Here is a 70,015-nt window from a genome sequence, read left to right on the forward strand (position 1 = left end):
GAGCCAGTGTGCTGTGTTGTGCTGTGCTGTGCTGTGCTGAGCCAGTGTGCTGTGCTGTGCTGAGCCAGTGTGCTGTGCTGTGCTGTGCTGTGCTGAGCCAGTGTGCTGTGCTGTGCTGTGCTGAGCCAGTGTGTGTGCTGTGCTATGCTGTGCTGAGCCAGTGTGCTGTGCTGTGCTGTGCTGAGCCAGTGTGCTGTGCTGTGCTGTGCTGAGCCAGTGTGCTGTGCTGTGCTGTGCTGAGCCAGTGTGCTGTGCTGTGCTGTGCTGAGCCAGTGTGCTGTGCTGTGCTGTGCTGAGCCAGTGTGCTGTGCTGTGCTGTGCTGAGCCAGTGTATGTGCTGTGCTGAGCCAGTGTGCTGTGCTGTGCTGTGCTGAGCCAGTGTGCTGTGCTGTGCTGTGCTGAGCCAGTGTGCTGTGCTGTGCTGTGCTGTGCTGAGCCAGTGTATGTGCTGTGCTGAGCCAGTGTGCTGTACTGTGCTGTGCTGAGCCAGTGTGCTGTGCTGTGCTGTGCTGTGCTGTGCTGTGCTGAGCCAGTGTGCTGTGCTGTGCTGTGCTGTGCTGAGCCAGTTTGCTGTGCTGTGCTGTGCTGAGCTGTGCTGTGCTGTGCTGTAATGAGCCAGTGTGCTGTGCTGTGCTGTGCTGTGCTGTGCTGTGCTGTGCTGTGCTGTAATGAGCCAGTGTGCTGTGCTGTGCTGAGCTGTGCTGTAATGAGCCAGTGTGCTGTGCTGTGCTGTGCTGTGCTGTAATGAGCCAGTGTGCTGTGCTGTGCTGTGCTGTGCTGAGCTGTGCTGTGCTGTGCTGTAATGAGCCAGTGTGCTGTGCTGAGCCAGTGTGCTGTGCTAGTGTGCTGTGCTGTGGAGGCTTGGGCTGTGTTTAAGCTCTCCATTTCCTTGCCTCTTTCCTGTGAAGGGACTAGGAAGAAGGGAAGAGCCACAGGAAACCAACACAGGCTTAACTCCCTGCCTGCCATCTTCCTGCTGGCTTAGGATGCTAGAGCAAAAGGAGTTGTTTAGTTGTCTATGAAGAAAAGCCATTGGTTTACTTTATATACTGGTATACTTTTAGAACAATATTTATTATGTGTGTACATTTGTAACATCCATCTACTATGTGTACTATGGTGTAGCACCTGTACTACGTGTACTACAGCACCTGTACTACGTGTACTACGGTACTATGCCTGTAGCATAGCCTGCACTATGGGAAAGGGATCTATAGACAAAGACACACAGAGAGAGACACAGGTCATCCTTGAATTCCCCGAGAATGCCCCCTTTATTGTGTCCAGTCCAGGGGCAGCTTATATAGGGATGCTTAACTGATCGTCATGCCCCAGCCGAACCCACCAGAAACCACTCCCCTGCCATCAGGAACTCCTGAGGGTCTCATGCTCAGAGCAGCTGCAAACACAGGAAAACAAGTTGTTTACAGGAAATTCAGGGTCTGGGGGTCCACAGCCCCCAACATACATTTATGACCATGAGTGTGCCAGTGGGTGGAGGTCAGAGGACTCAGCTTTTGGGAGGGAGTTCCCTCAGGTGGCAGCCTTGGTAGCGAGCGCCATCACCCAAGGAGCCGTCACCGTATCCCCACTGGTGTCGGAACAGTTCAGGCAGCTAGGGATGTAAATTTCCCTCACTCATCAGCAACACCTACATGGAACTAGAACAGTGATTGAGAACAACACCCTGGGCTGGAGGTTGAGAGCACTGGCTGCTCAGTGTTGATCCCAGCACCCACATCACTCACAACTCTCTCTCACTTCAGTTCTGGGGAATCAACTCCCTCCTCTGCGGGCACCGGGCATGCATGTGGGGCACACACATACATGCAGGAATTATACTCATATACACAAAATAATTTTTTTTTAAAAAAAACGAAGGCTGTATTATTTTCTATTGGGAAGAAAAAGAAAAAAGAAAGAACATTACCAGGCAGATGTCCGGTCTCTGTAGTAATTGAGAAAAGAGCATGGTGAGTTCAAGGCCAGCGAGAGCTAACCTATGATCCTGTTCTCTCTCTCTCTCTCTCTCTCTCTCACACACACACACACACACACACACACACACACACGTCCCCCCAAAACTCCATTATCTGGGAATCTGCTGAAACTCTCGCTGAGGTAGTAACACCCATTTTTGGCGCATAAGGGTCTACATTTTCGTGTGTGTGTGTGTGTGTGTGTGTGTGTGTGTAATTTTCTGGTTTTGAGGCAGAGCTTCAAACTTTGTGTAGTGAGAACGATCTTGAACCCTTGATCCTTCCATCTCTGGCCTCAAAAGCACAGTAATTCTGCCCCTGGGACCCAACCGCCCCTTGCAGTCGCCACCAAGTCTACTCTTCCCTGTTTTTTCCCTCCTTTACGGCTTTGTAGAGAGTGCGAAGGCACACTCACGCCCCCGTGTGGCGGCAGCGGAAATCACCGCAGCCTTTGCAAAAAGCCTCCCAGCAAGCCAGAGGCACCAGGATCACAAAGTCGGGGGACCCTTTCTCAAGTCTAGCTGATCCTTGAGCCCTGTGAGAATTCATTCGCCCTAAAAGTTAGAATCTGTTACTTATCTTGAGTTCGCGGGTGTATGGGTGGGTGGGGTGCACACAAGTGCCACGTGTGGAGGTGTGGAGGTCAGGGTCAGAGTTGCCAGGACCGGTTCTCTCCTCCCACGCGGAAACAACTCAGGACAGGTTAGTCTCACCTGCCCTTCATCCGTGTTTTAACTGAGCAGACATCAGTGACCCATGGAAACCAGGAGAGGTGCTAGGACGGGGTAGAGGTTAACCCTCTCCCATCTAGTGCAGTTTCACAGACTGCACCACGCTCGATGTTTCTCTGGAGCATTTGGCCGAGTATAGCTTCTATCTACACCTCCAGGGGTCACCTGAATGCTGGAGTGAGGCAGGACGGAGGATATGACTCAGACCCAGGGATTCACTGGCTTGATAAAGACCTGCCACTGAGGCGTGTGCCAGGAGGGAGGGTCGCCGTGTCTACTTGATCCTGAACTGTGAGTGGGTCTCTCTGTGGCTCCAAAAGCACAAGCTGGTGGCCATCAAAGGGCCCACACGTTGCACGCTCCTGCCGTAGAGCCGGCGTGGGCAACACTCCCGCCACCGGAACATTTATTAACTTCCAAAGAGCTTAATCAGACAGGCCCAACGGGACATGGGGTTACATGGGGGTTACAAGGGGTGGGGTGGCTGGACAGTGTGGGCAGGCAAGTCAATGAGCCTCAGGTGTCGCCTTCGAAGAGAAAGGGAGAGCTCTGCGGGCTTGACCTGGCTGAGGCCGGAAATGCTTGCTTCCCCGACCCCTGCCTTAGTGGATGGTGCAGGCAGGCGATGAAGAGGTTAACAGGAGCGCATGCGCCGACTCTGATGCCACGTGGCTACAGCACACGGGCGCCCCCGCGCGGTGCTAGTGGGGATCACCGGCTTTGTCCTGGAGAGCTTTTCCTTTGATGGAGTTCTGTGGTCCCAAAGAGCTCACCATGGGTAACTGAAAGAGTGTGACCCTGAGGGCAATTTGAGGGCACGTCATCTCCCCAACAGTAACAGATCCCACATCTGGACAGGTGTCGTTCCGAGATTCAAAGCAAGGCAGACCCCTCGAAAGTCACAACCAGCTTTGCCCGAGGCCGTGTCTAACACTGTATGTGGCGCATAGCAGGTGCGCGATAAATGATGTGGAGTGAGCGGCTGAGTGTGGGAACATCTCTCGTGTGTAGAGGGGCTGGGGCAGGGAGCCGAGCTGCCATTGATAGCCATTTACACCTTTACACTGGCGAGTCCCGGCCTCAGAAAGCGCCAGCTCTCGGGACAAGGGTGGTACTTCCGGACTAACGACCTTCTCCAGCCTTACATGAAGGAGTTAAGCAGACCCCAACCTGACCACGATCATCTCCAGAGGTCTAGTGAGGGACAGAACCAGAAGAGGAAGATACAATAGCCAGGCAGCTATGATGCAAAACCCCCCTACAGGGCCTATATCCCTGCTCTCTGTCCCTCAGCCCAGGCCCAAGCTGCAGAGACCAGGCTATGGGCTGAGGCTGGGAAGGGGGTCTAGGCTAGGGTCACAGCCCACTGGCAGTGTGGCAGCTTCGCTGGGAGGGATATGGTGTGTCATGTAGCGTTTTCCCATGAAGGAGCCAATCCGGAGCTGCTCGGGGGCTTCCTCGGGCCACCACAGGCTGGAGCTGCACACGACAGAAGAGAGAGGGGGTGGGGCATATCACAACCCCATCCAGAGGCTGCCACATGACAGCTGCATCCTGCCCAGCATACTCATCCCTCAGCCTGCCCCCTCACCTGTCCTTCCTTTTTGGCACACAAAGTGTGTAGTGTGTATGTACATGGGTACACATGTATGTGGTATGTATGTGTGCACATGCATTGCCTGTGTGGAGGCCAGAGGTTGAGTTGGGTTAAATTGTCTGGGGACTGGAGAGATGGCTAAGAGCTTAAGAGCACTGGCTGCTCTTCCAGGGGTCCCGGTGGTTGGCAGCCATCTATAAAGAGATTTGATGCCCTACAGGCGTACATGCAGGCAGAACACGTCTGTTGGGGGATGCACATACTACAGTGTGTGCTTGTAGAGGTCAAAGGACAATTTGCAGGCGTCAGCTCTCTTCTTCCACAACGCGGGGGCCAGAGACCAAACTCAGGCCATCAAGCTTGGTGGTGGCAGGAGACTACCCACTGAGCCATCCTGACAGCCTGAACCCCTTAAAGACTGGCTGGCCACAGGGTCTAGGGACCCATCTCCCTGGGTTAAGTTGCAGACATGCATGACCACATCTGGACTGCAGGTGGAGCTGGGGCTCTGAACTTGGGTCCCTGTTTGTGCAGTGAGCCCTGTCCTTACTAAACCGACTCCCCGGTCTCCCTCCCCTCTGTTTTGGAGACAGCTGGAGAGGCAGTTACCGAAAGGATAACCCCCCGGGGAAGAGCCCTGACAGAAAGCACAGACCCCTGACCCTGCCTTTGGGTGAGTTACTGTCACCCAGGCAACAGATGCAGAGTGGAAACCCCGTCCACACAGCCTGGAAGGACATCAGCCAGCTCAGGACTGCTGCATTCCCGAGAGGCTTCCCCGATCTAGGGATCAGGACAGGGAGGGGGTCCTGGGTGGAAAAGGTGCCCACAGGGTATCATCACTCACAATCGCATAGTGGAGGCTGCCAGGAAAGCCAGGAGCAAAAGGCCGGCCAGGGCAGAGAGGATGGAAGCTATAACAACCATGGAGCCACTCCGCCGACCGGGCCACGTGTCAATGGTATCAGGGGCTTTCCCTGCACACATAGGAATCATTCAGAGGCTGTCCGCCCACCCCAAGGCTGTCTGTCCCTCCCCATTCGAGTTCAGTCCACTTCAAGGCTTGGCCGAGAGTCTCCTGAGCTTGTCCATCTCCACCAACCTGGGTCAGCCATGGTTCCAACCTCTTCTACACTGAGTTTGCCTTCTAGACTGTTCCCTCCAGTTCCCCACCACTGCCCACATGCAGCAGCCAGATTCAGGACTCCCCTCGTCACCATGTTGGTCCCTACCTCTAAAGGCATTGAAGGCCTTCAGATGACAGTAATCTGTCACCCCACCCAATCGCGTTGGAAGCCTGCCTCTGAGGCAACAGCCACCCCCAACACTGGCTACTACATGGAAGATGGCATTGGGCCCTTCTCCCTGTGTGCAGCGGAGAGGACCTGGGGCTGATGAGGCAGAGACTGGGCAATTAAGCAAGGGGTGGTAGATGATGAGATGGGATTGGTGGTGCACATCTGTAAGCTCAGCTGCCTGGAAAAATGAGGCAGGGGATCTCAAGTACAGGCCATCCTGGGCTACAGAGGAGAGTCAGAGACAGCCTGGGCAACTCTCAGACGCTACCTTAATATATAAAGTAAAAAGACGGTTGGGAATGTACTTCAGTGGTAGAGCACCTGCCTAGAATCCCCAGTGAGGGGCTGGGGCGTGGCTCAGTGGTAGAGCCCCTGCCTAGAATCCCCCAGTGAGGGGCTGGGGTGTGGCTCAGTGGTAGAGCCCCTGCCTAGAATCCCCCAGTGAGGGGCTGGGGTGTGGCTCAGTGGTAGAGCCCCTGCCTAGAATTCCCTAGTGAGGGGCTGGGGTGTGGCTCTGTGGTAGAGCCCCTGCCTAGAATCCCCCAGTGAGGGAGTAGGGCCACGGCTTTGTGGTACAATGCTTCCCTGGCACAGATAAGATTCAGTGTCTAGTACTGGAAACAAAACCAAAATTTTGGAGCCGTTGTGATGGATCTGAGCCAGGCCCCACTCTACAGCATGAGGTTCGGCAGGGGTTGAGTCAGTCTTAGATCCCTCACCCTGGCACTACCTTGATGCAGATAAATGGGATTGGACCACTTCGTCTCAGCCTTGGGTGGACCACTGGCATCCATCAGGAGGAACTTCACCCTGGAGACAGCAAAGCAATGGGAACAAAAGGAAGACTTGAATGTCTCATGGTGGCACAGGCCTGATATCCCAGGTACTCCGTAGGTTGTGGAAAGAGATTCCTAAGTTCAGTGACTGCCTGGCTACACTGCAAGACCTTGTCTCAAAAATCAAAGGTGAAAATGTGTTGCGGATTTAGCTCAGTGGTAGAGCCCCTGCCTAGAATCCCCCAGTGAGGGGCTGGGGTGTGGCCCAGTGGTAGAGCCCCTGCCTAGAATCCCCCATTGAGGGGCTGAGGTGTGGCTCAGTGGTAGAGCCCCTGCCTAGAATCCCCCAGTGAGGGGCTGGGGTGTGGCTCAGTGGTAGAGCACCTGCCTAGAATCCCCCAGTGAGGGGCTGAGGTGTGGCTTAGTGGTAGAGCCCCTACCTAGAATCCCCCAGTGAGGGGCTGAGGTGTGGCTTAGTGGTAGAGCCCCTGCCTAGAATCCCCCAGTGAGGGGCTGAGGTGTGGCTCAGTGGGAGAGCACCTGACTAGAATACACAAACTCTTAGGCTCAATACCAGTACAACAAAATGGAATTACTGATCTCTGGAGTCCATGGGAGCCACCCAAGTGAGAAGAAAGTAGGCCTCAAATTAAGAATCCTGGCAAAGGCACAAGGGTGGGGCTGGGGTGTGGTCAGGGCCTGGACAGCCAGGAGTGGGAGGACTTGGCATGATGCTGTCTTTCATGGGTGGAAGCTCTGGGGAGAGCACGGTGGGGCCCAGCAGAGGAGATGGAAGGAAGCCAGCACTGGGGCTGACAGGAAGGGGGCAGTGGAGCAGCTCCGAGAAAGACGCCATCGCCAGCATCCGTGATGGAGCAGACGGAGGCTGGACAGATGGAGATGCCTTCTCCGGAGACTGGACTCCCACTGCTGAGTCTCTGAGGACACCTGAGATCTTCATCTCAGGATGGACACTGAAGAGAACCGTGTTTGAACTCTAGCACAACAGGCCTCAGTTTCTTCATCTGCACTATGGGTTGGGAAGTCATGCATTCTGTCAGAACTGTTTATGACCAAAATAGTGGTCTCATCCTTAAACCCACCTTCCCCTCCTAGGACACATTTGGAGAGGACTCTCTTTTCTTTTTCTTCTTTTTCTTTTCTTTCCTTTCCTTTCCTTTCCTTTTCTTTCTTTCTCTTTTTTCTTTTTCTTTCTTTCTTCTTCTTTTTTTTTTTTTTTGAGATTGAGTCTCATTTAGCCCAGGCTAACTTAGAATTCAATATAAAGCTGAGAATAGCCTCCATTCCTGGCTTTCCTACCTTCTCACCTCGAGTGCTGGGATTACAAGCAACGTACCCCCACTCCTGGTTTGTGGAGTGCTGGAATGGAACCCAGGGCTGCATACGTGCAAAATGAATGCTAGCAACTAAGCTACACCCCCAGCCTGATGATCTTTTAACCCGGTCTTATGGAGCTGCTTGCCTCAAACTCATGTGGCTGCAGCTGGTATTGAACTCACGATCCTCCTGCCTCTGCCTCCAGAGTGTGGAGGTGCCACTGTGAGCACTGCACAGAAAGGTCATTTTGATGACCTGCTATGCAAAGAAAGTAAACTACAGCTAGCATGGGGAGGAGCTGTGACTAGCGGGCATTCAGGAGAAGGCCCTGGAGGGGCGTGGTCTAAGAAGTTCCATCTCTCTTCCTGAGAACAGCCAACCCCAGGGCAAGGGCTCCAACAACGCACCTGTAGGGCCCCTGGCTCGGGAGGGGAGCATTGCAATAGGACTTCTGGTAACAGCTGAAGTCATTGCCGACCCGAAGCACACGGACACCTCCACTGCCACCTGCCAGACCCTCACAGGGCAGCTGATCCAGGGACAGGGGTAATGTCATATAGTAGCCGTCAGTCAGTAGCTGTGGTGAGGTCGGGATCATAGCAGAGGTCTGTGGGTTCTGGAAGTCCCTGGAGGCTGGAGGAAAAAGGGTCAGAGAGAGGCAAGAGCAGGGGCTGTCTCCATAGCTGTGTTAAGTATACTAATACAGAAGGGAGGTGAGATGGTTCGGTGCTAACGGGGCTTGCTGCCAAACCTGACAACCTGAGTTTGATCCCCAGGACCCATGTGGTGGAAGGAGAGCACTGACTCCCCCAAACTGTCCTCCAAATTCCATGTGAACACCCCTGGACCAACACGTATGTAAAACTAGAGAGCGGCCAACGGCTTCTGTCCCAGGAGATGATCTGCAGAGGCCTGGTTTCTCCAGGTGACACGACGGGATTATTTTAGAGAAGCGGGATTATTTTAGAGAGACGGGATTATTTTAGAGAAGCAGGATTATTTTAGAGAGGCAGGGTTATCTTAAAGAAGCTTCTCAACATGGGGGTCGAACGCCCCTTTCACAGGGGTCGCGTATCAGCTCTGCATATCAGATATTTACATTGCAATTCATAACAGTAGCAAAATTACAATTATGCAACAGCAATGAAAATAATTTTATGGTTGGGGGGTCACCACAGTATGAGGAACTGTATTAAAGGGTTGCAGCATTAGCAAGGTTGAGAACCACTGTCCTAGGGGGACCCAGTGTCTCAAAGGGACAAGCTGTGATCTAACACTCAGTTGGTAGAGTACCTGCCTTAAAATATACAAACCCTGGCCTCTGTCCCCACTACCACGTGAACTGGGCAGAAACAAGATCAGACCCTGCCCCTGGAGGGCTTTACCCACTGGTTTACCCACCTGGAACATACCTGGCCAGTCTCCAGTCCTGATGTCTACATCAGAGACCAAGTCAACACTGCCATCCTTCAGGTGCCCCAGACAGCCCCTCTCAGCCTATGCCCCTTCCCCCAAGGCCCCGGATCCTCACCACACACCATTGTTGAAAGCCACCACCAGCCAGATGGTGTCATTGGCTAAGGCACGCTCATCAAAGACGCACCGAGGCTGCTCCAGACAGAACGTGGTGGCTGTGACCTTCCCTTCCAGGTCCCAGGCTGTTATCTGCGGCTCATAGGGAATCAGGTCTGTGGTCACGGGGAACAAAGGTGAAAAGCAAGCTAGACATGGCAGTTCTGTGGGCCTCCCCTTCCCCAACCCGTTCTCCCAGCTCAGGAGGTGGGATGGGTTTCAGGTACCCCAGGTCCAAGGGCATCCACTGCGGGAGTTCCACTTACCTAGACTCAGGCTTCGGGACAGCCACAGCAGCAGCAGCAGCAGCAGCAGAGGCCGAGGGTGAGGCGGCCTCCTGGTGAGCCCCATGGCTGTCACAGCACTTACAGACAGCAGAGGCAGGTTCAGGGGCTGGTCCTGCTACTCCCCACCTCCAATACCTCTGGCCTACAGTTGCTGCTTACTTGGGCTGCCAGGAGAGCAGGAAAGACTTGAAAATATGAATTCACCCCTTCTCACTCCCAGCGGGTCCAGCCCATCACAGGGAGGGGCTAGGTGGGCTCCTGTATGGGGCTCCATGCCAGAACTACAGGAGAGGGGCCATTTAGGACCAGCCTTCACATGACCTTTAGGCTCCCCCACCCCAGAGCTGACTAGCTGTCTAGATTGTGGTACCACCTAATTCCCTGCTCCTGGGAGGGTACCCCCCCCCCCCCCCCCCCGTCTGGGCCCAGAACCACATGCCTGAGATTCCTGAACCCTGGGTGCCAGGAGCCACCCTCTGGCCCATCCCCACCCAGGAAGTGAGGAGCAGGGAGCAAGCCTGGGGTAGGCTGGCCCTGACCAGCCCCAAGCAGCTGTTGTCCTCTGTGTAGCCTCTGCCCCATGGAGCCACATCTTCCCCAGCTCTGAACCTCCACATCCTTCTCCAGGAGAAGACTTTGACCTCTGGAAGGACAGAACAAATCAAACTTTTCACTTACGCAAACCCTTTGGGTCTCATTCTATGCGGTTTTAAAATTGTTTTATTTATTACTTTAGGTTTTCTGAGACATGGTTTTTCTGTGTAGCCCTGAATGTCCTGGAACTCGCGTTGTAGACCAGACTGGCCTCAAACTCACAGATTCGCTTGCCTCTGCCTGCTAAATTCTGGGATCAAAGGTGTGTGCCACTACCCACCTGGTCCATTTATCTTTGAGACAGTCTCATGTGGTCCAGGCTGGCCTCGGACTCACTGTGTAACAGAAGGTGATGATGCTCCTGCCTTCACTTCCCAGCTGCTGGGGTCACAGGTGGGCACCGCAGCTTCTGGTCTACACAGTGCTGGGATGGAACCCAGGGCTTTGTGCATGCTGAGCAAATACTCCACCAACTGAGTGGCACCCCAGCCCACATTCTATCTATTCTTTTTGTCCATCCCGACCAAAGTTTCCTTCTTCTCCTCCCAGCTCCTTCCCCCCTACTCCTCTGCAGAACCCCTTCCCCAATCCACTTCTCCTCCATTTTTGTTTAGGAAAGGGCAGGTCTCCCATGGGTATCAACAAAACAGGGCATATCAAGTTGCAGTGAGACTCAGCACCTCCGCTTGTATTAAGGCTGGTCAAGACAATCCAGCCTGAGGAACAGGGTCTCAAAAGTAAAAGAGTTAGAGACAGTTCCTGATCTTTCTGCGGGACAATGGTTTTGTACCTTGTCACTTGTATTGTTTTTAATAAAACACTGATTGGCCCGGAGCCAGGCAGGAAATATAGGCGGGGCAATGAGGAGAGGAGAATTCTGGGAAGAGGAAAGGTGCAGTCTGCAGTGGCATTCATCATCCAGACACAGAGGGATCAAGACGAGAATGCCTCCCTGATAAAAGGTACCAAGCCATGTGGCTAACACAAGAATTATGGGCTAATATAAGTTATGAGTTAATAAGAAGCCTGAGCTACTACGCCAACCAGTTTATAATTAATGTAGACCTCTGTGTGGTTTTTGGGGACTAAACGGCTCTGGGACCTGGCGGGACAGAAACCTCTGTCAACATGATCTCACTGTAACCAAAGCAAGGCCTTGAACTTGCAATTCTCCTGCCTCAGCCTGTGACACATAGAGCTGGTGGGCCTGTGCAACCAGGCCTGGCTAGTGTTGAATTTACTCTTTTTTTATTGTTCATTACATTTATTTCTGTGTGTAGGAGGAGGGGTTTGTGCCATGGTATGCATGTGGCCAGAGGTCAGCTTCAAGTATTTCCTCTCTTTCCACAATGTGGGGACCTGGAGACAGAATTAGGGTCATCAGGCTTGGAGCCAAGTGCACCTATCCAGAGCCATCTTGCAAGCCCCCTTTTCTGAGATAGGTCTATGTTACTCAGTATTATTTTTTTTTTAAGCCCTGGCTGTCCTGGAACTGAGTCTGTAGACCAGGCTGGCCTTGAACTCACAGAGATCTGCTTGCCTCTGCTTCCCAAGTGCGGGATTAAAGGCACGCACCACCACGCCTGGAGTTACTCAGTATCTTAATTAAGGTTTCTACTGCTGTGATAAAACACTGTAACCAGAAGCAGATGGGAAGGAAAGGGTTTGTTTTAGCTTACAGCCCTCAGGTTACACCCCACCACTGCGAGGTCAGGAACTAAAGCAGAGGCCATGGAGGAACGCTGCTTACTGGCTTGTGTTTGCTGACTGGCTCAGCTTGCTTTTATTTTTATTTATTATGTAGCAGGTCAGAATAGGGCACCAGACCTCATTACAGATGGTTGTGAGCTACCATGTCGTTGCCGGGAATTGAACTCAGGACATTTGGAAGAGCAGGCAATGCCCTTAACTGCTGAGCCATCTCTCCAGCCCTTAGCTTGTTTTCTTACACAATCCCTGACCACCTGCCCAGGAACAGCACTGTTCACAATGGGCTAGGTCCTCTCACATCAGTCATGAATCAAGAAAATGCCCCCCTTGAATGCCCACAGGTTAACCTGGTGGGGGTGATTTTTTTCAACTGAGGTTCCCTCTTCCCAAATGTATTAAGCCTTTGTCAACTTGACAAAACAAACAAAACAAAAAACGACCACCAAAAAGTCCAGGACACCCAGGCTGGCCTTGGGATTCAGGGTCCTCCAGCCTACCTCTGAATACAAGTCACCCCATGTTGCCTGGGTTCTCTATCTGGCATCTTTGTAGGGCTCACACACAGAGTGCTTCACCCCCTTTTTAGGGTGGAAATCCTGTCACATGCAAATAACAGACTTGTTTCTTACGGGCAGCTGAGGATTTGGGGTGTTCCAACTTTTTGCCTGTTAGGAACATTGCTACACATTATTTGCATATAACTTTGTTGTGTGGGCATGTTCCGGTAAAATACCCCAGGGGAATGAAACTCATAGTCACGTGGCCACCGTTTCTGAGGAACTGTTGCCTAAAGTGAGACAATTTTGCATGCCCAGCAACGGGTAAGTGGCCAGTTCCCCCACCCAGTACTTTAGCAGTTACTTCTGATGTATTTGATTTTATGTTTTTGTTTTTGAAATAACTTATTCTATGTCCTTGAGTTGGTGGAGACTTCCCTGCCCTGTCCTCTGGGGGGCTCCAGTGCCTTCGCATGCATCTCTTGGTCCTGAGTTGCACTGCCCATCAATCAATCTCACACAGCACTGTTTCGGGTACCCCAGTCATTTACCCCACTCTGGACATGTTCTTATGTCCACTGTGGGATGTAGAAAAAAGCCTCATGCAAATTAGCCAGGTTCTTTACCACTGAGTCGTGCCTCCAGTCCGTGACTGTGTGGGTATGTGCGCGTGGATGTCAGAGGCTTCAGCAGCCCTGGGGCTGGAGACAGGCAGCTGTGAGTCACCAAGTGTGAGCGCTGGGAACTGGATTCCGGTTTTCTGCAAGCATGCTATGCACACTTCACTGCTGAGCCACGTCACTAGGCCCTGTCCATTTTTTTCACTGCTACGTTCCAACAGTCTCTACTCTGGATACACTCCCTCAGCAGGTGTGATCTGTGGCATCGTCTCCCTGGATCTAGCTGTCCATCGGTGGCAAAGCTCTAAGACTCCATACGGGAGGCCGTCCAACTGCCGTCCTGAGGCAGAGTGAGTCACAAATGTGGTCTAGAGTGCAGCCAACTTAGGGGCTCTGCCAAGGCAAGCAGTGACCTTGTCCCCAGGGCTGACTTACTGGAGCCTTGGGCTCAGGACACTTTTAGAATCACATGAAAATGTTCTTTTACAATCAGAAGAGGAAGAGAGGGAAGAAAGAGCCAGAGGTTGGGGGGAGCGCACTGAAATGCTTTCTCCTGGACACATGAAGTCACAGCAGCTGTGGTTACCTAGCAACACTCTATCGTGGACAGGGAAGGGTGTATGAGGCTCCCCGCCCACCTGAGGAGCTACAGGCAGTGACTGCTAGGGGAGAGGGAGTTGCTTCCCTCCAGCAGTACAGCCAGTGCCAGGGGAGAGGGAGTCGCTCCTCCCCCCACGGTACAGCCAGTGCTAAAATGCCCATGTTCCTGCAAATCCTCCCCACCCATGTTGGTGCAAGCAACTCTACTAGAACTCGGGAGCTCACAGAAATGAGAAAATAGAACGGGGAGAGGTGGAATGAAAGGGTAACAGAAGTGAAAATGACCAAATAAGGGAAATGTAGGAACCTGCCGGGTGTGGTGGTGTACGCCTGAATCCCAGGACTAAGGAGGCTGAGGCAGGAGGATTATATGGTTTATAGTGAGACCCGGTCTCAATGACCAGGGCCTTAGAGGACGGCGCCCCAAGGTCCTTGCCCGGCCACTGTGCTTCTGAGCGTCCTCTTGACTGGGAAGCAGGGAGACAGCACAGTCTCTGTGTGAACAGCACTCTGTAAGGGAGGCTGAACGGTAAGGATGAGGGTGGCTTCGGGGACCACGGAGCAAGTGTGTGTGTCACCAGAGACTCACTGCTGAGCTTGGCAGTCTTTGTCCTTGCTTCTTAGGTGGCTTCCTGCTCCACACACCAAGCTAAGTGTGCCATACGAAGGGACATATCTCTCTCTCTCACACACACAGACAGACACACACACACACACACACACACACATATCTCTCTCTCTCACACACACAGACACACACACACACACACACACGCACGCGTGCGTGCGTCTACACAGATACACGTTGGCTGTAGGGTCTTTATTGCAAAAAAAAAAAAATCTGAGGTATGAAAAGCTGGCCAAAAGCTGAGAGGAGTAGGCCCTGCTCACCCCTTGTTGGGTCACAGCCCACCCGAGGCTGGAAGGGCCCTTTCCCGTCTGTGCACTGAGGTAGCTCCAGCTTAAGCCTCCGCAAGTACAATACTGAGGGTGCCCGTTTTCTAGGCAGACCCCAGCCCAGACAGGAGGTTGGCAGGACAGGCAGGGAGAAACCCCAGCTTCAGGAGGGGATGCATCCTGCAACCCAACAAACATTCTTGCCTCTCAACAAAGGCACACCTTCCTGCCCACCCACCCACCCAGGGGGAGTTGGGGCGGTCAACAGAGGCAGGCCCAAGAGGTCACTGCTGCTCCAGGCAGTCCTCGGTGACTCCCTGGGCAGCTAGCTCAGCCAGCACATTCTGCAGGTAGTTGGGGTCTGGATAGCCGTGGCCTGTCAGGTTCCGGTCCATCTCGGTCTTGTGGTGGATCTCATTCCACACTACTGTGTCTGTCTCACCGGTCGTGCTGGATGTCCCCACAGTAAAGATGAGCCGTCTTTTCCAGGCCACCTTCAGGAGCTCCAAGACCTGCCCAGGAAAGTGGAAGGAGGCCCTCTGACAGCCACCGGGGCTCTGCTCTACCGCACTGCCCTTGGCCCATGCACTCCCAGACACCGACCCGCACGTGTGGGCACTCTGGAGCACTTCACACCAGCGCTGACCCAGCCCAGCCCTCTCCATCCTGGTACCACTCTCGAGGTGGCCTTCCCTCCAAATCTGACTGGACCAGCTGCCTCCCTCACTCCTGCAGGCCTCCTGCCCTCATCATAGCCTCCACTATCGCTTGGGGCAAGGAGTGAGACTCGGTGGTAGATCCTGGCAGAGGTAAAGGCAAGCAAGATGGCGGTGGGCAACACAAGCCTGGCGACCCGAGCTTGACGCTCAGGACCTAACAGAGAGGGAAAGAAGGAACTCCAGAGCCGGCTTCAGATTTCTGCATGAAAGCCGCAGCATGGCCCTCCCAGCCCCACACCCCCAAATAAAAGAAAAACATAAACAGAGCCCAGCACACCATCACCCAGGAGCCCAGCGAGTGTGGTGTTTTAGGTTTAGAGGCGGGACTGGGTCTCACTATGTAGCCGAGGATGGCCTGGACTCCACCCACCAAGTGCCACTGTGCTCGGTTCATGGGGAGCTGGGGACCAAACCCAGGGCTCTCACACCCCAGGCAAGCCTGCTACCAATCGAGCCACACCCCACATACTGTGGCTTCAGAGTGCCTGACCTGTAGCAGCCTGGAGCTTTCTCACCCTTGTGGTTTGGGCCCTGCCCTTCCCCAGGCTCACTTCCAAATCAGTTTTTCTGTGGATCTGGACGTTTCTTCCTACCCTCCAAGTCCTTGCTGAGGTCCCAGGCTGGCGGGTGTCCCTAGTCTGTCCTGTGGCTGCTCAATATCCTGACCCAGGACAAACCCCAACTCTCTGCTATGGAGCTGCTGGAAGGGCCAGGTCACATCTCTCTAACACACGGGGTCCCCGGTGAGGGGAAGCAAACAGGGTGGGGGTGGGACTTACCTTGCGGCCTTGAGGATTATCAGGCAAATAGCACTGCCGGGGAAAGCCTCTGGCTGTGAATGGTTTCCCAGGGCTGGGGTGCTCAGGACCCTGTGAAAGGAATGCAGACAGACAACTTGATGGCAGAACTGTGGCAGGCTGCAGCTCACGTGACATGGAAGCCTCGTCCACAGCCTAGCCTGCCAAGCTTGGTCCACTCCTGTGCCAACACTCAAAAGTCAGTGGAGTCTCCCAGCCACGACCACCTGTCTGTCACCTGCACCACCCGATGGCCTGGCAACTTGCTCTTTCCTAAGGACACTGTAAACTCTGCCAAGGGCAAGGATGGACATTCCTGCTTCTCCTGACTTTCTCCATGAACCCCTAGAGTGGGATTCTGACATGGAGCTCAGTACTGGGCCTTTTAGCAAGGCTGCTCCTTCAGCCTTCCACCCGGACATGTGAGCCCCACAGAGCTCACCATGCTCTTCTGCCCAGACGTCTCCTCCTGTGGACAGCCTTCCCAACCCCCAGCACTCCTCCAGGCAGGACCATCCTGACCCCTATTCTGGGTGTGGATGCGGAGAGCGTAGTGAGCAGAAGAGGGGAGCTCAGCATCGGTGATCTGGCCAGGTCCCTGGTGGGGGGCTGGCCCTCACCTGGATGCCGTGCTGGATGTTGTAAACAATGAGTATAGTCCCGCAGTCTTCGTGGCCTGGGAGAGACGTATGGTACCTGAATACCTCCATTTTTCCCCTCGGCTGTGTTCCAGTCTTCTCCCCATAGATGGCTTTGCAAGATGGACACTGCAGACTCCCGTCCTGGAGAAGACAGATGTGACGGCCTGAGCTAGCAGCTCCCAGCACACTTCAACAGTGATGTCCAGATGGCAGAGGGGGCCAGACCCCAAAGAGCATCTCCTCACTAACTACAGAGGCTAAACTGTGCACACCACAAACCCGATTCTCATTCAACTGGCGAGATACGGGGAGACTGGCACATGGTAGGAAAATGAGGGTCAAGTCTCCACTTAGTCACCGTCACAGTCACAGCCTCCCTGCACATGGCTGTCACGAAGTGCACAAGGACGAAGTGCATCAACGACTACTGTCTGACTTGGTCCCCTCCACCTTCCTACCCCTGACTCTATAGGACAGCAGCTGCGTTAGCTGTGAGAAGGGGCACGGAACCTGCAGTCAGGGGTGGGTTAGGACCCTAGACAGAGTCCTAAGTTTCTTGTTTTTATTTAGCTAATTCTTTATTAATGTGTATTTCTGTGTATGCACACACATCTGAAGGTCAAGAAGACAACCGTAAACCCTGACTGCTCTTCAGACTGGAGAGGGAGGGGGAGAGGAGTGGGGAGAGATGGAGAGGAGTGGGAGGAGGGGGAGGAAAATGGGAGGCTGGGAGGAGGCGGAAATTTTTTTTTTCAATAAAAAAAACAAATATACATGCACACACATGCACAAATATGTATAAGTAAAAAAAAAAAAGAAAGAAAAAAAGAAGACAACCGTATGGAGCTAGCTTCTCCTGCCACCTTTACATGGACTCAGACTTTACAACAGAAAGCTCCTTTACCTGCTGAGCTATTTTGCTTGCCCTGTTTGTCTGAGGAAGGATTTTACGCAGCCCTGGCACTCCTGAGCCCTTGACATCAACCTCCTAACTGCTGGGAAAGCAGGTGTCCATGCACGGTGCCCTGAGCGTTTTCATCTGCACATGGCTGACTACTCAGGACTGTCATAGGAAGACAGAGGCAGGGAAAGCGGGTAGAGGATATAGCCCTAACGGAGGAGCCTAGGATCCCTCCCTGAGGCAAGCTGGAGGAGTCATTCTAGGCAGGTGCTCTACCACTGAGCCACACCCCAGCCCCTCACTGGGGGATTCTAGACAGGGGCTCTACCACTGAGCCACACCCCAGCCCCTCACTGGGGGATTCTAGACAGGGGCTCTACCACTGAGCCATACCCCAGCCCCTCACTGGGGGATTCTAGGCAGGGGCTCTACCACTGAGCCACACCCCAGCCCCTCACTGGGGGATTCTAGGCAGGGGCTCTACCACTGAGCCACACCCCAGCCCCTCACTGGGGGATTCTAGGCAGGGGCTCTACCACTGAGCCACACCCCAGCCCCTCACTGGGGGATTCTAGGCAGGGGCTCTATCACCAAGCTATAGCCCTGGCCCCAGCCCTTATCTGTTTAATCAGGAGTGAGCCCACACTTTTCAATCTCACAGCTCAGCATCTGCCTTTCAGCCTGCTGCTGTACCAGCACCAAAGATATCTTAGGCTACTTCTTGGTTTTGTTTTCTTGAGACAGGGTCTCTCTCTATAGCTCAGGCTGGGCTAGAACGTATGCTCCTACTGCCTCGGCCTCCTGAGTGCTGAGATCCCAGGTATGTGACAGCACACCCAGAGGTAGCATGTCGGCGCAGTCCCCCAGAGGCTGCGGTACCTTGTTCCCATTGCAGTACATGGCCAGCAGGCACAGCAGGTGGAAGGTATGGCTGCACTTGGTGAGGCGGCCCACAGCCATGGGCCCGAGGCTCCTGCTGGCAGTCACATCACTGTACCCGGAAGTCACAGACAGCTTCTCCATGCAGATGATGCAGTCCTACAGGGAAGGCACACAGCACACGCTTGTCCCTGCACGCCTACCACAGCATTCACGTGCCAGTACTGGGCCATAGTACGCCAGTGCAGGGGTGAGGGAGGAGCCCTGGCTCTGTCAGAAGGGAACGCTAGGCCATCATCTCAGTCACTGTTCCAGAGCAGGGGACCACAGAGCCACCTCTCATCTATGTCTTGAAGGGCTGACCAAAAAACACAGGCCATGAGGCCAAAAGAGCAACCCATGGTTCTTACCAGAGACAAGAGCCAGAGAGGAAAGGGTGTCCCTTGGACAAGGCCACCTTGTTCCTTCACAAAGCAGGCCTGAGCGGAGTCAGTCATGCCTGCCCCGCAGACTGAGGAGAAAGCTCACTGCTCAGGACTTCAGCTTAGCCACGGGATGAGAATGAACTCTGGCCACCTCATCTTGGTAATGTCTGTCCAAGATGGAAGGCTGGAGCCAGCCCCAGGTCCTGGAGCGCAGTGTCAGCCTCCTACAGGCCCTGAGGGTTGGGGCCCTCCTCCCGGGACACATACCTCATCGGGGGCCATTCTCAGCTCCTCAGTGTACTTTCTGATCACGTGCTCCGGCTCGGGCTTAGATGCCCCTTCTGGAAGAGAGCAAGATGTGAGTGCTGTCCGGGCAGGCAAGGTGAGGAGAGCAATGCTGAGGCAGGGAGCAGGCAGGAGTCCCAGCTGCGAGGAGGAAACGTTAGCAGGGCTGAGTCAGGAAAGTTAGCTCAAAGGACAGGGCAGCCTCCAGTGCAGGCACAGGATGCTGACACCAAACCTGGGCCACCTGCTCAGGGGCAGGGCCGGTCATGGAGGCAGAGGATCCGCAACAGAGCAGCACATCCCTGAGCCACAGCCCCCAGAAAGCCACCAAGAAGAGTCAAAGAGCAGCTCTGGGAACAAAGCACCCTCAGCAGATCCCAGGGGTCCGCCTGCCCAACTGTCAGCACCCCACACGGAGATTTCAGGAGAGAGGTAGTTTTGAGTCTAGTGGGTACGGAGCAGGGCAATGTAAGCATCTGTGTGCACTGAAAATGCTGTTGTAACACACTGCACCCCTTCCCACCTTGGGGCTGGAGGATCTGGGCACACACCCACTGAGCTCTGAAGCCGAGTGATCCTGGAAGTGACCATGGCTGGCTGTGCATGAGTGTGTGAAGCTGGGGGGAGCCCTAAACCAGGGCCCAGAAGTCTCCAAGCAGCAGGAGTTGGGACAGCGGGGGCAGATGAAGGACCAGGGAGAACAATGCAGCCCTGAAGCGGCTCCCAGCCAGGGGCCCCACTGTCCAATCTAAAGTCACAGTGGGGATCTTGTTTGAGGCCATCTTGCAGCCTTCAGCCTATGGCTGCAAAGATTCATATCTGAGAGTGGACCATAGGACCCTTCCAAACGGGTGACAGCCACAGAAAGAGGTGGCTTAGTGTAGAAGCTGGAAACAAGGGATGTGGGGTTTGATTCTTGTTCATGTGCAGTGACCAAATCCTACCACTTCAGAGACCCAGGAAATGTCAGCTGTCAGCTCCTGGACAAGTAGAAACCAGCAGAGGGTACCACGTACATCCCATATATGCCTGCCCTGTGACTCACTAAACACCCACAAAGACACACACACACCTCACAATCCCTGCAAAGCACTCACACTCTGTCCACTGGCAAGAAAACCAGACAAAAGGAGCAACAGTCCTGCCGCTGCCACACAGGTAGGACTCCTCTAGATCTGGGGTCCGGTGAGTCAGGCACGGCGGTGCCTGCCTAAGAGGCAGCACTGAGTGTGCAGCTCGACTCAAAAACAGGAGACAGGGAAGCCTGCGGATACACAGACCAGCATCCAGGTAACCTCGGGGCCTACCTCTGCTCAGAACCAGCTAAGCATCCCGCTGCCCACTCACCCACACAGCCTTCCAGAGCTGAGCTTCAGTTACCGGCATTTCTCAAAGTGGTCAGCCACAATTAATCTCATGAGAGTCACCTACACCCAAGAGGGCCAGAGGGACTGCCAAGTGTTTGTGTTCGTCACAAACTGGGTGTGCTGAGAAGCTGCCAGCCTGCCCCGTCCACAAATCTGTCTCTACAGAAGCAGGTTACAAGTGTGTGCAGAGAGCTGGGGCTTTTGGCTCAGTTGGTAGACTGCTTGCCTAGCATGTTCCACACCCAATGCTACCTGAACTGGGCATGGTGGACGCCTGTAACACCAATGCTTAGGAGGTGGCAGCAAGACCGAGGTTCAAGGTCAGTGAGGCTCCCTGAAGAGACAGCAGTACCACGATCTATCAGCAGCCAGGTCAATACCGCGTCCTCAGTAACAAGCCCGTTACCCTATACTGAGTCAGAAAAATGCCGGTAGCCACTTCTGCTGCAGATGAGGGTGAGGAGAAGAGGTGCAGAAGTAGAGGGGCCATGGAGGGCAAAGAAGAGTCTAGGCAGCAAGAATTGGAGGAAGCTGAGCAGGGCCAGAGAGTGTGTGTGAACCGGAACTACCTTTCACGGACATTTTCCTCAGCCTCTTAACTGAGCTGTGACCTTTAGAGGCCGGACGGGAGGCAGGAGGGCCGGTGGGCCGGGGTGCACGGCTAAGACACACAGGGAGTCCAATGGCTGACAGCACACTCGTCATGCCTACACGGGTGCGAGATCAGACATGCAGAGGGGACAAACGTTAGAAGGAGGCACTCCACACTCGGTGTCCATGACCCTGCTGGGAGTGAAGCGGTGACCCTGTGAACGGCCATCAAGACCGGGAATCTGTACTTCAGGCCAGACCCCAAGTTCCCTAGGAGTCTACACAGGCCACTGCTGAGCCTGTGCCCACAGCATGCGGGGAGGGAATGGGAGGACAAGGTGACTTTAGGAAAACGGAACCACAACAGCCCAGAGTCCTCTGTGTGGCATCGCCCCATAAGAGGTGCAGGGAATGAGGAGACAGGGGTGCGGCAGGTGCAGCCAAGCTGTAAGCTGTGGCAACAGGGGCAGTCCCAGCAGGGCAGGCGTCAAGGGCCTGGGGTCTTGTCTTGACTCTGTGCTGGAGTCACTAGGCCTGGCAGGCCTCTGGAGAGAGGCTGTCCACCGCTGTCCCCAGCCTGTCTGGACTGTGTGTGTAATAATAGTGATGGCCGACACTGTCAGCTTCACAGGCTCTAGGACCACGGGGAGACAGCTCCAAATGACCTGGGTTAACTGAGGTGAAGACCACTCTACCATGGGCAACACTGCCCCCTGTGCCGCGGCCTGGACTGAAGGGAAAGGAGGAGGAAGCCAAGCACTCATCTCTTTCTGGCTTCCAACTGGGGCTGCTGTCCCACCATGTCCCCAAACTGTGAGACCAAAGCACCCTACTGCTCCCTTCCTCTCTCCCTCCCTAGTTCTTGTCTGGTGTTTTCTCAGCTTCAGTGGCACCACTGAGGTGGGACAGTGGCCGGCTCCCACTGAAGCCACTCCAGGACCCCGGCTGTGGACACCCTCGTCTACTAAGAAGGAATCTCCAACAGGCAGCAGTGTTGACACTGGACAGGTTACTGTCTCCAAACCACAGGACTGCCCATACTTGGGACCCTCTTCCGATGCTGCCCCCTCCTGCATTCCCCCTGGTAACCTGAGAGAGACGTCCTAGGATAGAATGCTCTCTTGCTGGAAGTCCTCGTCCTTGTCACACTGTTAACCCACACAGAAACCCGAGTCCTCTGAATCTTAGCCTGACTCCAAAGCACCCCCTCCCAGGAGTGACGCCCCGCTTCTTAGCCACCGTGACAGCAGCTTTGCTGGTTCTCTGCACAGGCCTCCAGGGCTGGGCAGTCCTACGTGCCATTCCTTTCCAGGACAGGAAGAACTAGAGAGCACCACCTGCACCGGAGGTGTTGCGGAAGGGCTGCGGGGCAGCCAGAGCCACAGTTGTCAGGTAGGCCACAAGCCACACTGGGGACAGAAGCAGAGGCCAGCAATAGCCTGGGCAGCATGGCGGAGGCAGCTGGGGAGCACGTGGTGGCTTCTCACTAGGAGGCACCAAAGCACACACCAGAGAGGCTGACTGGAGCCCCCAGCATGGGTCACCTCAAGGAAAACCCCATTCCAAACACATTCCTGGGCAGTTCCCACAGGAAATGGGGGCTGTGTAACAGAGGGACAAGGGGTGCAAGTGGCAGAAAGATAAATAGGGATGGATTAGCTCTCCTTCAGAGAACCCCAATACTTCGCAATGACCTACGGACTAAAATGTGGCCCCCACCGGCACCCTGCTGGGGTGTCAAGTTGACAGATGGACTTGTGACATTAATACTCTCAACCTGACATGACCTGAAATCACCCGAGAGACAAACCAAGTCCGAGAGGAGCATTCAGATAAGGGTAACTACGGTGGAAGGCCCACTCTAACCATGGGCAGCAGCATCACTCAGCTCTCTCTCTGCCTCCTGACTCTATGTAACGTGACCAGCTGCCTCACACTCCCGCTGCAGACGTCCCTGCCAAGATGGACTGCATCCCCTGGAACCGTAAACCAAAATAAATGCCCGCTGTACTTGAGGAGCCTGTCAGTATTTAGCCAGTGACAAGGAAAGTCACTAATACAGCCATGCTTCTCCCGTACCACAGGCACCGAGCAGGTGTCCCCCACTGTACACACTCTGTGGGTGACAGTCACATAGATCCCTGCCACCTCAGCTTCTCTACGGTGCTCTACTTCCTTTTGCACCTCGCCTCTGAAAGCCCTCAGGCTTGTTTTAGCTGGTATTTCCTCACATGAGCCCCAAAGGATAAGGATGCTGTTGACCCACTATTTTCTGCCTTACACCCTGGGCAATAAATACACTTATCTTGGAGGTGTGGTATGTCTACAGAGGAGCAGAGACATCTCCTGGAACACTAATGTGATAATTCAGCCCCCAGGAACCAAGTCTCAATATTCCTTCACCATCCAACACAGTGCCCAGTCCTACAACTCCAGTCACACACACACAAAAAACCCTAAATCGGAATGAAGACGAGACGTCTAGAAAGGAAGTGACCTCTGGGCTGGGGACGTGGCTCAGCTGGTAGGGTGCTGGCCTAGCATGCCTGACATCCCGAGTTCTATCCTCAGTGCTCCATAAGGTGGGCATGGTGATACAGCCCTCTAATTCCACCATGTGGGAGTTGGAGGCAGGAAGAGAAGGAGTTCATGGCCATTCTCAGCTACACAGTGAGTCTGAGGCTAGCTTGGGCTACATGAGATTATTTCAAAAACAAAAAGTGCCCACTTCAAAGTTATGGAATGATAAAACATGAACACCCAAGGGCCACGCCCTTCATATCTGTCGCACCCTGTTGAGACAGATTTTACCTAGGTGTGAGCCAGGCTGCACATGGCTTCCCTACCGTCTAACCATCCGGTGCAATGGCAGGGGCTCCCTACAAACACTGACTTCCCCTGTGCAGCTGTAATGAACAAGAGTCACTGCACTGTTCTGTCTTCCTTCACGATTTTGGTCTTTTTCTGCCAAGGTGCACATCCTTAACTGCAGTATTAAGGAGGCAAAAGCAAGCAGATTTCTGTGAGTTCAAGGCCAACCAGGGCTATATAGGGAGACTCTGCCTCAAAAATACAATTTAAAATTAATTTTTAATTATGGGTTTACTTGTATCTATGTTTGGGTACATGCACACGAAAGGATGCCCTGGAAACAATTTAGAGGCAGTGTGAGCTGCTTGGTGTGTATACCCAAGAATCAAAAGAGTGTTTTAAAAAAAGGTATTTCCATTTATGTGTATGAGTGTTTTGCCTGCATGCATATACATGTAACATGTGTGTGCCTGGTACCTGCAGGGGTCAGACTAAGACACTGGGTCCCTAGAATTGCAGTTACAGAGGGCTGTTAACTGTACACGGTGCATGGAAACCATGCTCAGGTTCTCTACAAGAGTACCAATGCTCTGAACTGCTGAGTTCTCTCCAGCCTGCCTTCCTTTGCATACACTCCACAAGTGGCAAAGGACCTTGGTGGCTCCAACAACGAGGATATTATGAAGTACCAGCATGCATGGTTACAGAGAGCTTCATGGACTCCAGAGGTGCCTTTTCATATCCTATGCAGTCTCTCCACAAAAGCCAAGGGCATCCACCCTTCCTCTGCGCACAGCTCTCCTGAAATGGACAGCCACACCGCTGGACTGCTCCACCTGCCTACGCCACAGCCATCGCCCCTGTCCAGTGCTCTTGCCTAACTCAGGACACCAATCACAAAGTAGCTAAGGGTACACTGTGCCCCAGTACAAGCTGGGTATAAAAAAAGAAAAAGATTTCAAAACAGACAGAATTCAGGAGGCTGAGGCAAGAAGATGAATACTGAGATCCTATCTCAAAACAGAAACTATAATCCCAACCGTCAGGGAGCTGAGGCATCAGGCTCAAGAGCTTAAGGCCTACATGGAACCCCTGTCTCAAACCAAACAAGATTTAACTAGGGCTAGGGATATGGCTCCACTGGTAGGGTGTTTGCCAAACATTCACCGAGCTCTGAGTTCCACCCCTAGGATCTCATATAGGGGGCACAGTGTACATGACCAATTCTGTCACCTGAGAAGTGCAGGCAGGAGGATCCATCAGTCCAAAATCAGCTGCCACCAGCCAGGGCTACATGAATTTTGTTTAAAAGATAGGATGCAGCCAGGTGGGAGGCCAGGAGATGGCTCAGTGGAAAAGGTGCTCACAGAGTCTCACGATTTGAGTTTGATCCCTGGAACTACATGACAGAGGCAAGAAATGACTCCTACAAGCCGTTCTCTGACCTCCATACACGGTCCACGGCATGCCCTCCGCCACTCCTCCACACAAATAAATGTTCATTCTAAAATGTTCTAAGGGGCCGGGCGGTGGTGGTGCACGCCTTTAATCCCAGCACTCGGGAGGCAGAGGCAGGCGGATCTTTATGAGTTCAAGACCAGCCTGGTCTACAAGAGCTAGTTCCAGGACAGGCTCCAAAGCTACAGAGAAACCCTGTCTCAAAAAAAAAAAAATAATAATAATAAATAATTAAAGAAAAATAAAATGTTCTAAGGGTTAGGAAGATAGTACAGTTAGTTTTAAAAAAAAAAATACTGTGCCAAGTATGTGGAACTAAATTTGATGCCCAAAAACCTACAGAAAAAAGCTAGGCCCAGCAACTGTAATGTCAGAGCTGGGGAGGCAGCCCCAGTCAGACCCATGGAGCTGGCTGGCTTGGGAGTCAGGCAGCCTAGCACAACCTCAGAGTCCCAGGCCACTGAGAGACTGACTTAGTCATAAAAACCAAGGTGAACCATGCCGAAGGGCACCACCTGAGGAAGTCTTCTAGATCCCTGCATGCACACTCACAAAACAGACCAAAAGACAGAGTGCCCAGACCTAGGGGCTGGAGAGACAGCTCAGCTGTTAAAACACCTGCCGTTCTTGCAGAGGATTCAGGTTTGCTTCCCAGCACGCATATGGCAGCTCATAACTGCCTGTGATTCTAGCTCTAGGGAATCCAGTGCCCTCTTCTGTTCTTTTCAGGAACCTGCACTCAGGTAAACACACATACATTCAGGCACATACATATACATAATAAATCATAAAACATACATACAAGACCTCACTAAGACCAAAAGGTCTCATGTCTCCCTTAAGGGCCCTGTAAGGAAATGTTCTATCTACAGTTCAAGTGGATGAACTACTACTAGGAAAGTCCACCAGTCCTGACATCCCCCCAGGGCAGGAGAGTATATCACTCACCCCAAAGAGGAACTGGTCCCCAAGGAGCCCTTTGGACTTCCCTGAGGACCCACAGGGTGCCCTCCCCACTAAGCCCCATGGGACATAGTCTGTTAGGACACTTACCTGCAAGCGCCTGCTGGACCCTGCTGGGCTTTGGCATCTGCACGGGCACAGTGGTGGGGGCATTCCCTGGGCTGCTGGAGGAGGGACCGCTGGGGAAGGAGGCACTTGGGGAGAAAAGAGAGCAAACTCAGTGGATGGTGTCTTGCTGAGAGCAGCAAATCTGCAAGCCTGGGAGGTTCTTTGGCTGCACTTTCTCAGAAGCCTGTGGGTGGAGGCCCGTGCACTATTTCCTCAGGCAGTTCAGAAACTCTGAAGACAAGGCATTCAACTAGGTTTCAGATAGACTTTTAAAAGACATTCGGTCACTTACATACTGTGTTCCAATTAAAAACTGAATCATTCATTCATACATACATACACATATACACACGTATGGAGAGCATAGGGGCAACGAGATGGTTCGACACTGTATTTGTGAACTTTCCATCACTGAGCCTGGCTTCTGAGTTCGATACCCAAACCCACAGGGTAGAAGCAGAGAACCAATTCCTGCACGTGGGCTGTGGCCTACACACTAGATAAGTATATGCAAAAAAATTTAAGGCGTTCAGCTGGGCATTTTGGCTGGCACCTGCTTATAATCCTAGCACTCAAGAGGCAGAAGATTTGACAGGTGTTTAAGGCCAGCCTGGTCTGAGTTCAGAGGCATCCGGGGGCCGGCCGAGGCTACGTAGTTAAGACTGTCTCAACAGCGCAACACAGAAACAAAAACAGGAAAAGCTCTGTGGGTACCTGAACAGGAGGCCACTTTAGCAGGCAGTAGAGCCCAACACTGCCAGTAATGGGAAAATCAGTATCACATACATACTATGCAACCAGTTAGATCTAGTACTATATCTGTGGAATTCCTATCAAAATGAACCCCCAAAATAAACCTTATGGATTTGATATTTTTAGTAAGTGAAGGTCCTGGGGGTAGAGCACTTATTTTGTGTTTAAGGCCCTGGGTTCTAGCCTTAGCACTGCAACAAAAATCAAAATTTTAAGGGTTTTGTTTTGTTTTGTTTTGAGACAAGAGTTTACTCTGTAGCTTTTGGAGCCTATCCTGAACTAGCTCTTGTAGACCAGGCTGGCCTCGAACTCACAGAGATCTGCCTGCCTCTGCTTCCTGAGTGCTGGGATTAAAGGCGTGCGCCACCACCACCCAACAGGTTTTTTTGAAACAAACTCAAGAGCCTTGCTCTTATCCACTGTGGCACTCCAGTGCTCACAAAATAAACTTTAAATGAAATTTCTAGAGCCTGAGGGGATGGTCCGAGGGTAAAAGCTTACTATACAAACATGAGGGACTGATTTATCCTCAGGGCTTGCAGGCCAGCCAGTCTAGCTAATCGCTGAGCTCCAGGTTTAGGGATAGGCTCTGTTTAAAAAAAGAAAAAAGGAGGAGGAGGAGGAGGAAGGCAGAGGCAGGTGATTTCTTTGAGTCTGAGGCCAAGCTTGGTCTACACAGCAAGTTCCAGGACAATGAAAATAAAAATAAGCAATTAGTGCTGGGTGGTGGTGGCACACACCTTTAATCCCAGCACTTGGGAGGCAGAGGCAGGTGGATCTCTGTTGAGCCTGAGGCCAGCCTGGTCTACAAGAATGAGTTCTGGGGCAGCCAGAGCTACTACACAGAGAAACCCTGTCTCGAAAATACAAACAAAATAATAATAAGTAAATTCAAAAAGGTGGCACGAGAAGACACCCAGTACATGTCGACTTCAACATGCATGTACACACATGAACACATATGCAAACACATATTCCACAAATGTGAGTGGAGTTTACCACAGTGACTATGATCGAAGTTATTCATTTGGTTCTCATTCCTCATGTTCAAAAAGCAACAACAGGCAGACCTGGTGATACAGGCCTGTCAGCCCAATTATTCTGGAGACTGAGGTGGGGGCACCAAGTTCAAGACCGGCCTGGACGACACACTGAGACCTTGTTTCAAAGTAAAAAGAGGACATGGAACCTGAGAAATGGCTCAGTGGGTAAAGGCACTTGCTGACAGGCCTAATGACCTGAGATCAAGTCTGACATGGCGGAGAGGACTCACTCCCGAAAGTTACCTCTGACCGCCAGGTGTACATGGATAAGCACATACAAGTGTGTGTACATATGAATGTATACACACACAAAATACATACACCAACATAAAAAAAACAGACTTGTGGACACAGCTCATTGGTAAAGCTTTGCCTAACTGAAGTGAGGCCCTGGGTTCAATCCCTAATACAAAATAAATGGAGCTGGGCTGAGGGAAGGTCTCCTACATGGTTTAAAACAGAGTACTGTTCCAGGGCTGGCCTGAGCAATAAAAGGTTTTATTTGCCAGTTGGTAGTGGTATGCACCTTTAATCCCAGCACTCAGGAGGCAGAGGCAGGTGGATCTCTGAGTTTGAGGCCAGCCTGCTCCTCAAAGTGAGTTCCAAGATAGCCAGGGCTACCCAGAGAAACCCTGTCTCAAAAACCAAAACAAACAATTGAATTCTCTACAAATAAGATAGCCTAGTGTGGTGGGGCTTCAAAAAGAAGGCTAGGGTAGGCTGGAGACGGCTCCATAGATATCACATGGTACCACCACATGCAAGCCATTATGGTTTGGGACAGAGTTCTTCAAGAAGAGTTGGCCAAAGGCCTGAGTTCCTGCCAGCGCCTCCTCCTTCCCATTCCTGGGGCCTCCCGGGCCTTTCCATGCATCCCTGCCCATTCTGGTGATGAAATGTGAAGGTTACAAAACCTTCCCGTGGGGTCACACTCACTGGCCCAGCCCAGAACTTGGAAGGCGCTCAGGCACAGCCGAGAGGCACTATCAGGCTCCTGTACAGCCATGTGCGTACCAGCCCAGTATAGCCTCCAGCATCTGCCCTAGCCCAGCTCCAGAGACAGCCACAGATCACAGAAGTTGGAGGGTAGAAGCTACAGCTGCTGGTGACCTCATCCAGCTGGGAAGCTACATGCCCAACCAGAGCTGGACTGGGGGAAGGCCTCCTACAGGGTCTAACACAGCAGTGCTCCCTGGCTGGCCTGGGCAATGAGAGAGGTTTTATTTGCCAGGAGGTCATGGCACGCGCCTTTAATTCCAGCACTCAGCAGGTAGAGGCAGGCGGATCTCTGTGAGTTCTAGGACAGCCAGAGCTACAGAGTAAGTTCCAAGATAACCAGAATTACATTGAGAAACCTATCTTAAAAAAAACAAAAAGAAAAAAAAAAGGCAAGAAAGTTTTATTTGAATCTCATGAATGTTCTCTACAAATAAGATAACCTGATGTGAAGGGACTTCCTGTCCCCTCTACTCTAAACCCAAAAAGAATGATGGTTTGGGGGCTGGAGAAATGGCTCAGAGGTTAAGAGCACTGACTGTTCTTCCAGAGGTCCTGAGTTCAATTCCCAGCACCCACACGGTGACTCAAAGCCACCTGTAATGAGATCTGGTGCCCTCTTCTGGTGTGCCTGAAGACAGAAAGGGAGGAAGGGAGGAAGGAAGGGTAGCTGGGGTGCACTGAGAGGGGCTCTGTGACAGTCAAAGAACTGGGCTGAGGTATTGATGTTACCTGACTTGCTGTCAGTCAATGTAAACTCCACCCTCCCTGGGCCTGTTTCTACCTTTCTCCTTATTTTTCCCTTCAGCTATGGTAACAGCCCAAGCTGGCCCAGAACTCCCTAAGTAGCCGAAGATGATCTTGACCCAGTTTCCAACTCTGGAGGGTTGCCATTTACAGTGCTGGAGATTAAACCCAGGCCTTCTTAGGCAAGACTCTAATTAAACTACAGCCCCAGACGACATGCCCCCGTTTCCTTAGATATGTATCCCAGGCTGTCCTCAAACTAAGTGTCAGGATCACAGATGCATGCCACCATTGCAGGCTGGTCTCACCTCTCCTCTCTGGGAACGGGATGATCTGTGATGTAAATTACTCAGATACTCTGTGTGAGAGGGAGGGCACCCAGAAGAGCACGATGCCATGCACCTGCAAAGCCAGCTTTTCGGAAGCAGAGGCAGGCGGAGCACCCCAAGTTTGAGACTAGAGTAAGCTACATAGTAAATTCCAAGCTAGTCAGGTCACACAGCAAGACCCTGTTTCCCAATAAACACATCCATACATGCATGCATTCATACATACAACAAAACATGCCCTTCACCCGCCACCTCTCCAGACAGCAATGAACTTGAGCCCTGAATCAATACCAGAAGGAGGAGAAAGGATTGTAGGAGCCAGTGGGGTCAAGGACACGACAAGAAAACCCACAGAATTAACTAACCTGGGCTCACAGATGTTCAGAGTCTGAACTGACAACCAGGGAGCCTGCATGGACTGACCTCGGTCTTCTGCATGTATGTTACAGTTGTGTAGCTTGGTTCTCTTGTGGCACGCTGACAGTGGGAACAGGTGCTGTCTCTGACTCTGACTGGCTTTTGGGATCCTACTCCTCTTATTGGGTCACTCTGCCCAGCCTAAGTACAGAAGGAGGTTCTTAGTCTTACAACTTGCTATGCCATGTGTTGACACTCACGGGAGACCGGCCCTTTTCTAAACAGAAGAGGAGGAGGAGTGGATTGGGGGCTGGGAACAAAGCGGGGGATGGAAGGAGAGAAGGGAGGGGAAACAGCAGTTGGGGTGTAAAATAAACTTATTTAAAAAAAGGCCATAAAAATCAAAGTTTGAGACCATACAACTTCCCAACAAGAGAAAGTTGTCTAAAGGAGAGAGCCACGATTCTAGAGATGTGGTCCCTGGCCACCACCCCATTCCCAGGGCTTTCCTCACCAGAGACACAAATGGAGAAAGCTGGACTCCACACCAATATGAGATAAGGGACTCTGAGTTTGTGTTGGTATGTACATGTGCGCATGCATGTTTTCGTATGTATGTGGAGGCACATAGACATCATATCAGGCACCATCCTCAACTGTCTTCTACCTTATTCATTAAGAAAGGGTCTCTCAATCAAACCCAGAGCCCACCAATATGAGCTTGCCGGCCCCCTTGCTCTGGGGACCTTATCTCCCCTTCTGAGGTGGAATTCTGAAGACTGCCACACCCCCCAGACATTTATGTGATTTTCTGGGGCTCTGAACCCCATCTTCACACTTAATCAAGTGCTTTAATCATGGAGCCACCGCCCCATCCTGACTTCAATACTCTACTTAACAGACCTTGACACAGGAGGAGAAGCAGAAGGAAATCCCAAGTCGCCCATCCTCCACGCTGGACCTGGGCTGCATTCAGCACTGATCGGGACACACTGAAGAGTCTCTGAGGCTCAACATACTACAAGGTGGACATGCCAAGTCTCACTCCAGGGCTTCCATTTTATACAGAGTGGTAGGTAGAATTAATCCAAAGCCCAATATAAATATCTGAAGACAAGCCCCCCACGTCTTCCAGGAGCAGAAGACAGACAAGTTCCCAGGGCCTTCACTGAACTGAAAGTTCTACAGCAGCACTGGAGCGAAGGAAAATTCAGGGGCCAGCAAGGTGGCCTAGCAGGTAAAGAGCCCTACCCTCTGCATGCCTGATGAAGGCCTGACCCAGGACCCTGTGGTGGGAGAAGAGAACTGGATTCCACAATCTGTCCTCTGATCCCCGTGCTTGTGCTATGGCACATGTATGTCTGTGCATGTGTGCGTCACACACACAAATGTAATGAAAAATATTTTACAATAGCTGGGCATAGTGGTGCATGCCTTTCATCCCAGGAGGCAGAGGCAGAGAGAACTCTTGTGAATTTGAGGCAAGCCTGAACCACACAGTGAGAACAGCCAGAGCTACACAGTGAGATCCTGTCTCAAAAATAAGTTAATTAAGTTAGGCATGGTGGCGCACACCTTTAATCCCAGGACCCGAGAGGCAGAGGTAGGTGGATCTCTGTGGGTTCAAGGCCAGCCTGGTCTACAAAGCAAGTTCCACAACAGCCAGGGTTGTTACAGAGAAACCTTGTCCCAAAAAGCCAAAAAAGAAAAATTTTTTTTTTTTTTTAATTTTTCGAGACAGGGTTTCTCCGTAGCTTTTAGTTCCTGTCCTGGAACTAACTCTTGTAGACCAGGCTGGCCTCGAACTCACAGAGATCCGCCTGCCTCTGCCTCCCGAGTGCTGGGATTAAAGGCGTGCGCCACCACCGCCCGGCAAGAAAAAAAATTTAATAAAGAAAAATTCTGGACGTGCAACACACAAAGAGGACAAGAGAACCAGGGATGCAGATCAACACTGGTGACCCGAAGACGTTCTCATCGCGGGGGGAGGGGGGGCCTGAGAGCAGCAGAACAGGGCAGATGCTGTTGGGTGTGGGTGCTGTAAGCCCAGCAGTTCAAGCCAATTTGAGCTACACACAGTCCAAGGCACCAGACTACACAGCAAAACCCTGTCTCAGTAAGTGGGGAGGGCTGGTGGGGGGCAGGGTGAGGTGGCTCAGTGGGTAAAGGCCCAGGCGCCAAACCTGAGGACATGAAGGGATCCTTAGCACCCACATGATGGAAGGAGAGAACCAACTCCCATGAGCCGCTCTTGGCTCTACACTTACAGTGTGGTAAGCACACACATAAAATAAATGAACAAAATTAATATAAAAAAAACTACAGCCAAGGGCCGGAAAGATGGTTAAGAGCACCAGCTGTTCTTCCAGAGGACTCAGATTTGATTCCCAGCACCCACGTGGTGGCTCACAACCATCCGTAACTCCATTTCCAGGGGTCCGACACCTTCTTCTGGGACATGCACTCCATTCCCAGGGGATCCGACACCTTCTCCTGGGACATGCACTCACACCACGTATCGTTATACACCTATTTATTTTAATCTTTTTAAAAACAAGGTGAACAGGTCCTGAGGTAGGACACCCAAGGCTGACTCCCGGCTTTCATGTGCCCACAGCACACATATATTCTTGTCTTACACAAGTTTGCAACCACATGTTAGGCCACATTCATGGCTACCCTCAGCCAGATGAAGCCTGTGGGTACAGGCTGGCCACACCTGGCTAATGTTTCAAAGCTGCCAGGCCTCGCCACCACCCTTCATCAAAACACTAAGCAAGTTGTCCCGCCCTGCATTACAGAGACAGGCGTGAGCATGACACATTCTGGAAAGTTTTCCAGCACCCTCCTGAGAGCACATTTTGCTGCTTAAAGGGATGAAACTCCAGCTCCGAGGAAATGTAGTTATATCCAGAAGCTCAGGTACAATGATACGGCTTTGTCTGGAATGCACGTTCCCGGGGGGGGGGGCACGGGCAGTTTCACCCAGACTGAGCAAAAAGGGACGGTGGAAACTGTACGTGTTTTAAGAACAAAATCAAAAGGGTTTGAGTTTCCACAAAAGCCTGGGAAGTCACTTGCTCACAGTCTGGGTGCTGCAAACTCTCACCCAATGCTGCTGGCCTTCCTCGGCTTTGAGACTTGTTACCACAGCCCCTGGGGAGAAAGAGGGGCCAAATGTTTGCCTTCGTCCAGGGCCAGCTAGGGAAGAGATCAGGGGGTAAGTTAAGCCCCAAGGTCTACAACCCATCAGAGCAGCATGCTTGCAGAAGGCCAGACAGAGCCTGGCAACATGACGCCACGCCTGCGGACCCGAGGGCAATCCCCAGGACCTACCGGTCGTCCTCTGACCTCCATGAGCACACACCAACCTTCGCACATATACAAAATATATACATGTAACTTAAAGAGATATGAATAAACACTTGCTTGTTCAGACTGGCTAGGTCCCTGTAAGTGAAAAGACGCCCCTCCCAGCTCCTGAAAAGCCTGAGGGAACACGGAAGCACAGGGGCTTATACCTGCTTGCTCTGAGGCGGCCCAACTAACACAGCAGGCTAGCCCAGTTCCTCCTGGCTCCTGCCACCCGGCAAGTAGCAACAGGAAGCATTTGTCCAGCAGCAACAAGCTGGCCCAGTGACCTCCTCCATTGTATGCCTGGCCCGCCAGAGTCCTAGCAGTGTCTCCAGGCCTGTAAACGGAGAGAAGGGACCCCAACCAACAGGAGCCCCATACCAGGAGGAAAGTCTGACTATCCTGAGTCCCCAGTTAAGAGTTTGCCTCAGCAGGGCTTGGAGGTTCACACCTACAATCCGGCACTCATGAACTGAAGGAGCCAGAATCCGAGGACGGCCTGAGCTACACAGTAAATTCTAGGCCAGGCTAGGCTAAAGAGTGAGATACTGCTTGGAACAGGGAGAAGACAGTGAAGGAGCAGGGAGGGTCGGGAGAAAAAGAGCAGAAGAGGAAGAGGAGGTGAAGAGGAGAAGGAAGACAGGAAGAGGATGATTTACCTCAAAATAACCTGTGAAATGTTGAAACTCTGCTTCAGTGTTCGAGGCTCATCCCTCAAGACCAACCCCACGCAGAAAGATGAGTGACTGGAGAGAGGGGCACCGCCTCCTGGAGCCTTACAGCCTCCAACCAACCAACAGGAGCCCCATAACAGGAGGAAAGTCTGACTATCCTGAGTCCCCAGGACTCAGTACAGTACAGGACTGTACAGGACTCAGTGACACCTGTCTGCACTCCCAGTTCTCAGAGGAGACAGACACACATACCCCAGCTCTAGAGACACCCTGGAAGACACCGATCCAGGCCCTCTATCACTGGTTGAGTAGACCCCTCCTCACGGCCTCCCTTCTCCCCGCACACGCAGGCCAGCTTCAGTGCCTCTCTATGTGCCCTGAACAACGGCTATTCTTAGGGTGCTGGCGGACACCCAGGCACCATGCTGGGCAGGTAATATACTACTGAGCCACACCCCAGCCCCTCATTGAGGGATTCTAGGCAGGGACTCTACCAATGAGCCACACCCCAGCCCCTCATTGAGGGATTCTAGGCAGGTGCTCTGCCACTGAGCCATATTGCCAGCCCCTCACTGGGGGATTCTAGGCAGGTGCTCTGCCACTGAGCCACACCCCAGCCCCTCACTGGGGATTCTAGGCAGGGGCTCTACCACTGAGCCACACCCCAGCCCCTCACTGGGGGATTCTAGGCAGGGGCTCTACCACTGAGCCACACCCCAGGCACTTTTTCCCCCTTTGGTGGAGGTGCGGGGATGGTAGAGTGATTGCCTAACATACAGGAGGAGGAAGGATGAAGAGGAAGAACCATAGGCCAGCTGGAATACACAGGGAGACTTTTTCTAAAAACAAAACAGAATAAAGAAAAACAAAACACCAGAGCCAGATGACTGGAGTCCAATCCCAGCCCCACATGGCAGGAGAGCATCAACTCACACGAGATTTCCTGACTCCCCAACACTGAGGCTGAGGCAGGAAGCTTGTTCAAAATTCCTGGCGAGCCCCAGTTACATCAAGAGTTCTCGGTCAGCCTGGGCTACAGAACGAGTCTGTTTTGAAAAATAGAGTTGGGGCAGTGTTTAGTTGATAAAGCGTTTGCCTGGTATGCAAAAAGACTTGGGTTTGATCCGCTAGTACCTGAGCAGTAGAGACAGGAGAATCACAAGTTTGAGATCATCCTGGGCTATAGAGGGAATTTTTGTTTTTGTTTTTGTTTTTTGAGACAGGGTTTCCCTGTGTAACAGTTCTAGCTGTCCTGGAACTAGCTCTTGTAGACCAGGCTGGCCTTGAACTCACAGGGATTCACCTGCCTCTGTCCCCCAAGTGCTGGATTAAAGGCGTGCGCTGCCACCACGCGGCCTATACAAGGAATTCTGAGGCCAATGTGAGCTACATGACACCCTGTCATTTAAATTAAAAAAGAAAAGACAAGAAAGAATAAAAAGTCTGCTTATCCCAGGCTATCAGGACTCAATGGTCAACATGCCATGGTTTGGAAGCTCTATGGGATGCCATACTGGAAAGCCAAGGAGCCTCAGCACACGTGGACTTGGAAGAGACAAGACACCAGGGACAAGCAGGCATGGAGGTGCAAGGCTGGGGGAGAGGCTTTCCACATGGATAAAAGGGAAGTTCCCACTGTGAAGTACCTGGCTCCACTGGAGGTGGACGGTCCTGAGGGCAGGAGCTGTGGCCCCAGGTGGGAGAGGCTGGAGTGAAACAAGGACTGGCTGCCTGGAGCGGGAGGTGTTGCGCCCCAGGGGTTGGTGGTGTTCAGCCTGGGTGCAGACCTGGCCCCAGACAGTGAAGGTTTATTATATGGGGCAAAGGCCTGGTGGGCCCCAAAGACAGTGGCGGTCCGGTGGGGTGCTTGGGGGGCAGGATACGCAGGCAGGTTGGTCATGGAGTGGCGGTAGCGACCCGACACAGGCCCAGTTCCACTACCATGGAGGCACTGTTGGCAAGAACAGACGAGTCCCATGTGGCCTGGGGGAGCAATGACTGAAGTCACTGGATAACCTGGCCCCACTTGGCGTCGCACATTCCGGCAGAAGCTGGAAGTCTTGTTGGTTTGCGTTAGGGTGGCATAGTTGATGGTGTAGTTGTAGCCCAGTGGGGCCAAGTCCACGACCTGGACGCCCCGGGCAGCTTGCTGCTCCAGATAGTCACAGACGCTAGCTTCATAGGCGATCCAGGATCCGTCATCGCCCAGCCACTCCCAGACAATGCCCTGGCCTGGGGCAGAATTCTGTGAGAACAGGTGCCTGCGCACAGACCTCATGGTGCCTGTGGAGAAGGATCAGGACCCATAAATGAAAATGTTCCTGCTACTCCACACGCTGACACTGCAGTGTGCACCACCACACCCCTTTCTGTGGGCATGTGTGTGTGCATGCCTCTGTATGTGTGGACCTGTCTGTAAGTCCAAGGTGGGAATAGATGTCTGTGTGCTTCTGTGTTTTGTATGGATGACTGTGTCTGTGTGATTGTATATGTCTAAGTATCTATATCTTCATGTGTGTGTGTCTGTGGTGTGCGCATGCTGTGTCTGTGTGTCTGCACCTGTGTGTGTGTATGTACATCTGTATGTGTGTATGTCTGGATATCTCTCTGTGTGCATGTGTTTATGGCATATGTGCGCCATCTGTCTGTGATAATGTTTTAGGCAGTGGTGTGTCCATGGTGCATATGTATTATTTTTGAGTATGTTTGTGTCTGTGTATATGTCTGTACATGTCTGCATATGCACCTATTGTATACATGTGGCTGAGGTGTATATAGTCTGTGTTGCTGAAGATGGACCCCAGGGACCTCACACATTCTAGGTATGTGTTCTACTGAGATACATCCCCAGCCTCAGTTCTTTTCCCCGAATAACTCAACATCATCACTGTAGGTATGCAGTCACACTGTGGGTATACGGTCATACTGTTATGTGACTCAGAGACTGGCAAACTCTACTCTGTAGGGTATAGAGGACACAAGGCAAAGGGCACCAAAGGACCAAGTCACAGAACAAGGGCTCACCCTCTATGCTAAGAGAGGCTAGCAGCTTACTTGTCAAAAATGGCTCATATTCAATAAGGCTTTTTATTTGTCCTCCCCTTAAGACAGTTTAGTCTTAAACTCTTATAAATCCTCCATTCATAGCCTCCCAAGTACTGGAACTACAGGCAAGCACCACAAAACTCTCTCAACTACTATGGTATCCTAAATCCATGTTAGCCAGCCTGCTGAAGGAGGAAGAAGCCAGGAGAGCCTCCCCATGAGTTCCCAACACATCTGTTACTACTACGAGGTTCATTTCTTCCAGGTAAGGCTGGTTTCTTTTGAGACAAGATTCCGTGTAGCCTAGCCTAACCTAGAACTTACTATACAGTCAAGGATGACCCTGAACTCCTGACCGTTGAGCTTTCACCTCCAGAAGGCTTCAATTACAGGCATATACTCAACGCTGGGTCTCTGCAGTGCTGGGGCTAGAACCCAGAGCTTCTTGCGTGCTAGGTAAGCACTCCACCAACTGAGCTACATTCCCAGCCCTGGAAGCTCCTATCAGATGCGTTCATGTTAAGAGTAGGGATGGAAGGTGTGTCAGTCACAACCATAAACCTAAAACTTAGCATGGTACCCAGCCCAAAGCCAAGCACTGTGCCAGAGGCAGACAGGTCTTACCTGTATCCTGGCGGAATTGAGTCCAGCTGGGGAGGTCGATGATGTAAGGGGCCAGTGAGGGGTCAGCCTGGCCTAAGGGGATGCTGTGGGCCAGGCTCCCCAGTCCAAAACGCTGGCCCTTCTGCTGGACAAACTGCTGTTCAATGAAGGAGCAGACAGTGGCACTGTAGGGGTGCCAAGTGCCAAATGCATCCTGCCATTCCCACACAGCCACCACCACAGGGCTAGGGTACACCTGCGGCAGAGACGAGCTTGGGGCCATGGCCATCTTCTGCTTTCCTGAAGACTTCAGACCACTCTGGGTTGCAGGCTCAAGTTCATTGCCCAGCACCTCCAAGGGACCTGGAAACAAGACACAGCAGTTACACACATTGGGGACCTTGTTAGGCAGCCAAAGAGAACCAACTTCTCTATACCATCCTGAGAGTACCATGAACTAACTCTTGATCCCCATCTCTGCTCTAGCAGACATAATTAGACATTCCGTTGTTTACTCCACTTCAGCAAACATTCCAGGATAGGGGGCACTGGGAAAGGGGGTGCTGATCACTACCCAGTCATCCCCTCTGATTAACTACTTTCAGCTCAGAGTTTTTCCTTCCTTTATTCACATGCGGGGATAGAATGTAAGACCTGCACACGTCACACATCCTGGCTCCTCTCTGTTCTACTGCTGAGCCATGCCCCTGGGACACAGGGTGATAAGGAGTCACCCCGAATCCTTGTGGAGAAGGCCACGATGACCCTGCACATTTGTTTAAGAGCCCCACAGTTCCCAATTCAAGCCTTATTTGTGAGATAGAGTAGCACCTACTATACTGTCCTCTTTGATGTTCTGAGGCTCAGGAACAAGGACTTCAGGACACCCAGGGGCAGTAGCTTTAGTGGGACTTACACACAGGAAATGGGTAATGGACAAGAACAGTTTGCTATACAAATTAAGGACCCAAGTTTAAACCCACAGGACCCACAGAAAAGCTGGGCATGCTTCGTGTATCTGTAACCACAGTTATGGACTATCCTGGCCAAAATGGCAATCTTCGGGTTCAGTGGAAGTCCCTGTCTCCTAACAGTAAGGAGGAAAATGATTAAAAGACATCCCAGTCCTCCTCTGACCTCTGCGTGCACATGCACACACATACCACACAAAACCAATACTAAAACAAAACAAACAGCTAAGGGACTATCACCAACCACAAGAAACCCTAGATAAAAAAAAAAAAACTAAAGTGTCCCTTGGCTGTCTCCCCAGCCCCTCCCTGCACCTGTGCCTTGCTCAGCAGCCAACTGGCTTCTGTTTACACCAGGGACACTCTGCTCCTTCTTTCCATTCCATCTTCTCCTGAGAACTGACATCCTTCATGCTCAACTTGTGTGACTCAGGGGGCGGGGCTCTATGGTAGACTGCCTGCCTGCCTAGAATCCCCCGGTGTCACATGAGCTCATGACCCTGCACACCCTCCACACAACCAGAACTCTACTGAGCAGGAACACATACAGACACAACCCTGCCTTGTGTCTTCCCACCCATCAGATGACAGCAGACCAATGCCCTGTTCACAGCTGTAGGGCCAGCACCAAGCAGGCATTCCATACACGCTAGCTTAAAACACAGCTGGAGACATTAGGCAATGACGTCATGATGTGCCCACAGCTGTCCCACGAGAGCTCTGCCAGGGCACACTTCTTCGTCCTCACTCCTGCACCAGCTCTAGGACCCTGAACTGACAAGTCTCTTGAGTGTCCTGATTCCCACAACCAGCTCCCTAAGCTCCTGTCAAATTCTTTCCAGTTTCACAGGAACTGAGACTTTGCTCGGTCATATGTCAACAGACACTGGAGCTTCTAGACTCTCCTACCCTTCAAAACTTCTAAAGGTCCAAGGGACAAAACAAAGAGGCACAGGCTCTGATGTCTCTAGAAGCCCTCACTCTGTTTGCCTTCTTTCATATAGAACATGGAGATGTTGGCATTTATGTTAAGTGATTTTCATAGGAACTAAGTCAGACCGTATAGAACACCCGCCCCACCCACATGTGGTGTCCCATGCCTGTAGAGTCCAGAGCTATGGGGGCTGAGGCAGAACAAGGTGAGTTTGAGACTGGCCTGGACTATATAGGGACTATCTCGGAAAGAAGGAGGGAGGGAGGGAGGGAGAGAGGGAGGGAGGGAGGGAGGAAGGAAGGAAGGAAGAAATAAGGGCTGTCAAGATGGCTTAGTGGGTGAAGTGTTTGCAATGCAAACAGAAGAGACCTGAGTTCAGATGCCCAGAATCCATGGGAAATAATGTGCCTATAACCCAGGCTTGGAGGGACACACACAGGCAGATTCAGCTTTGCAGGCCAGCTGGTCTAGTTGAAATGAAACAGAGGTGAGCTCCAAGTTCAGTGAGAGACACTGCCTCAAAAACTAAGGTGGGGAAAGGACTAAGACTCCTTGACATCAAACAAAAAAAAAAAATTAAAGCTGGGTGTAGTGGAACACAGGAGGATCAAAGTCAGCCTGGGTCACATGAGAGGACAGGATGCTTCCAAAAAACCAATAAACACTCAGCTTACAAAGTACCCACCAGCACCAGGTAAGGGCAGATGGCAGCTGCAGGCTTTGGTACTTCTGCTGTTTACTTATGTGCACACCCTTCAGGTAGCAAAGGGAAGGGAGACCACAGTATGCAAACACAGGCAGTGCAACAGGCCTGTGAAGACAGGAGCGTAACTCCGGGTGCCAGACTGCCACCAAGTAGTCAAGGCCTCCAACAAAGGCCCAAACACTGCCTGAGGATGAGACCGGAGGTGCTCTGGGCAAAGTTGACTCAGCTCAGAATCTACGATTAAAAGTGCCTATAACCTAGCCTAGGCATACACCAGAGGGTTGATTTCAGAGCCTGTGACTCCCAGGATGTCACTCACAGCTTAGGCAGCCAGGGCCGACAGTATCACCAGCTCACAAGTATGTTCCAACATTTCTGTCCATCCCCAGATGAACCAACTCACAGAGCTTTGCCAACAACCAGGGTACAGTCAGCAATGCTGGTTCCAGCTTTCCATGAAGGTGTGAGGCCACAGTAGATACTGGGTCTACCACCACCTTCATGGTTGGCCAGGCTCACCTCATAACAAGCTTTCTATGTTTGCAAGGACCTCATGCCCAGCCATACACAGTTGACTCTAGCAAGTTCCAGAAAATTCCAAGCGTTTGCCAGCCTTCAGCCATTGATTCTGCTGGTGTCTCATTAAGCAAGCATGCAAATCCTCCTGAGCCCTCTGGCCCACATCATCACAAGGGAAGTGACTCCACCCTCCTGTTGCCTTTAGCACAGAGGCCACAATCAAGGGGACCTGCAAATCCTAGACTCAGTATCTTTGAGGGGACAGCAAGTATCCAATATGGGACAATAAAACTTCAAATGTCCCTCAACAAAAAGGGTCTGAAACCCCAGGTCGAAGGGGGAGAAAGGGCTAGTGAGGTGGCTGAACAGGTAGATAACTGCCACCTAACCCAGCTACTTGAGTATGATCCCCACAACCCACATGCTAGAAGAGGACTCCTGCAAGTTGTCCTATGACCTCCACCCACAAGCCGTGACACACGCACACATGTACATACAAACATAAATGAATATAATAAAGGGGGAGACCCACCTACTCTGGGGGCCTGGGCCCTTGGAGCTGGTGCCTAACCATGCCCACCAGCTTGCCCTGAACCCTGCGTCATGCACACTGCAGCGCTATGTCGACGTGCCTTCGCTACCACAGCCCCAGCCAGCACAGTTGTGCTTCAAAAACCTAATTTGTTTCAGCACCTAATGGTGGAGCTATTTAGGGGTTTTTCTTAATTATGGAAATTACACTAATGGCTGTTGGGGAAAAGCCTCAATTTGGAAACAATATAAGCACCTCATAATATGGGACGTTCTTTTAATATTGGGGATGACACCCAAGGCTGCCACTGAACTATGGACCACCAGCCCCTTGTATGGGGTTTTCTTTCTTTTAGACAGGGTGAGGCCTCATAGCCCAAACTGACCTGGAAGTCCAAGCAATTCTCCTGCTTCAGTCTCCAAGTGATGTTACAGGCATGAGCCATGATGTCCAGCTCTTTTACAGTTTTTATTATTTGTTTCTAATTGTGTGCCACAATGAGTTCAGGTACCCACAGAGGTGTCAGAGGCCCCTGGAGCTGGAATTACAGGTACCTGTGAGCTGGGCTAGGAACTGGATCCGCTGGAAAAGCAGCAGGCACTCTTAACAGCTGAGCCATCACTCTAGCCCCTTATTTTATAAGACAGAGTCTCACTCTACAGTCTGGGCTGGCCTGGAACTCTAGAAAATCCCTTTACTTCAGTCTCCTAAGAGCAAGGATTACAGGCCTGAGCTACCACATGCAGTCAGCCCTACCCACTTCATCCTGCAAGCTGTTTTTTAAGCTGGCTCCGAGTTCAGGTGCTTTCCAAGAAACACAGGTCTAAAACTCCACACCCAAGCTGCTGACAGACTAACAGGCCTGTAGGCAGACAAAGACCTGCAGAGATGTCTCAGAGGCTGGGAAAGCCTCTCCGAAGGCCAGGAAAAGTCAGATCTCGAGTACAAAACTAATGAAGAAATGTTGTACTTTATTAGAAAATCTGATTTTAAAAAAATGGGGCCTGTCAGGAAGACCTGAGTTTGATCCCTGGAAGTCACATGGGGGAGGGGGGGGAGACAGAGAGAGAGAGAGAGAGAGAGAGAGAGAGAGAGAGAGAGAACAGGTTCCTGCAAGTCATCCTCTGCCCTCCACATCTGTGCACTCACACCACGAGCACACATACACATACAATAAATAAGAATGAAGTATTGGCAGGCAGTGGTGGTGCCTTTAATCTCAGCACTCAGGAGGCAGAGGCAGGTGGATGAGTTCGAGGCCAGCCTGGTCTACAGAGCGAGTTCCAGGACAGGCTCCAAAGCTACACAGAGAAACCCTGTCTTGAAACACCAAACACACACACACAAATGGATGAATTTTTCAAATAAGAGCTGTGAACTTGCAGTGGCACAGCACTGCCTTGTGTGCAGACAGCCCTGGTTTTCAACCTGAGGACCAGACCAAACAAAACAAAGTAAAACCAGAGAATTAAAAGTGGGTGCTAAAGGGACTGGAGAGAGGTTAAGAGAGCTGGCTGCTCTTCCAGAGGACCCAGGCTCAATTCCCAGCACCCACAAGGCCACTCACAACCATCAGTGAATTCAGTTCCAGGGGATCCAAAGCCCTTTTCTGGCCTCTATGGGCACTGGGCATGCACATGGTACCGATACAGGCAAAACACCCATACACGCCAGGCAATGGTGGTACACACTTTTAATCCTAGCTCCCAGAGGCAAAGGGCAGGAGGATCTCTGAATTCAAGGCCAGCATGGTTGACAGCAAGCTCCAAGACAGACAGAGCTACATAGAGAAACCCTGTCTCGAAAAAACTAAAAAACACACATACAAAATAATTTTTAAAAATTGGTGCTGAGAACAGAACCCAGTCACTCATATGCTAATCACACAATCTGCCAGAGAAACACACCTATTCTTAGCTCCCAATTTTTCATAGTTCCTAAAGTAAAACAGTATTAGCTTCTTACTTTAAAATAAAAATAAAATAATCTGAGGCTGGAGAAATGGCAGCTGGGTGAGCAGTCATGAGGACCTAAGTCTGAGTCCCTAACACACATATAAAAAACTGCGCATGGCTGTACATGTCAGTCACCCCAGCATGGGGACAGACACAGGAAATAGCAGATCCTGGAGCTGGCTGGCTGGCTGGCTGGCTGGCAGAAGCGAGCTCCCAGTTCAGACAATGACCCTGTCTCAAGGCAATAAATAAGGCTGAGAGCAACAACAGAAGACACCTGACATCCTAGTCTAGCTTCCCTGTCCACACACAGGCACATGGACCCACAGTCTCTGTCTCTCTCTCACACACACACAGAAGCACGTGTATCTACTACAGTCTGTCTCTCCCCACACACATACACACAAGCACGTGTATCCACAGTCTCTGTCTCTCTCTCACACACACACAGAAGCACGTGTATCTACTACAGTCTGTCTCTCCCCACACACATACACACAAGCACGTGTATCCACAGTCTCTGTCTCTCTCTCACACACACACACAGAAGCACGTGTATCTACTACAGTCTGTCTCTCCCCACACACATACACACAAGCACGTGTATCCACAGTCTCTGTCTCTCTCTCACACACACACAGAAGCACGTGTATATACTACAGTCTGTCTCTCCCCACACACATACACACAAGCACGTGTACCCACAGTCTCTGTCTCTCTCTCACACACACACACACAAAGCACGTGTAGATACTAGTCTGTCTCTCCCCCCCCCACATACACACAAGCACGTGTATCCACAGTTTCTGTCTCTCTCTCTCACACACACACACAGAAGCACGTGTATCTACTACAGTCTGTCTCTCCCCCCCCCACATACACACAAGCACGTGTATCCACAGTCTCTCTCACACACACAGCCTAATATTCTTTTAAATCTCTTTAACACAACAAACACCAGCTCTGCAACCATGGCTTCATTCCATGCTGGCCTCTTAGTTCTCCTCAGAACGTATGAAGCTCAGCTGCTAAGTGCTTGCTGTTCAAGCATTAGGACCAGAGTCCCATTCCCCATAATCCACGTGAAAACCTCACGCACAGTGGTATACAATCCCAGTGCTGGGAAGGCAGAGACAGGAGGGTCCCTGGAGCTCACTGGCCAGAATCAGGGAGCTCCAGAAGAGACCCTGTCTCAAAAAAAATAAGGAAGTGAGAGGGTTAAGGAAGACACCCACTGGACAGTGGTGACACGCCTTTAGCCCCAGTACTTGGGAGGCAGAGACAGGTGGGTATCTGTGAGTTCAAGGCCAGCCTGGTCTACAGAGTGTTCCAGGACAGGCTCCAGGTCTGTGTGTGAGCACCCATGGATGCCATAAGATGGTTCTCTGGAGTGGGAGTGACAGGCTTTTATGAGCCACCTGATGTGGGTGCTGGGGAATGAACTTCGGTCCTCTAGGAGAGTAGCAAGTGCTTTTCCCTATGAGCCCTCTCCCAGTGCTGGCCTCCATATTTCCTGAAACAGGATCCCTCACTGAAGCTGGAGTTCAACCATTCAGCAGAGCAAACTGGCTAGCTAACCCCTGGGACTACCCACCTCCAGCTCCCAGCACTGGGAGTAGAGCGGTGCCCTGGAACACCCACTTTTCATGTGGGTTCTGGTGATCTAAACTCACCTTCTCAAGCTTGTGCACAAGTACTTTACCCACCCGGTCAACTCCTCAACCTTCACCAATATTCTCAATTAAAATGTATTTGCCATGCTAGGCAAGGCGCTATGACTGAGCTATGCCCCAGGTACTCACTGGCAGATTGTAGGCAATTGTTCTATCACTGAGTTTCACCCCAGTTCCAAGGCCCAAGTTAAACAGCATGCTTTGATGTGCCCGACAGAAAGAAAACAGTTCTGAATTTTTACAGCGCTCTCTGTCCTTCATGGAACTCTGCTAACATCGTAAGTCTCCAGAGCTTGTGTGTACATTTGTGGTGTTGAGTGAGTAACATAGAAGCTAAAAAACTTACAAAGTCTCATGTACCCCAAGCTGGCCATGAACTCATCAGGTACCTGAGGATGACTTTGAACTTCCTAATCCTCCTGCTTCCTCCTACTGAGAGCTAGGAGGACAGGGTTGTGGCACCAGCCTCTGCAGTGCTGCGGATGGAACCTAGGGCTTGGAGCAAGGTAGACACACACTCTACTAACTAAGCTACATTCCCAGCCTCTAAAGCAATTTATTTGGCTCATCCCTGTAATGGCCGGAGGGTCCATTAAAACATGGCAGCAGCGTTTTTGAGTAGGGAAACAGATAGAGAAACAGGCACAGAAGTTACCAAGCATGTGGGGGTGGCTTTGTCTTCCTCAACCCACTTTCCACAGAACTGTATCATTTCAGGGAGGCATGACCCATTGCACAAGATCAGCATTAATCTGCTCTGACGCTAATGGCCTCTCATAATTTTTTTTATTATTTACATGCAGGTGTGTGTTGTATGTTTATATGCCATACGCCGGAGGGTTGACAACGGAGGCCAGAAGAGGGCACTGGATCCCCTGGAGCTGGAGTTACAGATGGTTAGGAGCTGCCTGACACGGGTGCTGGGAACTAGGGTCATCTGCAAGACCTGGAAGTGTCCTTAACTACTGAGCCATCTTCTCCGCTCCTAGAGTCCACCTCTCAAAGGCTGAGCGTTACCGGGATCACAATGTAGACCGGGCTCTGGTGTACACACATCTGTGGATAACAATCCATCAGCAATCGGCAAGGCCCTCTGAACCCGCTAAATATACTCCGCCTTCTGCCGGCATTCCGGGCCTGTCCACTACAGTCACTTCTCCCTGTCCTAGCCAGCACAGCACTGCCCTGGAAGCTCCATGACTATGAAAATGCTGAGAGCTCTTCCAGGCTTCCTCCCCACTCTGTCCTCGTCTTTGCAGCTCACCTTGGTCATCACTTCCAGAAGCGTTCCTGACCCTGAAGCCTACCTCCTCCTGAAGGGGATTCACCGTGTGACTCACCTCAGCTCTACACCTATCACAACACCTTGTCACTAACTGGCCTGTCTGTCTTTCCACCCAAGAAGATGCCAGAAGGAGGAGATCTTGTCTGGCACCTGCCAGAGGTTTATGCAAACAAAAAAATGAACGTTTTTAGTTCAAAAGCAGTTAACAGTGACTCATTTCTCTAGCCTACAAAGCACAGGTTTGTTGGTTTTGTTTTTGTAGCCCAGGCTGGGTTAGAATTCACTACATATCCCAGGATGGCCCCAAACTCATGATCCTCAATTTACTGAATGCTAGGATTACAGCTTGTAACACCATGCAAGGATGAACTGGCTACATAGCCCAGGCTAACCTCAAACTTGCAGTTCTGCCTAAGTCTCCAAGTGTAAGGTAACAGGCATGCATCACCTTGTTAGGCATGTTTTCCTTTTAATTTACTATTACTGTGTGAGCATAGGCCTGTGTTTGCAATGGAGGTGTGCAGAAGTCAGGAGACAGCTTTCAGGAATCCGGTCTCCTCCCACCAGGGGATCAGGGGGTAGAACTTAAATTGTCGGGCTTATACAGCAAGGAAGTGTTCTTAAAAAAAAAAGTTGGGGGTGGGGCCTGAGATGGCTCGGCAGGTAAAGGCACTGCCAATCCTAATTACCTGATTCAGATCTCTAGAACTTAAATAAAAATAAACAAGTAATTTTTAAAAGGGGAGAAGGGCGCTGGAGAGACGGCTCGGCAGTGAAGAGCACCCACTGTTCTTCCAGAGGACCCGGGTTGAATTCCCAGCACCCATGTGGCAGCTCCCCACTGTCTGTAACTCCAAGATCTGGCACCCTCACACAGACACACACACGCAGGCAAAATACCAAGGCACATAAAGTAAAAATTGATTATTCTCCAGAACTCAGATGATGGAGAGAACTGACTCCTGCTTACTGTCCCCTCACTTCCACACGTGCACCATAGCATATACATACCAGAGAGAAATATTTTTTTAAAAAAGTAGTGATAAAAAATGTTTTGAAGTGCTGGGGCTTGAACCCGGAGTCTTACATGCTAGCTAAGCACTCTCCCAAAGTTGCCTCCCAGCCCATAAAGCATGTCCTCAGTAGGAAGCATCCTTTAAGACCGGTTAGACAGAGCAGTGCTGGCAAGAAGCCAACCGAATTTATTTGCAACAGTTGGCGATCAACAACCAACTCCCAGGCTTCATTTTGCTCCTGGAACCCCCGAAGCCCACCGTCCATGCTGCCTGCGTCTCTATGTGTATACGTATAAACATTATGTGCATGTGTGCACAGATGCATGGATACTCCGGAAGGCTAGAGGAGAGCTGGACTACAGTTTCTGCAGCACATCAACCTTGCTCACTCACCCAAGAGGCAAAGCCGGCTGACCGACTAGCAAGCCCCAGGGATTTACCCGTCTCCTCCCTAGCACAGGTGCATACCACCGTGCCAGGCTTTTCACGTTGGTTCTAGAGTGTTGGGAACTGCGGACCCTCAGACCCTGAATTTTCTATAACCCCTTAGCTGCCAGAGTAAACAACTTGTTTTCCTATGCTTGCAGCTGCTCTGGGCGCAAGACCCTCATAAGTTCCTGATGGCAGAGGAGTGGTTTCTGGTGGGCTTGCAGCTGAAAAATCCCCAGAGCTGGGGCGTGGCCATTAGTTAAAGAGAGTCCTATATAAGCTGCCCTGGAACACAATAAAATTGGCATTCTTGTTTCAAGAGTAACCCACGTCTCTGTGTGTTTTTTAATCTCCAGACCCTTGCCCGACCAGGGTTCCAGGTAGTGCAGGCGCCACACTAGAAAGCGAGTCTGGATCCTCACATTTGCCAGACAAGCACTGTATGGACTGAGGTCTTCGTTCAGTGGCCACACCCACTTTCTCTTTTGAAAACCAGATTTCAAAAGCAACAAGGTAAATTACCCCACGGCTCTCACCTCCTTTTACTTAAAGGGCTGGCACCAAACTGTCCCTTCTTGATGTGGAGACACCAGATCTTCAGGAGCAATCACTTGTCTGAGTTCTCATCTTGATATGAATGGCAAACAACAAAAACCGGGCAAATTCAAGGGCTTGCTGACTCAGCCACACCAATTCCGAGGTACCTTTGCCAAAAAGATGATTAAGTCTTCAACGGAGAAACGGCAGGAGAAAACGAGAGCACAGACGTTGGACCCCGTGTGCTGTGGCCGGGGCCTGGAAATTACCATTTTATTTTTCAATAGCGGGGTCAGAGAGCAGAAGGTATAACAATCCTCCTCGGACCACTCAGCTAAACCCTTTCCCAGAAAAACCCATATGAGGACTTCAGAAACCAGTCCACGGGTTTACCATATAGACTTACATGGTAAATAAACAAAAGGCCTACATACCTCTGTAGCTGAAGTGAACCCTGATTATTTTTTTTCCTACTTTATAGAACTATTGCTTTTTGAGTTTTTTGAGCAAGGGGCCACGGTATACAGCTTAGGGCTGGCCTGGAACTCCTGATTCTCACGCTTCTGCCTCACAAGTGTGGAGATTACAGGCATAAGTCACCACACCTAGCTAACACTTTTGGTTTTGTTTTGTTTTTTGTTTTTTGGAAGGGGGGTGGTTAACACAGAGGTTTGCTACATAGCCCAGGGAAGCTTTGAACTCGAGACCCTGATACCTTAGTCTCCCAAGTGCTGCGATTGTGAGCCTGCACCACATCCCGGGGCTCTCCAGAACCATAAAGGGGCTGAGGTGGCATGTAGAAACTGAGTTCCTTAAATGACGCGTCTCTGTTCACATTCGTATGTGTGCCGTTCTGAAGGCAAAGCCAACGCGGGCAACCCTCAGCCGAGCTTCAAAACAGAGACTCCCCCCAAGTGCCCCAGGGCCCCGGTTTGAGAGAGAACAAGAATGGAAAGGCAAACGCCTCCAAAGTCCCAGCCAGTGGTGGAGCACTACTGCCTGGATGTAGCCCCCTCAGGACCGAAACTGTCCCCTCGGGGAGCCAGGATAGAGCACTAGCCTCCCTTCTCTTCCAGGTCCTGTAAGACTCAAACTCTCAGGCAGGCGGGTGACCCCCGTCTCTGCAAAAAAAAAAAAAAAAAAAGAGGGCTCTCACCACACCCAGCCCTGTCCCCAACGCCCAGAGCGTTCCAAAAACGACTTTCCGCTTTCAGGACCCCGGTGCCCTGGAGCCCAATGCTCCCTGCACCCCCAGGACTCACCCACCCCGCGGGTACGGCCCTCCCTCACCCGCACGACCGCCCCCTTCCGGTCCCAGCTTGTCTCAATAGCCCCTTCTCCTCAACCCACCCACCCGCCCACCTTCAGGACCCCAGCCTGGGCGCCAGCAGGTGGCCCGCCTGTCCCGCTCACCGAGTCTGAGGGAAGCAGAGGGAATAGGTGGAGAGGACCGCCGATCTCCGGCTTCAGCTGCGGCTCGGCCTGGGAAGAAGCCCCCGACTATAGCTCCGACTCCGAGCGGGAGGCAGCCGGAGTGAAACTCGGCGTCGCAGCCTCCCAGGAGTAGCGCTGCGCATGCCTCCTCACGCGGGGCTTTCTGGGAAATGTAGTTCTGGCGAGGCGGAGTGGACGGAACCAAAGCGCAGCAGCAAATGTTAATTTACCCAGCCTTCCTTCATATACCTGCCTATTGACTTACTCCTTCATATATTACTGATTCATTGGCTTTTAATAATTTTTGTATTAGTATTTTATTTTATTATTATTATTGTGTGTCTGATTGGAGTGGGTTACGTATAGAGGTCAAAAAACAAATTGAGGAGTCTGTTCTCCCTTCCACCTTCACCTGGGTTCTGGGGATCAAACAAGTTGTCAGCCCCGGCTGCAAGCGCCTTTACCCTCCGAGCCATCTTGCCAGTCCCTAACGTTTCTTTTTTGTGGCGTTGGGAATTAAATTCAAGGCAAGCAAGGGTTTTGCTGCTAACAAATCCCCAGCTGTGAAATTCATTTTTTTTTTTCTTTTTTGAGTCAGAATCCCTTATAGCCCAGAGTGGCTTGGAATTTGCTACGTAGCCAAGGCTGTCCTTCAACGCCTGATTCTTCTGCCTCTGCTTCTTGATGGCTGAGCTTACACACACAGTTTCAAGAAACATAGACTTTAAATTTAAAAATAAGGAAATAACCTATTTTTAAAAATTGTTTAAGCCTTGTCTTATTGAGGCACGGCTCACTTATCTAGCAAGGAGGTAGGAGAGCCTTGGGTTTGCAAAAGCAGTCATTAAAATTCCGCTTCACCTGATGGAGCCTGGTCAATTTCCTGGAACTAGCTCCCAGCTCACTCAGAAGCAAGAAAAGATGAACACAGCCAAAAAAGTAGAGAGGCCTGGCCTCGACTTTGTCACTGAGGGGCGGGAGCGCTTTCTGTTTTGCTTGGAAAGGCAGAATTGTGTTGCTTCCTGCCTGTGCTAATTGGTCTCCATCTGACACTCTGGAGGGACAGTCTGATAAGACACAGCTGCTTTGCTCATTATTTCTGATGAATGGACAGCACCTGGCATCTCCTGGTGGCTCTGGTCGCCACCCAGGACTCCCGTGTAAGATCTTAATGACTTCACAGCCTCAAGGAATACCTAAGTCTGTCCCCCAAAAGCTCTGAGAAGCCAAGGTCTTATGTAGCCTAGCCTGACTTCAGAGATGGCTTTCAACTCCTAATCCTCCTGCCTCTGCCTTCTGAGCAACTGCAGGTGTGTCCATCTTTCCCGGTTTCATGGGGTGGGGAGGGGAAGCCGGGCTTCTAGCCTGCTGGACAAGCACTCTAACTCAGCTATGTCCCCAGCCCTGGGAGCACTGAACAGACCCCTCCTGTCTGCTGATTTCCGGTTTTGCAAGTCTGAACTAACAGATAAGGGCTCATATTTTTTATTACTTTTATTTCTTTGTGCAGGGACAGGACATGCCACAGCATGCCTCTAGAGGACAGAGATGTGTCCTTGGGTTCTCTTCGCCTACCACGTGAATCCTGAGATCAAACTCAGGTCAAGAGACTCAGTGACAAGTGTCTTTAGTTCCTGAATCATAATGGTCTTGCAGTCATACTTAATTCATCTCCAGAGTTTAACGGTAACCAATCACTATTTTTTTTCTGAGATACTGCTCCCTATGTAGCCCAGGCTGGCCTTGACCTCACTGTGTAACTGTTTTACCCTTGTAGCCTCATATTTTAGATTCTGTGCATAAGCACAAAATTAAAACAATCTTAATTTTAAATCTGCCTTAAATCGACTGAATTTACATCCAGACAAATAACCTTAAAAGTGAAGAAACATCCCCAGCTCCGTCTTCACATTCTTTTCCAGTAAAAATGCAATTCATCTGTGCCCATGGGCTGACTTCTAACTAATGTGGTAACTGGGCCACGCCTCTAGCCCATTTTTCTAATATCTAAACAAATGAATTAAACAAGATTTCTTTTACCTTTTTATATTCTTTGAAATTAAATATAACCACATGATCCCCCTATTCCTTTTCTTCCCTCTAGCCACTCCTAAATACCTTCCTCCTTGCTGTCTTAAATTCATGGCCTTTTAAAACTACATATGTAGTGCCTGCACTACAGGATGGAACGCAAGCTGGGAACTAGGCTGGAGACTTAAACACACACACACAGATGGGACAGGGACTCGGGTCATCCTTGATACAACAATGCCAACTTTATTGTGTTCCAGGGAAGCTTATATAGGGATCCTTAACTGATAACCACGCCCCAGCTCTCGGGATCTTTCAGCTGCAGGGCTCACCAGAACCCACTCCCCTGCCCTCAGGGTCTTGTGCTCAGAGCAGCTGCAGGCACAGGTAAACAAGTTGTTTTGCTCAGTTCACTCCAGCAGGCAAAGGGTCTGAGCCAGGCAAAGAAAGTCAAGGGGCCAGGGGTATACAGCCCCCAACAACATATATGTGTGTGTATCAGATATGTATATATGTAAATAACAAATGGACTGAGCAGATTTACATAGATATACATATATGTATATGATTTTGAGGTTTAAACAGATTTTTACATTTTCACTGTGTATATGATAATTTTCAGTCCTTCAATGACCCAGTCACATCCAACTTCCCTTTTTCCTCTGGCTCCTGTGAATCACAAAGTTTTCAACCCAGCCTTGATGTCTTTGTGTCAAAGTCAAACCTAGGAAGCTGCCGTAAACCCTAGATGAAAAGGTTTAGATAACCCATCGAGATAACTTCCAGCTGCCGGCCAATATTCTCCTTAGTCCCATTTGAGATCAGGAAGAGCCCAGGTTCACCTCAACTCCCTCTGTGACTAAGGATGTGCTTGAACCCCTGGCCCTCCTGTTGGGATTCCGTACACCACGTGGCTTAGTTTTTGTGGTTCTGAACCCAGTGTTTACTGCTTACTAGCAAGCATTCTACCACCTAAGCGCTATTTCTAAGCCCTAGTCAATTTGAAATTTCCTCCAGCTATTGTCACAACACCCCATACTGCACTGGTAGCATTTCAGAAATTTCTCAAAAAGCAAAACCGGGATTTGGGCTTCATTTGTGCTTCAATAGGTGAATGAGATTTAGAGTGAGCCAAGAATGAAGCAAACCTATTAAAAATAGAAAAGTGGACCAGGCAACAGTGGCACACACCTTTAATCCCAGCACTCGGGAAGCAGAAGCAAGTAGATCTCTGTGAGTTTAAGGCCAGCCTGGTCTACAGAGAGAGTTCCAGGACAGCTAGGGCTACAGAGAGAAACCCTGTCTCAAAAAAAAAAAAACAAAAAACAAAAACAAAAACCTAGAAAGAAAGAGGCAGGGAGGAAGGGAGGGAGAAAGGAAGGGGAAAAATGGAATCAGCAAAATGACTGAGTAGGGAAAGGTGCCTACCCATAAACTTGGTGACTTGAGTCCAATCCCTGACAATGTCGTGGTGGGATAACCAACTTTTCAGAGCGGTTCTTACTCCTCCACAGGTACACCCACACACATGCACATGCAATTTAAAATTTTAAATTTGTTTAAATAGAAGGGTTCTCCAAGAAGGAGTGAGGTACACCCCACAGGACAAATATGGGCTTCTTGCAGGTAATTACAAGTTCTGTGGGGTTTTGTTCTGTTTTGGTTGGCTGGCTGAAACAGGGTTTCTCAGCCCTGGGATGGAGGGTGAGCACCACCACACCTGACACTTAGGTTTCTGCATGATGGGTCTGCATGGCGTTTTGGTGGCTCTCAAGTTACATCTCTAAAGGTTGTGAAGAAAACACCCACACTTAACCTTGCACAGAGAGTGTAATTTAGAAGATTAAGAGTTAATGAATTTTAAATCACTCGGGGAGCAGAGACAGTTGGGTCTCTGTGAGTTCCGGAACAGCCAGAGTTACACAGTGAGACTCTATGGGGGCAGCAGACAAACTTAAAGCATTTTAGGGGCTGAGAGAGAGACAACTCAGTGGTTAGGAGTGAGTGCTACTTGCTACTTTGCAGAGGACATGAGTTTGATTCCCAGAGCCCAAAAGACAGGCCACAGTCATCTGTAACCTCAGTTCCAGGAGATTCAACACCCTCTCCTGGCCTCTTCAGGCACTGCAGGAATGTGGTGCACAGACATACATGCAAGCAAGACATTTACACAAAATAAAATGGTACAGGAGACCACTTCCTAAATATAACCCCAGCAGCACAGACACTAAGAGAAACAATTAATAAATGGGACCTCCTAAAACTGAAAGGCTTCTGTAAAGCAAAGGACATGATCAAGAAGACAAAACAACAGCCTACAGAATGGGAAAAAAAATCTTCACTAATCCCACATCAGACAGAGGTCTGATCTCCAAAATATACAAAGAACTCAAAAAATTGGACACCAAAAGATTACATAATCCAATAAAAAAATGGAGTACAGACCTAAACAGAGAACTCTCAACAGAGGAATCTAAAATGGCTGAAAGACACTTAAGGAAATGTTCAACATCCCTAGTCATCAGAGAAATGAAAATCAAAACAACTCTGAGATTCCATCTTACACCTGTAAGAATGGCCAAGATCAAAAACACTGATGACAGCTTATGCTGGAGAGGTTGTGGGGAAAAGGGCACACTTCTGCATTGCTGGTAGGATTGCAAGCTGGTACAGCCCCTTTGGATGTCAGGATGGTGACTTCTCAGAAAATTAGGAAACAATCTTAAGACCCAGCAATACCGCTTTTGGGTATATATTCAAAGGATGCTCAATTGTGCCACAAATACATGTGTTCAATTATGTTCGTAGCAGCATTGCTTGTCATAGCCACAACCTGGAAACAAACTAAATGTCCTTCGACCAAAGAATGGATAAGGAAAATGTGGTACTTTTACACAATGGAGTACTACACAGCAGAAAAAAATAACGACATCTGGAATTTTGCAGGAAAATGAATGGAGCTAGAAAACATTATTTTGAGTGAGATAACCCAGATACAGAAAGACAATTATGACATGTAATCACTCATAAGTAGTTTTTAAACATAAAGCAAAGAAAACCAGCCCACAAATCACAATCCCAGAGAACCTAGACAACAATGAGGACCCTAAGAGAGACATACATAGATCTAACCTACATGGGAAGTAGAAAAAGACAAGATCTCCTGAGTAAATTGGGAGCATGGGGACCTTGAGAGAGGGTTGAAGGGGAGGGGAGAGGGAGGGAGGGGAGCAGAGAAAAATGTAGAGCTTAATAAAAATAAAAAAATTTTAAATCTTCTGAAAGTATTAGACATTTTCTTAGTAGACAAAGTGGTGAGTTTATTTCTGGGCAGTGTAAGTTATAAGATAGACAAAGTAGAAAGATAAAATTTTATGTCAATTTAAAAAAATTGACATCTATGTATGATAATGCATTCAGGAGACCAAGGCAGGAGGATCTCTGTGAACTCAGCAGAGATAGCCAGGACTATGTAAAGACCCTGTCTCAAAAACCAAAACAATAATTTTTTTAAAAAACAAAAAAATGATGCCAGGCATAGTGGCACACACCTTTAATCCCAGCACTTGGAAGGCAGAGGTAGGTAGATCACTGAATTTGAGACCAGCCTAGTCCACAGAACAAGTTTCAAGATAGCCAGGGATAACAGAGAAACCCTGTCTTGAGGAGGAAAACAAATGGCCAGATCAAAGTCATGCCTTTAATCCCAGCACTCGGGACACAGAGACAGAAGGATCTCTGTGAGTTTGAGGCCAGCCTGGTCTACAGAGCGAGTTCCAGAACAGCCAGAGATGCACAGAGAAACCCTGTCTCAAAAAAATAAAACAGAAAAGCCACTGATGTGCGTGCATGTCTGGAGGTGAGATGCCAGCTTCCAAGAACCCGTTCTTTCCTTCCACCAAATGGGAACCAGGGACTGAACTCCATTCCCCAAGCGCCCATACCCACTGAGCCATCATGCCAGCCCAGGCTACAAATCATTTCATCTCTAAGTAATCACGGTCTAATCACTGCCTTGACATCTTTGATATGTCTCTCCTGGGAAAGCCATCACCCAGCCCCAAATGAGCATAATGTCTACCTTTCTCATCAGTTAAAGCAGATCAGACGGCAGGAGCAAAGCCTCCACCCTCTCCCATGTCTCCATAATACTTCCTTATGCAAGCCTGCCTCCGTATCCCCAGTGGAGGCCACCTCTCCTGGGGAGAGAAGGGCTTCTCAGCTGAAGATTCAAATGACCCCACCTGCAGGTCAAATCCTAGTCACGCTTACTCCGCACCCCAGACACAGCCACTTCCTCTTGGTTATGAGGAAATGAAAGAACAGTTGAATGAAGGACACATTCTCAGACTCTTACGACACCCGGGAACTTGAAGACAAGGAACAGATGGAGTTTCATTAAAGAAATGGTCCCCAGCGTGTCCTTGGATCACACTCACAGAACAGTGTCTATTGGGGTCTGGGGAGCGGGGGCTCAGCAGTGAAGAGCACACCCTGCTCTTCAGAGAACCCAAGTTTGGTTCCAAGTACCCACACGGAGCAGCTCACAACCATCTGTAACTCCAGTTTCAGGGGACGCAATGCCCAGTTCTGGCCTCAGCAGGCTGCTCTTGTATCCCCCACCATCTGGGACATTATTCCCAGGGGATCTGATGCCGTCTGCTAACGTTGCATACACACAGCGCACAGGGCACACAGACACCCTAGGCAGGCAAAATACCCCCCCCACACACACACACATTACTAAATGTTTTCAAAATAATTTTACAATTTATTTATTTATTTGATTTTTCAAGAGAGGGTTTCTCTAGCCCAGGCTGTCCTGGAACTCTCTTTGTAGACCAGGCTCACCTCTAACTCACAGAGATCCTCCTGCCTCTACCTTCCGAGTGCTGGGATTAAAGGTGTGCACCAACACCAACCCATTAATTTATTTTTATAGAGGGGGACACATATATGGAGGTTGGACAGAAAGACTTGCAGCAGCGAGTCCTCTTCTACCATGGGGTGTTGGGGACTGAACTCAGGCCATCACGCTGCACTATGAGAGCCTTTATCTACTCAGCAGTCTCACCAGCCTCTAGTTTTTTTTTTTTTTTTTTTTTTGTCTAAGACAGGGTTTCTCCCTGTAGCCCTGGCTGTCCTAGAGCACATTCAGTAGACCAGGCCGGTCTCAAATTCAGAGATCTGCCTGCCTCTCCTACCCGAGTGCTGGGACAAAAGGCAAGCACCACCACCAACAGGCCTCAAAAATATATTTCTTTTGAGAAACAGTACCTACTGAACACATGCCAGACATGACACATGAAAACTAGCTATCTCTAAGATCCTAAAAAACAAAGAATGTATGCATGCATTTACATATAAGCTAAAGATAATTTGAGGCAGTATGATTGGCAGGAGTAAGATCAGGCAGATCTCCCGAGTGCTGGGATTAAAGGCGTGCGCCACCACCGCCCGGCCGAGAGCCTGAATTTAATGGCCAGACCCCACATGGTGGAAGGAGAGTACCAGCTCCCATAAAGTTGTCCTCTGCCCTCCACATGTACACAAGTGTTCACTCATGCACACACACATACCCCTTCATTCTGAAAGAAATTTCCAATTTGTAATTTTGTCTCTAAATTCTTCAATGCAGGCCAAAGCAGAACCTAGAAACAAGAAGTCTAATTCTCAGCCTGGTATTTTACTCCTCTATCTGGTTTCTAAAAATTATTCTAAAGAACTGTGTTGGGGCCGGGCAGTGGTGGCACATGCCTTTAATCCCAGCACTCGGCAGCAGAGGCAGATGGATCTTTGTGAGTTCGAGGTCAGCCTGGTCTAGGGAGTGAGTTCCAGGACAGGCTACAAAACTTCAGAAAGTAACCCTATTTCAAAAAACAAACAAACAAAAAAAGCCGGTTGTGGTGGCACACTCTGGTAGGATTTGCTGAGGGAGGCAGAGGCAGGAGGATCTCAAGTTCGAGGCCAGCCTAGGCTACACATTTTTTAAAAAAGAAAAAAAAACAAATAAAAAAAAAGGAAAAAAGCTGGATTAGTGTGTGTGTATTGAAGTCAGAGGACAGTGTGCAGGAATCCCTTCTACCCCTATAGATTCAGGGGATTGAACTCAGGATGTTAGCTTGCCAGCAAGTACCTTTGCCAGCTGAGCCATCTCCCCTACGTGATCTACTTCTGTTACCTCCCCAGCCTTTGCTACCAGTCACACTTCCAGACAACATTTGAGGTCCAAGGACTCCCCATCCTAAGTAGACCAAGAGTCTACCTTGCTCTAAATATACTGTAGACACCTAGTATCATGTGACAACACTCGTTTGTAATCCCAGTATTTGGAAGATGGAGACAGGCTCACTCGGCCGGCCGTTTAAGACTAGCCTTGCGTGATACCTCATCTCAAGAAGTCTGGAGACATCAGTCTCATGCATGCTAGGTGTGGTGTTTGAAAGAAAAATGGCCCTCAAAGAGAATGGCACTAGGAGGTGTGGCCTTGTTGGAGGAAGTATGTCATTGTGAGGGATGGGCTTAGAAGTCTCCTATGCCTAAGGTACACTTTGTGTGGTATACATTTACTTCCTGTTGCCTTCGGATCAAGATGTAGAACTCTCAGCTCTTTCTCCAACACTGTGTCTGCCAGCATGCTGCCCTGTCCCACCATGACAATGGGCTAAGCCTATGAAACTGTAAACCATCCCAGCTAAATGTTTTCCTTTAAAGAGTCACCATCATGGTGTGTCTTCACAGCAATAGAAACCCTAAGACACCAGGCAAGCATTCTGCTACTAAACGACTGCTCCAGCCCAAGCCACCCATTTGAGCTCCTCCCTTCAGTGCGACCCCTCCACCAGCGGCTGTATTGGAGCATCTTCCTCTAGGTCTATGCCTAATAACTGCAGCCAGCAAGCAAACTTTCAATTGACCCATTAGAGTTGAGTGTCATTTTAGTTTGCTAGAAAAGCGGAGATGCTGCTAGGCCTGGTAGTGCATGCCTGGAGTCCTAGCACTGGGAGATAGAAGCAAAAGGACCAGGAACTCAAGGTTGTCCTCAGTTACGCAAGATCAAGGCCAGCTGGGCTAAGATGCTCTCAAACAAAAAAAGGAAAGGATCGCCATTTATACAGGAGACTAGGAAAGCAGCTCAGTGGTAGAGTACTTGCAAGGCACTGGATTCAACCCCCAGTCTCACAAAAGTAAAGACTGGGCAAGGTGGGTAGTCAGTTCACCAGAGTGGAGGAAACAATTCTTTCACTGGAGGTGGAACTGAAGAGCAAAAACTGACCAGGGAGAGTAAAAACCCAAGAGATGCCGAGACAGCTCTTCCCGATTTCTGAGACAAAAGGAGATCCCAGCCACTCCTTCTGAGGCAATCAACTACCAAAGGATCTCCTCTCAGAACCCACAACTCTACATTCCCAAAATGCTACTCCACACACCTTGGTGACCACCCAGAACTACACTTATTTTGACAACCTCATTGGGGCATATTTTTTCTGTTTTGACCTTACTGGCTACATTGTTAAGGTTTTTTTGATGTGTATCTGAGCATACAGCACATGTGCACAGGTATCTATGGAGGCCAAAGGAGGACATCAGATCTGGAACTGAAGGTTCATGTGGATCCCAGCAACTATATTATGAGCCACCTGATGTGGGTGCTGGGATCTGAAATCAGGTCCTCTGGATGTGCTCCTATTTCTCTAGCCCCTGTAGATTCATGTGTACCAGTGTTTTGATTCCACATTTAAGTATGTGCATGTGTGTGCATTCCTGCTACCCATGGGGGTCAAAGGGCTTATCAGATCCCCTGCAACTGGAGTTATAGATGGTTGAGAAAACTGGGGGTACTGGAACTGAGCCCCTCGTCTTCTACAAGAGCAACAGCGGTCTTAATTGCTGAGCCATCATTTGGGTTTTATTTTTTGAAAACAGGGCCTCTTCAGGGAACCCTGGTTGTCTTGGAACTCACTCTGTAGACCAGGCTGGCCTCGAACTCAGATCTGCCTGCCTCTGCCTCCCAAGTGCTGGGATTAAAAGGTGTGCACCACAACCACAACCCTGGTTTGTTTTTTAATAGTCACTCATAGCCTAGGAAGAGCTTCAGCTTTCTATAAAACTAAGGATAACCTTGAACTCCTAATCCTCCTGTCTCTACCTCCCAGTGTTGAGATGAGATACCTGAGCCACCCCTCCTGGGGCTTTGGACAGGTAGCCTTCTGTCTGCTGACCTGAAGAACAGAGCAAGAAATTCCCTTTTCACCCTTACCCCATGGCAATCAGATCCCTGGAGCCAGTGCTAGAAAATTCCATACCCTACAGAAGTCAGTCTGACCGGGCAGTGATGGCACATGCCTTTAATCCCAGCATGTGGGAGGCAGAGGCAGGTAGATCTCTGAGTTTAAGGCCAGTCTGATCTACAGGGCAAGTGCCAGGAGAGACTCCAAAGCTAGAAATTGTCTAAAAAAAAATAAGTGACAGTCTGACTGGGCCTACCCAGCTCTTTCAACAGCCCGTCTCCATATTGATCTCCTTGAAGTCACATCCTACAGCTACTCCCGGAGAGATTACCTAACGCAGAAGTACTCGTCCACGGATGTCTTAGTCTCCATCTAAGATGCTTCTCACCGAATGTCCAGCTATAGATTTCACTATTGGCACATACACGATAGGGAGCAGTCCAGTTCCCCCTCCCCCAGGCAACCATCCCCAATCTCACACTCCCCATCAGATACAGGCACTAAACCATATTCAGAACTGGTCTTTTATTGTGAAAGGGATACAACATGGGAGGTGCTGTGACACTTCCTGGTGACACCAAGGACTATAGCAGCCAGGGTCAGGAATGCCACTGTGGCTAGGCCTAAGCCAAGAGCCACAGAGGTTTGAGCAGAAGAGGTCCAGCCCTCCACAGCCTGGTCGCTTGCCTTTCCCAGGAAGATCAGGGGCCCTACAGTGACATCAGCTTCATCTGTCACTGTAAAAGACCAGGACATGGGAAAAGGTTTTGGTTTGTTTTTTTGCTTGATACTGGAGAATCACAAAGTCCTCAAGAATGCTAACCAAGAGCCTTGATGAATCACACATGGGAGCCCCTCACTGGGGGATTCTAGGCAGGTGCTCTACCACTGAGCCACACCCCAGCCCCTCACTGGGGGATTCTAGGCAGGTGCTCTACCACTGAGCCACACCCCAGCCCCTCACTGGAGGATTCTAGGCAGTGGCTCCACCACTGAGCCACACCCCAGCCCCTCACTGGGGGATTCTAGGCAGGTGCTCTACCACTGAGCCACACCCTAGCCCCTCACTGGGGGGTTCTAGGCAGGGGCTCTACCACTGAGCCACACCCCAGCCCCTCACTGGGGGATTCTAGGCAGGTGCTCTACCACTGAGCCACACCCCAAACCCCTCACTGCGGGATTCTATGCCAAGTGCTACTAAGCCTTTTTCCCAGCTTTTCATGTTTGGTTTCTTAAGACAGGATTTCCCCTCTGTAGCCCAGGCTGTCCTTGAACTGTGACTTCTCCTGTCTTAGCTTCCCCAGGACTAGGATGACAGACGTGAGCCATTGCTCTCAGCTCTCAAGTTGAGTAATATTTCCTAAGTATCATTTTATGCTGCCTCAGGGGACTGAATGAGGTGTCACCTGACCAGCCACATTATTCTGCCTGCTGCCCAATAACATATTGGGAAAAATCGAAGGGTGGCAGAGCTACTTCAGAAACAACTAAAAGAGGCTCAGAACCCTCCCACCTGAAAGTCCCAGAAGACATTCCCTAGGTCACCCATCATGATGGAGAAAAGAGGAAGAGGAATAAGTAGCTCGTGTCTGACATACCGTGCCTGCGGTTTCTAGGAGCCACTGGGTGGGCCCGGGGCCTCGAGTATCTGGAACTGCTACAGTCGCCCTTGGTGCAGCAGTCACAGACGTCAGCATCGCCCTCTACTGGCAGCCAGCTGAGGGGCAGAACAGGCAGAGCTCTGATTAGAACTGGAGCATCAGACATGAGGGGGTCTGAGGGTCCCCACACCTGGTCTCCTCACCTCTTGGAAGTCCTGTTAAAGGAACAGGCTTTGTTGAGCTTATCTGGGGTCTGGTTGGCTGGGGTGACTTTAAGATGGCAGGTGATGTAGATCTGAAATAGAGTCACGAGCAGGCTGAGTTTTTAGAAGTGCCAATGACTCTGAAAAATTTTGTAGGAAGCCAAGTGTGTGGTGGTGCAGCACTCAGGAAGCAGAGGCAGGAAGATCCGAGTTCGAGGCCAGCCTGTTCTACAGAACTAGTTCCAGTACAGCCAGGGCTACGCAGAGAAACCCTGTTGGTGGGGGTTGGGTGAGAATACTAGCTGCTTTTTTAGAGGACCTGAGTTTGATTCCCACCACCCGCATGGCTGGAATCTCTTTTGGCCTGTGCAGGCATTGTATGATGTTTACAGACACGCACTCAGGCATGCACACATACAGGTTTTTGTTTGTTTTCTGAGTAAAATAAGTATTAAAGATGGTGAAGGGGAGCTGGCTCATTGGGCAAAGGTGTTTGCCACCAAGACTAATGACCCAAGTTTGATCCCTGGAATCTACATGGTGGAAGGAGACAACCAAATTTCACTAGTTGTCCACACACACACATACACACATACACACACACCATTGCAAAAAGCTTAATTAAGCCATGTGCATAGCCTACATCTTTTAATCCAGGCAGGTAGATCTGTGCATTCATGACCAGCCTAGTGTACATAGTGAGCCCCAAGCTAACCAGGATACACAATAAGATCCTGTCTCAGAAACAAAAGGCAAAACAAAAAGTATAACTAGAATAACTGATTCTTGTTTGTGGATTGTGTGCTGGGGCGCAAGCCCAGAGCCTGTTGTATCTTCAAAAGCACTGCTATGGAGTTCTGTGCACAGCCTAGCTCTTGCCTTTGACAGCTCCGTAGCCCAGGCACAGCGGGTCCTGGAAACCAAACTCCATCCTCCACAAGAGCTATTAGCTGCTGAGCTATCTGTCGTCTCAGCTGTGGGGGGGAGGGGGTGTTTCTGGGGGGACACAAGGTCTCACACGTTTGCCTCGACTGGTCTAGAACTCCCTCCATAAATCAGCCTGGTCTCAGACTCGGATTCACCTGCCTCTCTCTCCAGAGTGCTGAGATTAAAGTAGGTGTGTGCCTTTAATGCCTTACACAACTATTTAGTGCTTTTTTTTATTACAGTGTGTTTTGCCTGTATGTATGTCTGCCTGTATGCATGCTTGTTATCTGAAGCATAACTTCAAAAGACTGTTGGATGCCCTAGAAGTGGAGTTACAGGTGGTTGTGAGCCACCATGTGGGTATACTAGGAATCAAACCAGGTCCTCTGAAAGAGTAGCAATTTTTTAAGACGACTTAATTTTATTTTATGTATTTTGGTGTTTTACCTGCATTGATGTCTGTGTGAGTGTCAGATCCCCTGAAAGAGTTACAGACAGTTGCGGGCTGCCTTGTGGGTGCTGGGAATTGAATCCAGGTCCTCTGGAAAAGTAGCCAGTGCTTTTAAATTTCTGAGCCAGCTCTCCAGCCCTTCAGCCAGTACTCTTTAACCAAACCATCTCTCCAGCTCCTGTTTTATCCAGTTCCAGTTTAAACCCCACATCCCTTACCTGTGAGGGCCTCTCTGAGCCCACAGCTTCATCTGTTTGTTACTTTCTATTTCTAGCATGGTAAGTCATTGGCTTAAGGGAAGGACTTTGGTAACAGCAGGAGAACATTAAGCCAGACTAGAGGCTCAGGCTTATGCCTGGCTGTGGAAAGTGTCATTACCATATTCCTAGAGCTGTTGGTAAAATGGAATACATCCACCGTGAACTGGAGAGTCTCCGGCCGGGGTCGAGGGGCTTGAAATGTAGAAAAGCTCTCAGACAGACCATCCACAAGGCAGCTTGGAAGAAGAGGGAAGAATGGAGAGTTAGCCTAGATCATCTTATTACCAAAGTTCCCTGGAAGCCAGGTGTCTTTGTTTGCTTTCTGTTGCTGTGATAAAAACCGACCCAACATGAACATGGGGAGCGAAGCGCTTGTTTGGCTCACAGAGAACTCGAGGGACCTGAAGACAGGAACAGACCCAAAGGAAGGGCAGACCCAAAAGGAAAGTTATGGAAGACTTGCTCAGCTACACTTCTATAGCCCAGGCCTACCTGCACCTGCACCATTGCCTGGCTCCTCCCAATTAGGAATTACCAAACCACCCACAGACATGCCCACAGGCCCATCTGGAGTTGCTTCAACTGAGACTCCCTCTTCTCAGGTGAATCAAGCCAATAATATCAACCAGAAAAAGTAGCTCACACTTGTATCCCAACATTCCAAAGACTAAGGGTTTTTTTTTTTTTTTAAATTTCAAAGTAGAAGATAATTTAGCTGTGAGGGGAAAATAGCATCAGGAGGGGGGAGCAAGAGAAGGTAATGACAGGACTGGAGAGATGGCTCAGCGGTTAAGAGCACTGGCTGCTCTTCCAGAGTTCCCGAGTTCAATTCCCAGCAACCACATGGAGGTTCACAACCATCTGTAATGAGATCTGGTGCCCTCTTCTGGTATGCAGGCAGACATGCAGATAGAACACTGCATACACAATAAATATTTAAAACAGAGAGAGAGAGAGAAGGTAATGAGGGTGAATCTGATCAAAATTCACCATATGAGAAGGTCATAGTGCATCCAATTCATATAATATATGCTAGTAAAATACTTAAAACCAAGCGGGAATAAAATGACTCCCTAGCAAGGAGGTCAGGTCTCACCCATGGAAGTCCACAATGGTGTGAGAGGGAGAGCCATTCTGGTCCGGCGAAGGTGTGGCCACACAGTGGTCTACAAACAGCTGCAATGGCGGGTGGCTTCCAGTCTGGACTTCTGCCTGGAGGTGGGCTACCTCCCCCAGGTGGAAGGTGGGGGATGATTTCTCAGTGTTCCAGTTCTCTGAAGGGACAGAGACAGGGGCTGGAGACTACCCAGAGGTTTCTACGTTCCCCGCCCTCCTGACTCCTCCAGCCCTGAGACTCACCCTCCATCAGGCGGAGAGAGAAAGCCAGCTTCTCCTCTGAGGACACAGTGGCACTGAAGGGAACCCAGGTGGGCCGGATAGCGTGGCTGCTCACGTTGCCCTGCCTGTGAGAAAGACTTCAGCTGCTCCCACGTACCTCCATCCTGGCCCAGTTTGTGGGGTTGGGGGTTGACTCTTATGACCAGAGTTCTCGGATGGAGGTTGACTCTTATGACCAGAGTTCTCGGATGGATCAACTAGGTAGCCAGGCCAAGGTCCCCAAAGGTTGGGCCTGTTCCTTAACCCCTCTCTGGCTACACCTGAACACAGCCAGACACTCCAACCATGGGGACAGAGACCAAAGCATGGAAAGGACAGGTCTGAGGGTAGAAGCTCCGTTAGCAAGCTGAAATCTGGTCTGTCAACTTAGGCCCTGGTGAAGGAAACAGAAGCTGGAAGTGGCAGGAGCCCATCACTTGGAAGGCTAAGGTGAGAATGAGAAAGTTCCATTCTGACTTCTTTTCAAAAACAGGTGGGTGGGGACGTAGCTGATAAGAGAGCTTGCCTAACACACGTGGCCCTGGGTTCCATCCCGGCACATCATAGACCATGTGTGGTAGTGCGTGCAATGGTAACACACATTTAATCCCAGTAGCCATACTAGTTGCTATAGAAACCAGGTGGTGCATGCCTTTAATCCCAGAACTAGAGGACTGTAGAACAGGAGACAGCTCTCAGTCACATTCTGAGATTCCTGGAGGCAGGATCGCCACTTCAGACTGAGGAAGAGGTGTAAGAGCCAGTGGCTGGCTGTTTTGCTTTTCTGACCTTAAGGTTGAACCCAATTTCTGTCCAAGTTTTTATTTGGTTGGTTGGTTTTTCGAGGCAGGGTTTCCCTGTAGTTTTGGAGCCTGTCCTGGAACTTTATGTAGACCAGGCTGACCTTGAACTCAAAGAGATCCACCTGCCTCTGTCTGAGTGCTGGGGTTAAAGGTGTGCGCCACCACAGCCTGGCATCTGAGTTTTTATTATGCTTCAGACAACCACTGGACACAATGATGTGTCCCAGTCTACAGCCCCCAGGACATCTGAGCTGGACATGATTTTTTGCTGTGATTTGTTATTTTGAGACAAGGTTTTACTATGTAGCCTTAGCTCAGGCTGGCCTGGAACTCTATAGAGACCAGGCTGGCTCCAAATCAGAGATCCTCCTGCCTCTACCTCTTGAGTGATGGGATTAAAAAATGTATCCCTCCACACATGATTTTTAAATAAATTCATGACTTTGTGGTGGGTTATATTATATCCATGGTTACTGTGGGGCCCACCTAGGTCACTGCCCACACAAGTCTGGGAGACACACACACACAAATACAAAGAAGAGAGAGAGAGAGAGAGAGAGAGAGAGAGAGAGAGAGAATATCAAGCCAGCGCCTCTCAGCACTTGCGAGGCTGAGACAGACCATTGAGTTCAAGGCCAACTAGGCTACAGAATTCCAGGTCACAAAACCAAGTCAGGTCTCCTAGCACACACATTTAGGGGGTACAGGTGGAGGGATGAGTTTGAGCTTGGGCTTCATGGAATCTTGTCTCAATTTCATCTCTCTCCTCCCAGAAAAAAGCAATCAGTCCCTTAGTGCACACCTGGCATCAGACTCTCAGCAGGTATCATTTATAATAACCCCAGCGGCAAGCCATTTCCTCATCAGAGCAACAATGGTTGTCCTACATGCAGGGGCCTCATCCAACCCAGGGAGGGAGCAACCCATCCCACACCGACCTGGGGTAGCGGCATTCAATGGGCACCTCCGCTTGGTTAGTCCTCAGGATGGACAGGCCGCCCACAGGGCGGGGATCGTGCATCAGGAAGGTTTTGTAGACCAGGGCATCTTCTGTCACCTGAGGCAAAGTTGTAAGGCTTTTTTTGAGACAGTATTTCTGTGTAGCCCTGGCTGTCGTGGAGCTCGCTCTGTAGACCAGGCTGGCCTCAAACTCTCTAGAGATCCCTGCCTGCCTCTGCCTCCAGAGTGCTGGGGTTAAAGGTGTGTGCTACCACCGCCCGGCTGCAAAATTGTAATGTTAACCAGATCCAAACCATACACCCTGGGAATGCTTGCTTGGCCCTTGGCCTATGGGAAGTTAAGGAATCCAACCTAGGAAGGCAGACAGACAAAGCTCAGTTCGACCTGCCCTCTGCTGGCCAGTAAAGAGAGCTGGGCCGGAGAGAGAGCTCAGTCCTTAGGAGCATTTGGGTTCAATTCCCAATACTCACATGGCAGGTCACAACTGTCCATAACACCAGTTCCAGGGGCTGCAACCACCCTTTATGATGTACATACAAGCAAAACACCCACACATAAAAATTAAGTGAAAAAAAAATGTAAAGGTGGTGGCTCAAGCCTTTAATTCCAGCACTTGGGAGGCAGAGGCAGGTGGATCTCTACGAGTTTGAGGCCAGCTGGGCTACAGAGCGAGTTCTGAGACAGGCTCCAAAGCTACAGAGAAACCCTGTCTCCAAAAAAAAAAGAAAGTTGAACAGCCGTTTCTATAGTTTTGATAGATGAGACCAAGTTGGCCTCAAACTCTTGATCCTCCTGCCTCAGCCTCTCAAAAGATAGGATTACTTGAATTACAAACCAAGTTTGATTCCACCAAAGCCTATGTAGGACACCTATGAGTTTGGGGGGGGGGTAATGTACTAAACATGGGTGACCCCAGAGCAGCTGCACTGCTGGAAAATTCCCCCGGCATGGATGATGACTTTCCTGTTGCTGTGTGGAATTGCCCCTCCACCTGTCACATACCCTTTGGCACGTTCCTAGACCCTATGCCATGAAGGCAGAATTAGACACAGCTAGCTGGAAGGTGTGGGAGGAAGCGATTGAGATCAGGTGAGGAACTAACCTGGGTACGGGCGGGCGTGGCTTTCCAAGGTCAGCCTGCACCTGTCTCCAGGTTCAGCCTCATCCACTTGGTCCTATCGCCCCACCACAGTTAAACTTTTTTTAAAGCAGGCTTTTGTGTGGCTCAGGCTATCTTTAAACTTTCTACATAGTTCAGGATGATTGGATTCTTAATTCTTCTGCCTCTGCCTCCCAATTGCTGGATCACAGGCATACAGTTTTTTTGTGGTGCTGGGGCTCAAACTCAGTGCCTTATGCTTGCTAGGTGAGCTCTCGACCAGATATAACTGAGCTATGTCTGCAGCCAGTTGAAATGCTTAAGGTCTTTCTGCGAGTCAAGGTTGTCATAACATCCTCTGCCCTGTACATCTAATTCCAAGTTGCCAGCATGATGGGGTGCCCCTGTAAACCTAGCCCCCCGGGAAAGCAAAGGCCAGGGTTGGAACTACAAGACCCTCTCTCAAGAGCCCCAAATTGCGGGGGCAGGGGGCAGAGTGGAGGTATTAGCTCCGTAATGGAGTTGCTTGCCTTGAATATGCTGGGTTCAATCCCCAGCACGGGTTGTTGATTTTCTCAGTGATTGAGTCCAGGTCTTTAACTTTTGAGGCATGCTCTATGTTGCTCCATCTGGCTTTGAACTTGATATCCTCCTGCCCCAATCTTCCAGCTACTGGGATTACAACTGCATATGCCTAGTTCAGAGTTGCTTTATTTTGTACAGAGTCAATCATGTAGCCAAGGCTGTCCATAGACTCCCAATTCTCCTTCCTGTACTTCCCAGGTGCTGGAATTTTGGGCATGTGTTAACTGGGACCCCAAGCTTTGGCAGGGATTTTTAATGCCTCTAGCAGATGCCTACGCTACCCTCTGCGTTCCTTTCCAACGCCTACCCTGTCACCCTTGCATTCTCTTCGTGGGGAGGGATCACAGATCTGAGAAACCCAGGGGCCAGTAAGTAGGCTGATCCCGAGAACACAGCTGCTTCGATTTCCCCTTCTCCCCATCCGCCGCCAGCTTCCAGCAGCCACCCCCCCCTGCCCCCATCCTCCATGGTGACCACTCCCTGTTTACAGTGTAAGGACACCACGCCATCCCTCAGAAGCGACATCACCAGACCACCTCCCAGCGTCCATTCCCCTCACCGAGCTAGGGACGCCCAGCCTCACCTGCACCCTGTTGCTGCATTCGTGCAACTGGGCCTTAAACCTGACCACATCGGTATCCACGGAAACCAGAGGCTGACAGCTTTCTGAGCCAAGGGTGAGGTGCTCAGGCTCTACGAGCTTCCCGGTGCCAAAAAGGTCTCTATTGACGGTCACCACGAGCTCAGCTTCCAGACACTCCACCTCCACGGATGATGTAGGCGTCACTGGGTTCGCAGTTCCACCGGGCAAGAGCCACTGAGGCAGGGCAGAGCACAGCTCCGTGCCCCCGCACAGCATGAGACAGAGGAAGAGAGGATAGCGGTAGCTCGGCCCCATGGTGCTGCCTGAATTAAGGCTGGGTGCAGAGTAAGCGGCAGACGCTACCCAGGCATCTTATATACCTGGAGGCCCACCCTCCCACCTGAATTCTCTCCATGGCCCTCAGTCTCGGGTGGAGCCCATCAGCAAGCAACTCAACAAACTTCAAGCAAGCCTCAAACCTCACCTGGACCAAGAATTAGGCTCTGGTTCTAGTTTGAAGATACCCCCATGTGATTCCTAGTCAAGGCTTTTGTTTATTTGGTTGGTTTGG

At 50.6% G+C, this 70,015-nt stretch overlaps 3 protein-coding genes across 5 annotated transcripts; all 3 read right to left on the reverse strand.

Moving 5' to 3' along the window:
- Positions 1 to 3,096: 3,096 nt before the first annotated feature.
- Positions 3,097 to 9,799, reverse strand: Upk3b (uroplakin 3B). 2 transcript variants are annotated; one of them, XM_041649064.1, is made up of 6 exons: positions 9,558 to 9,799; positions 9,258 to 9,407; positions 8,127 to 8,352; positions 6,336 to 6,415; positions 5,155 to 5,284; positions 3,097 to 4,189 (listed from the first exon to the last, which is right to left on the reverse strand). In XM_041649064.1, the coding sequence occupies exons 1-6, from the start codon at positions 9,640 to 9,642 to the stop codon at positions 4,030 to 4,032; spliced, it is 831 nt and encodes a 276-aa protein (XP_041504998.1). In that variant the 5' UTR covers positions 9,643 to 9,799; the 3' UTR covers positions 3,097 to 4,029. The 2 variants fall into 2 exon arrangements, with proteins under 2 accessions (XP_041504998.1, XP_041504999.1); XM_041649065.1 differs by having other exon boundaries at positions 8,127 to 8,345; positions 9,251 to 9,407.
- Positions 9,800 to 14,428: 4,629 nt separating this feature from the next.
- Positions 14,429 to 50,449, reverse strand: Dtx2 (deltex E3 ubiquitin ligase 2). 2 transcript variants are annotated; one of them, XM_041649062.1, is made up of 11 exons: positions 50,313 to 50,449; positions 48,899 to 49,066; positions 38,364 to 38,705; positions 36,341 to 36,977; positions 26,424 to 26,527; positions 21,080 to 21,217; positions 19,126 to 19,199; positions 18,434 to 18,592; positions 16,633 to 16,794; positions 15,995 to 16,084; positions 14,429 to 15,008 (listed from the first exon to the last, which is right to left on the reverse strand). In XM_041649062.1, the coding sequence occupies exons 3-11, from the start codon at positions 38,629 to 38,631 to the stop codon at positions 14,781 to 14,783; spliced, it is 1,860 nt and encodes a 619-aa protein (XP_041504996.1). In that variant the 5' UTR covers positions 38,632 to 38,705; positions 48,899 to 49,066; positions 50,313 to 50,449; the 3' UTR covers positions 14,429 to 14,780. The 2 variants fall into 2 exon arrangements, with proteins under 2 accessions (XP_041504996.1, XP_041504997.1); XM_041649063.1 differs by lacking the exon at positions 21,080 to 21,217.
- Positions 50,450 to 61,120: 10,671 nt separating this feature from the next.
- Positions 61,121 to 69,759, reverse strand: Zp3 (zona pellucida glycoprotein 3). Its single transcript, XM_041649192.1, has 8 exons — positions 69,445 to 69,759; positions 67,156 to 67,274; positions 65,397 to 65,500; positions 65,134 to 65,311; positions 64,156 to 64,273; positions 62,400 to 62,491; positions 62,194 to 62,312; positions 61,121 to 61,332 (listed from the first exon to the last, which is right to left on the reverse strand). The coding sequence occupies exons 1-8, from the start codon at positions 69,757 to 69,759 to the stop codon at positions 61,121 to 61,123; spliced, it is 1,257 nt and encodes a 418-aa protein (XP_041505126.1).
- Between the last annotated feature and the right edge of the window lie 256 nt (positions 69,760 to 70,015).

Source organism: Microtus oregoni, unplaced genomic scaffold (genome assembly GCF_018167655.1).
Source record: "Microtus oregoni isolate MIOR12 unplaced genomic scaffold, Mior012 000003F_ref0000135, whole genome shotgun sequence".
Lineage (NCBI taxonomy): Eukaryota > Metazoa > Chordata > Mammalia > Rodentia > Cricetidae > Microtus > Microtus oregoni.

Coding starts and splice junctions, on each gene's coding strand:
- Upk3b (XM_041649064.1), bottom strand. CDS start 9,642: ATGGGGCTCACCAGGAGGCCGCCTCACCCTCGGCCTCTGCTGCTGCTG. Junction 8,353..9,257: donor GGTGGTGGCTTTCAACAATG/GTGTGTGGTGAG, acceptor TTTTTCCTCCAG/CCTCCAGGGACTTCCAGAAC. Junction 5,285..6,335: donor TCCCATTTATCTGCATCAAG/GTAGTGCCAGGG, acceptor CTATGTGTGCAG/GGAAAGCCCCTGATACCATT.
- Dtx2 (XM_041649062.1), bottom strand. CDS start 38,631: ATGGCCATGGCCCCAAGCTCGTCTCTGCCGCAGGTGTACCCTAGCCCT. Junction 26,528..36,340: donor TCCACCTCCAGTGGAGCCAG/GTACTTCACAGT, acceptor TTTCTCCCCAAG/TGCCTCCTTCCCCAGCGGTC. Junction 16,085..16,632: donor ACATCCAGCACGGCATCCAG/GTGAGGGCCAGC, acceptor TTCCTTTCACAG/GGTCCTGAGCACCCCAGCCC.
- Zp3 (XM_041649192.1), bottom strand. CDS start 69,759: ATGGGGCCGAGCTACCGCTATCCTCTCTTCCTCTGTCTCATGCTGTGC. Junction 62,492..64,155: donor CCAACAGCTCTAGGAATATG/GTAATGACACTT, acceptor ACTCTATTTCAG/ATCTACATCACCTGCCATCT. Junction 62,313..62,399: donor TTTAACAGGACTTCCAAGAG/GTGAGGAGACCA, acceptor TCTGCCCCTCAG/CTGGCTGCCAGTAGAGGGCG.